The sequence below is a fragment of the Amborella trichopoda genome, chromosome 3, assembly GCF_054954075.1.
Source record: "Amborella trichopoda isolate Santa Cruz 75 chromosome 3, AtrichopodaSantaCruz75HAP2 v2.0, whole genome shotgun sequence".
NCBI lineage: Eukaryota > Viridiplantae > Streptophyta > Magnoliopsida > Amborellales > Amborellaceae > Amborella > Amborella trichopoda.
Genome location: NC_142338.1, coordinates 58,114,815 through 58,186,903, shown reverse-complemented (window position 1 = coordinate 58,186,903; position 72,089 = coordinate 58,114,815). Strand labels below are relative to the sequence as shown.

Sequence of the window (72,089 nt, the reverse complement as noted above, 5' to 3'; positions counted from 1 at the left end):
TTGAAGCCAAACATGTTAATTTTGCCAAAGTGACTCGTGAGAAAGCAATAGCCACAAACAAGAATCAAACAAGCAAGAGTCAAACACAGACGAGTGTTGTGATCGATAGTGGTGAAAATACAATAAAGGCATATCACATTAAAAGTTATTGTGTGTCTTCAAGATGAACAAGTAATGTAATCAGTATTTAATCAAGGCAACAACTGTAATCAGTATTTAATCAAGGCAACAACATGAAATGTAAATACAACAACAATCACATCACATAACATAAACGTGGTTGAGCCATAAATCGTGTCCTACATCTACAGGAAAATGATTTGAGCCTTTACTAACTAATTGAATGGAAAACACGAGAAACAAAGGCCGAAGGCTCCAATTTACAGCATATCTCTCTCTCAAAGATAGTGTCCAAAACAGGGCACCGAATACACTACAAATGGACGCACCTCGCTCGCTTTCTCTCTCTAAATTGGTCTTGCAGCAGGGTTCCATAAAATTCAACAAGGGCCCCTCTTCTCTCACTTTCTCTCACTAGAAAGTAGGGCAAAAAGCAATTATCAGCAAAATCCCCAAATGTGAGCCTTTAACTTAGGGTTTATGCTTCATTCTGTTTGTAAAGAAAGTGGTACATATAATGGCAAAGGCAGGTCCAATTCACAGGGCAAAAAAATTACTTAGTGGTAGTGCAAAAAACTTGATCATAAAAAGACTGTTCCTAGAATACCACAACAATATGGAGATCTTTAAGACAATATTTATATATGTCAGGCTAAAAGTTTTGGCGACAAAACCAATCCTAACTTGATTTGCAAGTTGAGAAAGGGGTTATACGGTTTGAACTAAGTATCTAGGAAATAACATAAAGGAATTTGACAGTTTTATGCTAAGGTGAAGGCTATTCTGGAGCGAATTTAATTATTATGTGTATTTTAAGGGTTCAACATATGACTCGTTTGCTGTTTTGTTACTTTATGTTGATGATATGCTTGTTGCTAGCAATGATCTTAATGAAATCAAGCATTTGTAGCTTGATATGTCTAAACATTTTGCCACCAAAGATCTTGGACCAGATAAGAAGAAATTGAGCATGCACATCCATAAAGAGGAAAATCAAGATAAGCTTTGATTGAGTCAATCTGAATACAATTCTAAAGTTCCTGAACACTTTAATACGATTGATTGTAAACATATTTCTATACCATTCGTTACACATTTTAAGTTGTCTAAAAATGACTCTAACGAATGAGGTAGATAAAACTAAGATGATGAATGTTCTATATATTTCTACAGTTAGATAGTTTGATGTATGCAATGGTTTGTACTGGACCTGATATTACCATGCATATTGGAAATATTGGCAAGCAGTAAATTAAATCCTTCGCTATTTGAAGGAAACACAAAATATATATTTGTACTTTGGAAACTCATCATTGGAAGTTGTTGGTTGTGTAGATGCAAATTATGTAGGGTGCCATGAAACTATAAGGTTCACTACTGGCTATATTTTTAAGGTTGGTGATGGTGCAGTCAGCTGGATGTCAAGGTTGCAGGATATTATTGTCTTATTATAAACTGAAGCTAAGTATGTGCATCGACAAAAGTAGCAAAAAAAATGATTTGGTTGAGGAGGTTACTTGACCAACTTGAACTAAAACAAGATAAGTATGTTGTTTATTGTGATAACCAAAGTCTATTCATCTGTCTAAAAATGGAGCTTATCACTCCAAGGTAAAATACATAGAGGTTCAATGCCGTTTCATTCGATTGGCCCTTGGACTGTAAGGGTCTGTAGGTGGACAAGATCTGTACGAAGAAGAGCCTAATTGATACGTTGACAAAGGTTGTTTCAGTCGAGACAAATCAAATGTGTAGAAGGTTTTTGGGGTTGGAGGAGACGTAACCTTGAGGGAAAGGAAAATGATACATTTGTAGTTACTTCAGAGGTATGGTGATTTATCTTCAAGTAAAATATTGTTTTGTGGGTGAATCCAAATCACACATATGAGACATGGGTTTCATTTTTTTTGTGCTCTTTTGACTTTTTCCCTATCTTGTTTTAAGCCCTAGGATAAATATTTTATTGGGAGGCTTGGCCCGAACAAATCGATCATCTATCAAAAAATTTAGAAAACATATCTCACTACACCTTAATTCGATACACCATTTCGGAGTATACCTTCATGTTGGAAAGCTATATAGCCATTAAGCTTTAAAAAAAATCCGTCTTTTAACCCTTCAAACCCATTTCACCTTATTTTATAACAACACTTTCATCCCAAACAACATCGGAAATGACGTTAAATTCTTGCACCTTTAATCTCTTTGGCATACTCTCTCCCAGCCCCCAACCCCACTATCTAGCCACTCTGCCAACCTCTCTCTCTGCCTGAACCCCTCCTCTCACCCCCAAACCCTCTGTCCCCAACCGCTCTCTCTCCTCTCGCCCCCAAACCCTGTCCCCAACCCCCCTCTCTCTCCTCCCCCACACCCTCTCTCCTTTTAGAGCATTAACTCTGATAAGGGTATCAACAATAAGAGTGAAGGGGTTGTAGAGGGTTGAAGAGTGAACCCAAATCTTCATTTTCATGGATGAAGATTCTACTTACAAATTGAACAGTGAATCCATGGAAGATGACTTCATGCACCAATAAGATGTGGGTGGAGTCAATTATCTGTGTCATGACTTGAGTGGCAAGAACTCTGGTTTGGGTCTTGTTGGCAACTGTGCGACAAGGGTTTCAACGGGCAATGTAGCGGCAGTGTAAGCACTTATGATAGATTTAGTGATGTTCGTGAAGAAAATTCTGAGATGATTCTATTGATAAGAATTCTGACATATTTAGAGAGGTTTGTGGTGAGAATTTTGGTGTGGACATAGCAATAATAGTCTTGACAAATTTAAAGGGGTTTGTAGGGAGAAATCTGAGATGGGTAGCGAGGCCAAGTGCTTCAACAAATTTAGAGGGTTTGTAGAGAAAACTCTAAGATGGGTAGCAAGGAAAGGCAATCAGATAAATTTAAGAGAGTTTGGGGTGAAAATTCAGAGATGCATGCTGTGAATAACAGCTCTAATGACCTGAGGACAAGTAAAAATGAAAGGATAGAGCTTGGAAGAAAGTTTCAACTTTCATAACTGGGATTTTGCAGAGAGTTTGATCCCGTTGGCGGATATGCCAAGGCTGAAAGATGCTATGTATATTGCTTTGGATTCAATCCGGTTTTTTAAGACAGAGTCAGGGCTTCATAGAATTATTGGTTTGATTAGAACACTTCTTTCAAATGGAGCAAACGATTTCACCATAGCAGCCTTGAGGACTTCATGTCTCGCCTCATGTGTCTCAGCTTGAAGGAGCCAAACAATTTCGACTTCTATTCTCAGCTGATGCTCTGGAAGGAGAGAGGGTTTTGGGGCGACGGGGGAGTGGAGAGATGCTCTGAAAGCAGAGAAGGTTTGGGGGCGAGAGGAGAGAGGAGAGAGTTTGGCGGTGAGAGGACTGGAGAGATCGAGGGGTTGGGGTTGGGGTTGGGGCGGGGGAGAGAGAGTTCGCAAGAGAGAGACTAAAAAATTTTTTTAGTGTCATTTTCAAAAAAAATTTTAGTGTCATTTTCAAAAATTGTTTAGAAGATAGGATTTCGAAAAAACTGATGCCACGAGATAGTTTTCAAACGGGTGGATTTAGTGAAAAATGATATATCAAATTAAGATGCACTGAGATATTTTTTCAAAAAATTACTGATTTTGAGAGTCGGAAAAAGTCGATATATGGTTCTCACTTTAAAATGTAAAATTAAAGTGTATATCTAAAAGCCTTTGAAAAAGGTTATTTTGACATTGGAAAAATATTAAATTGATCATCTTGATATAGATATAAAGAAAAATAGACATTTCAAGTCCTAAAAATAGTACATCCACCACATTATCTAGATCGTCTATTTTCAACATTTTCATACGTTTATAGATAAAAATGTTAGAATTAAACTATGTTTGGAGTTTAAAAGTTTATAATTAGAGATAAAATAGATTTTTGTACCATCCTATAAATTTTCGACCAAAATTGTCTCATGACAAAATAAGAGGTGCAACTTACTTTGATTGTTTGAAGTTGCAATCTTGCAAACCACACCCTTGAACATTTTTACAATTTTACCAACTTAATTTTTTCACAAAAGTTACAAGATCAGGCGATTATAAGCTCTTCAGAAAGGAAAAGTATCCCGTCCACATCAAGCGGATGGGCGGAAGGATGCACAAGCACCCTTCCAATATTTGAGATCTCATATGGCCATATCCAATGGCAGAAAATTATTATCATATTTTATTTTTTATTTTTTATTTATATAAGTTACTTATATGAATTTTCGTGTGTAGGTATATTTTCTAAAGAAAAATAATTAAAATTATTTAAAATTAAAATTACTATAATACTTCTAAATTTATTTTGATCAATATTTTTTATTCAAAGTATTTTTTATTGATTTTATTCAATCTTACTTATTAAAATGAACCTAAAACAAAAATTTCAGAGAAATAATTTTTAAATAAAAATTAGAAATGAAAAACAAGATTCATTATTGACCCTTGGATGAGCATGGTTCAATATGAAATTCTGAACCATTAAAAAGTGCATGTGCACCTTTTAAGCGTCCACATGCCATGGATGCAATATCAATTCAATAAATACCTAATTGGCTGGTCCAAGTCATCCACCAATTATAGGAAAAATGATCAATTATTGAGCAATTTTACATTTTTGCTACGGGCTTGGGCATTTGGCATGATTGTTAGTTTGCCACCACTTTATGTTGGTACGCTTGTGTGGCCATGGGGCCTTTAAACGCGCAATATTTCTCTCTCTTATAATTTAATGCTTATCACTAAAAAATGGAGGCTTTTTAGAGAGAGAAAGTGTCATTATTTAACGGTTAGAAAGTAACCACCCACTTCACAGGATTACAGGGTCACGTTCTTTCAGAGATTTCAGGAAAAAGCCGAACGTTAGAGAACGGCCTCCTACATCCCTCTTTAAGAAGGGTTTCATGGCCATGGAGAGGTACACAAAAATTAACAGAGTTTTCACAGTTCTAGTAAAAGCCTGATCTTTGCAATCGATAATCTAAAGACACTACCCTTAATCATAGAAGTGGTTCTTTCTCTTCCCGCAAGTTTTTTTTAACATTGGTATCAAAGCATGTAGTTTTGATGGAGAGTGTTTAAGATCACACCCGAGATCAAAGAAGGGGTGCCGTGAGGCTGGTGATCATAGAGTCCAGATTTTTATGCCTTCGCCTTTTAATGTACGTCTTTTCATCGTTATACACATCCTCTCTCTGGGACTCTAAGAAACGAAAGAGTTCCCTGATCTCCAACGGGTTTTTGAAGGGTTACGTTCATATGGATATGATCGTTGGACGAAGGATTACGATCATATAGATATGACCGTTGGATATATGGAATTCCCACAAATGTAGGCTAAGAAACGTAAGGCCTCATAGCCATACATGTCAACATCTCCCACTTGGCTATGACGGCCAATGCATACTCCCACTTTTGAGTATGACCTTTAAGAGAATATCTTGTCATGAGGTTTTTCTCACGCTTTTGCGGATATGCTTCTCATAACAAACGTTTAAGAAAATATCTAGTCATGAAGTTTTACTCACTCTTTTGCGGATATGTCTCTCATAACAAACATCTATCATGAGGATTTTCACGCTAATGTGGATTTGTCACTCATGAAAAACTGATTGACTTAAAAAAAAATGTTTAAGTCCCATTAAGCTAACAAATGTCCATCATAAGGATTTTCATGCTAATGCGAATTTATCACTCATGAAAAATGAACAAATGTCCATCATGAAGTTCTTCACGCTAATGCGGATTTCTCACTCATGAAAAATTGTCTAACTTGAACATTTTAAGTCCATTAAACTGGTCTATCATGAGGATTTTCATGCTAGTGCAGATTTCTCACTCATGAAAACTTTCTGACTTAAACATTTTAAGTCTCATTAAGCTAGTGTGCTTAGACAGTAGTTTAATACTTAAACATTTTGTTAATGCATCAACGATTATATCTGATGAGGGCAAGTAACTAACAGTTACTTCCCCTTTCTCAACTACATCCTGAATGCAGTGATATTAGACATCTATATATCTTCCTTTGGAGCTATTGGCTCCACTTTGAATTACTTTAATTGCAGCTTGATTATCACAAAATATTTGGATCGGTGCGTCAAGTATTTGCAGCTTCAAATCATCTGTGAAATGCTTTATCCAGACGACAAAGTTACAAGCAGTGCTACATACAATATATTCTGCTTCCTATGTGTACCTTGCTACACACCCTTGTTTCTTGTTAGACCAAAAGACAGCTGCCCCTCTAAAGAAGAAAATATGTCCTAAGGCAGACTTACTATCGTCCTTATCCTCATCAAAATCTGCATCTATAATTTCAAGCTTATCTGCTTGAATACAATATTTTCTATGCTTTGTTCCCTTAATATACCTTAACTACTTTCCAATGAGCTATGCTTGGATTACTTTGATATCTACTAACAAGTCTTGCGACATAACTCAAATCTGGTCTTGTACATCTTACTGCATATACCAAGCTACCAATAGCTTGTGCATAGGGAACGTTGGGCTTTTCTTATCCTTCTACTGGACCATCTTTCCTAGACAACTTTACTCCCTTTTCAACAGGAATAGACAATGGGTTATAATTTTCCATTTTAAATCTTTTGAAAACTAGTCAAGATATCTCTCTTGGCTCAAGCACAACAAATTTTATTTTCTATCTCTAGTTATTTTTATGCTTAAGACAAAAGATGTTTCTCCTATATCCTTCATCTCAAACCGAGAAGAAAGTCATGGTTTAGTCTTGTAAATCATTTCTAAGTCATTTCTAGCTATTATGATAGCATCTACATATAATGAGAGTATTGTGAATTTACTCCCACTCTTCAAGACATATACACAATGGTCCAATTTATTTACTTCATATCTCATCTGTAGGATGGCATCATAGAATGTTAAGTATCAATGTCTTGAAGATTGTTTTAGGGATTTTCAACATATAATTTAAGGATTTTTGACATATTTTATTTGCATAATAATTGTCATTGCATTGCATAATTATCCTATGATTTTAGTCTCTTTAAGTTATAAATTTCATGATCTTGATTTCGTAAATTTTCTTGTCTTCTTTTTTTTTTTTTTTTTTGATTATGCAATGCCATATTTTTTGTTAAAAAATATCTAATATCATTGTAGACTCTCTATCTTGTGTTAAGACATATTCATATATTTATGAAAATTATTCTTATGCAAGATTTGACATATAAGTAGTTGTTGCCTTACTTTATTAATATTTTGTTGCATCACAGCAGTGCGAACAAAAACTGTCCAAGAAAATTTTTCTTTGAAGTTGCAACTCACTGAGAGTCGGCAAACTTATTGATTTAGCTAGCAGACAACCTTTTCTTAAATGCAATTAAATTTGTTTTTGAACTTTTGGGTATCACTTAAAATATAAAATGGCATCTAGGCTAGTCATGTCAGAATTATCCAAACTTGAAAAACTCAATGGGACCAATTTTTCTATGTGGAAAAGAAAAATTGGATATATTCTTTTTCAAGATAGGGTAGATTTTGTCCTAGAAACAGAACCACCAATTTTAAAGCCTAATGCCAATAGTCAAGCCAGAAGGAGACTTGAAAAATGGTTAGAAGATGACAAAGTAGTTAGGACTACTATGTTGAGCTTTATGGAAGATGATTGAATTAGAGTTTTTGAGGATTACACCGTATCTCAAAGTATGATACACGCCCTATCTGAAAAGTATGAAACCACTTCTAAGACCCATGTACAATTGTTGTTAGAAAAATATAATTCTTGCAGAATGAAAGAAACGGACTCAGTGACCGAGCATGTCAATAAAATGACAGTGCTCGCAAAGGACCTTGCTGCAACTGGGAATCCAATCCCCGATCGCATGCAAGTGTCCATCGTCCTTAACAATCTCCCTCCATCTTGGGAGTCTGTTGTAATTGCATTAAACCATTCTGCACAAGGGATAACCATGTTAAATATTCTCATGCATTTTAGTATTGAAGCTGAGAGAACAATGAGGAAGAAGTCAAATGAGCTCCACTTTGCCCAAAGTTCATCTTCTCAGATCCTCAATAAACCTTTCAGTTATCAGAAAAATACTAGGTATAAGGGAATGACGAGAAATTTTAAAAATCAAAAGAATAAGGTTGAAAAGACCTGTTTTTATTGTAAGGAAATTGGGCACATCAAGTTTAATTGTCTTAAGTTGAAAAATAAAAGTATGAACCAAAATAACAACCCTGTTAAAAATAATCAAAATAAGATAAATGATTTGATCTTTGTAGTCCAAGAATCAATAGTTGCAGATCATGACCTGAGAAATTGGTGAGTCGACTCAACCTCCACTCGACATATCTCGAGGACCAATGATGGATTCACAGAATTGAAAGAGATTGCAGTCGGTAAGCAGCAGATTTATATGGGAAATGACACCTACTACGATGTACTAGGTGTTGGTACTTTCAAGCTGTGTTTACCAAGAAGAACAAATCTCTTAATAACTGATACATTGTATGCGCCCAATATGAGGTGCAATTTAATTTATGTCCCAATGCTAGACGACAAGGGATATGAAATAAGGTTCAGGTCTGGTCGGGTTTCCATTAGGAAGCATTCTAGAGCTTTGGTGTACGGTACTAAAGTTGACAATTTGTACCGACTGAATATTAATGAAAGTTCATCATTTTCTGGTTATATTGATGTTTCTTTTGATGCTTTTATGTGTATGGATGACCTATATTTATGACACTTAAGATTATGACATATAAATAAAGACAAAATGAATCAAATGGTTAAAAGATGTTTGCTCCCCAATTTAAGAGAAATTGTGTTCAAAACATACGAGCCATGTATTTCTGATAAATTAACTAAGAAGTATTTCCCTAAAGGGAAAAGGTCTAGTGAACTACTTAGTATTGTTCACTCTGATATATGTGGCCCATTAAATGTGAAAACACATAGAAGTATGGAATATTTCATAACATTTATATATGATCATGCACGTTTTGGATATGTATACCTAAGTAGTAAGAAATCAGATGCATTAGAAATATTTAAAGAATATAAAGCTAAGGTAAAAAATCAGTTAGGTAGACATATTAAAATTCTTCGAACAGATAGGGGAGGTGAATATTATTCCGCCTTATTTTCTGAATTTTGTAAGGAACATGGTATAATTCACCAAACAACTATGCTATATACACCACAACAAAATGGTGTAGCTGAAAGAAGAAATAGAACTTTAATGGACATGGTTAGGTCCATGATGAGTCATTTAAATTTATCACCTCATTTTTGAGGTGAGGCTCTCAACACTGTAATATATATCATTAATCGTGTTCCAACTAAATCTATATACTTGACCCCATATGAATTATGGACAGGTAGGAAACCTGACCTTACTATCTTGAAAGTTTGGGGTTCTTGGGCACATGTGCTTATACCACCACAAAATAGAGATAAATTAAAAAGTAAAACTATAAAATGCTCTTTTATAGGCTATTCAAAAAATTCTAAAGGGTATATATTCTATAACCATGATACTAGATCATTAGTAGAGAGTCGTGATGCTCATTTTTTAGAAAATATAGATGATAAAAATATTTTAAATAAGCCTATTGACTTACATGAAATTGATAAAGATAAGGGTCTGGAAGACCCTGTTTCTCAAACTCCGTCTACATTTGGTGAGAATGATTCAATTGAATCAAGTATACCAAATAGGCCTAAAAGAAATAGAGCCATACCTACGACTTTAGAAGAATTTTATGTATTTATGAATGAAGATAATTACTCTTCAATGAGTGAGGATACAATAAATGAACCTCGTAGCTACAGTGAAGGTTTAGCTCACATGACTCAGCTGAGTAAACTCAAGCCATAGATGATGAACTTGATTCTATTAAAAGAAATAAAGTCTGGGAGTTAGTTGACCTCCCTAAAGATAGAAAAGCCATCGGCTGCAAATGGGTCATAAAGAAAAAGCTTAATACAACTGGATCCATTGATAAATATAAAGCTAGATTGGTAGCTAAAGGATTTACCCAAAAGGAGGGCATAGATTATATAGAAACTTATTCTTCAGTAGCAAAATTTTCATCTATTAGGATCATCTTTGCATTAGTTGCATATTATGATCTAGAATTATTTCAAATGGATGTCAAAATAGCTTTATTAAATGGAGAATTAAAAGAAGATATATACATGAAACAACCAGAATGATATGCAATTAAAGGCTAAAAAGACAAAGTATATAAACTTAAGAAATATTTATATGGTCTAAAACAGTCTTCTAGGCAATGCTACTTTACTTTTCATAATGCAATCACTGAAATTGGTTATATAGCCAATAGGTTAGACCATCGTATATATGTCTGGAATAGTTGGAGCAATTTGGTTATATTGTCACTATACGTGGATGATATTTTGATAGCCGGTAATGATATTGGCATGATTAACCATACCAAATCATGGTTAAGTTCCCATTTCGAGATGAAGGATATGGGAAAAGCCTCATATGTATTGGGCATTAAGATAAAAAGAGATAGAAGTTCAAGACTTCTAAGTTTATCTCAAGAAAATTATTTAGAAAGTGTTTTAAAGATATTTAAGATGGAAAATTACAAACTCATGATACACCTGTTTGTAAAGGCTTACAATTATCAAAGAAAATGTGTCCATTAAATGATAGTGATGAAGCTGAAATAGAAATAATTCCATATGCTCAAGCAGTAGGATGCATAAATTATTCCATGTTGTAGACAAGACCTGATTTGAGTCATGCATATGGTCTTGTAAGTAGATTTCAGAGTAATCCTGGGAAGACTAATTGGCAAACTGTAAAAAGGATACTCAGATATATTCAGAAAACTAAAAATTACAAGTTGTGCTTCCAAGCTAACAACTTAGATGTTATTGGGTACTCTGATGCAGATTTTGCAGAAGACCCAGATGATAGAAAATCAACTTCAGGAATTGTATTTCTCTTTGGTGGTGGATGTGTTTCTTGGTCTAATAAGAAACAAGGTTGTGTAGCTCGGTATACTATAAAAGCCGAGTATATTGCTTGTAGCATTGCTACAACTTATGCCGTCTGGATAAAAGCTTCATAAATGATTTGAAGTTGGCTATAGCCGACGGACTTGTTAAAATTTTTTGTGATAATCAGGCTGCTATTTCATCTATTAAAAATGGAGCTTATAGTTCCAAAGGTAAGCACATTGAAATTGATTATCATTATATTTATGATATTATTGGAAAGAATGAAATAACTGTAATTTATTTGTCATCTTCAGATAAGATTGCTGACCCTTTAACAAAGGGATTGAGTGCAAAAATATTATCAAAGCATGTAGTTTTGATGGGACTTAAAAATATTTAAGTCAGGAACTCCCAAATGGGATATTTTTTGATGTCTTGGTCATGAGAGAAAAAACCGTATTAGCGTGAAAACTATAACATGACTTTGGATATTTTTTGTTATGAGATGTATAACTGCATTTACGTAAAAGCCTCATGACAAAAATATGTACATAAATTTTAAATCCATTAAGTGGTAAAGACGTTATGATATTTCTGTATATCTGGCCCTCATGGCCAAGTGAGAGATGTTCGCTAAAAAAAGGAGGCTTCTTAGATAGAGAGTAACCACCCACTTCCCAATATTACAGGGTCAAGTTTTCTTAGAGATTTTAGGAAGAAGCCGAACGTTTCTTAGAGATTTCAGGAGGAAAGTGCCTCTTATCGCCCTCTTTCGAGCATTTGCCTCGCTCGTGGGCAAGGATACACTTCAAACTCAAAGAAGGCAAAGTGTGGAGTCGTGCCATACATATCTGAGGGGGTTTTCGCCTCCGTACGAGACTCATGGTTTTATTAGTTCAGTAACAGAATGGTGGGGCACTTGGGATAACTTCTGTTATCCAGGTGGGGGATGATTAGTCCCCTCACACTCTGAACGCCTTACCTTTAAGGGTTTATTGTGTGGCCAGAGGCATGTAGCCAGGCGGGTTACCTCTCTATAGTGACGTTATGGTCAACGCACTATAAGAGAGAGAAAGTAAATAAGGTTAAAACCTTGGACGCCTCCTCCCCTGAACCTGAAAATTCGAGATAGAGCGAGATAGGGTCCTTAGTTTGTGGTAGAAATACCACCGACAAAGGGACAACGCCCCCGTGCGCTAGCGCGCACTACGGCTTTTGAGCCAGCGAAGAAAACAGCTTTCGAGCTGTAGTTTGCTGGGGCTAACGCGGCGGCGCTCGAGGCGCTCATTCCATTGCTTGTTGCCGTAGCTTGCTGCCTCCGTTTGCTAGAAAATCCCCAATAGTTAGCCTGATCAACGTTAGAGAACGGCCTCCTCCATCCCTCTTTAAGAAGGGTTTCATGGCCATGGAGAGATACACATAAATTTACAGAGTTCTCACAGTTCTGATAAAAGCTTGATCTTTACGATCGATAGTCTAAAAGGTACGAGATTAGTAAACTAGAAGGTTTGGTAATTGCAGTATAAAATTTTGAGGTATTGGAAGAGACTAAAGAGGTATGTTATTTCAATTGAGATTTTAGTAATATCTTATGAGGATTATGTTATGTGAATTTTTTTGTTATGATTGTGTTTTGTAATTTATCATTGATTACTGATTTTTATTTTTATTATTTTTGTTTTTATATGACACTGATGCCTTCAGATGATGGGACGAGCTAAAAAAGGGAGGGATCTCATTATGTTATATGAAAATTTTTATTATAATTGTGTTGTATAAATTATCATTGATTACTGATTTTTATTTTTATTATTTTTATTTTTATATGACAGCTGATGCCTTCATATGAGGGGACTTTAAAAAGGAGGATTCACTTTGTTATTATGAAGAAAAAGGGCTTAGAAGATTTTTTTTAATTAGGGATAGGGTAGGTAAAAATGCACGTCAAACATTTCTAATGGATTTTTTGATTTTTGGGGAAATGTCGTGTAATCTCTATCCATGTTCTTATAATTACGTGTACTTAAACAATGAAAATATCATATTTCCCTATAATCTATTATCACATAATAGATTTCTATTTACCCAAACAGCCCCTAAGAGAATTTTAGCTAAAGCTTTAAAAATCAAATAGATTAGATTAAAGAAGGAGACCGTGAAATTTTGTTTTGCCTAAAGTTTCCCTTAAAGTTGATATAATCAATCGATATTTGTTTTGTTACCAGTCATGTACCTGTCAAGAAATCAAATGCCTTTTTTTTTTCTTTTTTTTTTTGTGTGAAATAAATGCAATCAAATTCTTGACTGGGAAAACATATTTTTTTGTGTAACTAAAATTTCGAAAGAACAATTACGATTGAAAGGAACTCATAACAAAACCTAAATAAAAATATAAATAATTGGCGAGTAATATCGTGATTGCGATCTTTGTTATGATCATATTCTTTGGATGTATATGATGTAGCAAATCTTAATCAATTTTAATAAAGATCCAAGCAAATTGAGATATGACCTCATATAAGTGAAAACCTAAATAAACTTTTTTTAAAAAATGAGAACAATCCTCAATTGCAAGCAACTGTAAATACATCTTGTAGGCTCGAATCCCAACAATAACGCGCACACAGACACACGAGGTAGTTTCTATGCGCAAGCTCTGTAGCCAAAATTTATTAAAATAAAATTATTTGAAAAGCCAAATTTCTTAAAAAAAATTATCTAAAGGGGACTTTTTGGACTCCATATATTGTAGACATTGGTCTCAAACTGCCAATGACCTAGTACGGGAAAAAAAATCAGAAAATCATTTTCTTTGGAGAGAGAATATGGAGTGTTCAGAAAATTCAAACTTTGAGCACGATCCATCAATTTGCGATGATCCACTTAACACCAAACTTTGTAGAGGTTCTCATCATCATGGAAAAAGTTTGTATAGGGATGCAACCTTATAATGTAGAACTACAAATGCACCTAAAAAATCCATCAAAAAAGGTAGTTTTAATGTTGAAAAACTCTTTGATAGATTATCTCGACATCGAGATGTATGACCATGAAAAATAAAAAGATTTTAAGTCTAAAAAATAGTACATTTTACAACATATTATCTACACCATCCATTTTCAAAATTTTCATATGGTTATAGATCTACTTGATTTTAACTATTTTTAAAATTTAAAATTTTATAATTAGATATAAAAATAGATTTTGAGATAATTCTAAAAACATTTCATATCAAAATTATATATCATAATAAAATTTGAAGGTATACCTTACCTCAACAGCTACCGATGCATCCGTCTGCCAATTGCAACCATCATCATTAATTTGAAAGGACAAAAAATGAAGTGATAACTAAAAAGCAGTTAATGGCTACAATTTAACATAATGTGTCACATCGGTTAGATGCCGAGAAATAAATTTTAGGTATTCCTAAAGAGCATGCCTTCGCGATGTGTGCCACAAAATATTCAATATCGCCCAGACTTGCCTCGGTATGTAACATTTTCAGCTTATTTTTCATTTGGGAAGTTCAAACTAAATGCATGCCCCATCCATAGTGAGAATCGAACTCGAGACATCATGAGATCTCGCAGCCCAGAGCCAATTTTGTAAACATTTTCAGGCCAAGCTCAAATGAATCTATGCTCTAACCCCAGGCATCATGACATTCACATTCCTATCAATGGAAGGCTGGTGATGGATAGAGAAGAAATTCCCCATCATCAATTGAGTTGGCATGGATGCTACATCACACTCAATGCTCCACCCAATATTTATCGCTAATTTACTCTGTACGCCACATGATGCATGCTGCTAGACAATAGATTTGGTAAACAACAATGTGCATCTATGCCTTATTCAAATAACCAAAAGCAAATTTTCCTATGGATAAGTTCGGGGTGGCAATGGACCCAGACCAGACTTGGGATCCGCCGGATATACCCAACACAAATTTGGGTATGGGTCCAATATTTGGACCCTGCGGGATCGGGTCTGCATCCAAAACTTGGACCCGAACACTATTCGGGTCCTGTTTTAGATCTAGTTGGAGCCGACCCGTATCCGTAAACTATTGGAGATAAAATACTTCAAGCCCTATTCGTTTGGAAGTATTAAAGATCGTATACAATAAGAACTCGTGGTCATCTTTAGCTATTAAACAACAAATCAAATGGCTTGAAATCTAATGGCAGGTGATTGTGACCTTGTTGTCAATAATATGAATATATAAAAGTAAAAAATGATAAAAAAAAAGGTAAAAAAAAAACGGAACCTCGTAGTGAGGATGGCAATGGACCCAACCAGAATCGGGACCCGACGGGAAAGACGCGATTCTGACGTGTATGGGTATGGGTCCAGCTTTTGGACCAGATGGGTCAAGTCCGGTCCAAAACTTGGACCCAATTACAATTCAGGTCTGGTTCCGGATCCAGCCAGACCCGACCCGTACCCGACCCATTGCCACCCTTAGGATAAGTGTATCTTACTGAATACAAGTAAAACCTTCCACACCTCTTTTAACAATAGCAATGTTTCTTCCTAGAATTTTCGTACTTTTGCAATGTCCGCTTCCAACAAATTTTTAATTTAGTGTTTTAGACCTTTGTGCTACCAATGCGTCGCTTGCTGCATGAATTTACATGCGGTAATCAACTTACCGATTCCGTTGTAATCACCATTTTTTTTAACCCTTCTCGGGCCAACGAAACCCAAGCCTTGGCCCAGCACTAGCCTTAGGGATGGGCTGGGCAGGGGAGGGCTTGACCAAATAAAATAAAAAAACTAAAAGGATAAAAAGAGGGCTAATCCGGGCTAGCCCTTGTACAAGCCCAGCCCACCCTACACTTAGGGCATAGTTGCCCGCCTCATTGGCCAAATTTTGAGGCCCAACCACTAGCTTTTTGGGGCAGAGTTGACCAGGCCAGGCCGGGCCACCCAGCCAATTGCCACCCTAAAGTTCTTGAAAAGTTGGAAGATCAGAGAATATAGTAGGACGCACCATGCTGATCATGCCAGATTTCTTGCCACTTTTCTCTATCACCAGCGATCCATTGAACGAAAGGTGATGATTGTGATGATTATGGTTGCCCCATAGGGCATAGAGTCACTACTGTTTTAAACAGTGGATTTTCTAAGAAAAGATAATTGTAGGGGGGTATTGGTGGTAGTATTATCTCTGACTCCATTCTTAACAAAAGGTAGGGCTCAAATCCTACTAACTTACCACTTTCTTGGAAATGGGCTAGGGTCGTGGTAGTAGGGCCAATTCCCACTAATACCTTTAAAACATGAATTCCTAATCTACTTGAAAAAATGGGTAGGACCTATTTCCCTACTGAATTACCCAAAAAAAGATAATTATAGGGCATATTTAGATGTACTTGTTATCGTTGATAATTCACCATTTCAGTAACTAATTATTATAATGAATTATCTATTGTTCGATATTGTCCATCATAAATTTATTTGAGATGAACTTTACAGGCAGTTTTACATATAAGTTCATCTTTTCGAAAAGTTATTTTTAATTTATTCAAATTAGTTTGTTAAAAATCTCATATTCTTAGCCAGAAATAGCAAAAAGTAGTTGAAAATCACGAAAAAAGTTCGAATACTTATATAATACATAATATGATGAAATCACTCCCCTTACCCATAATACAAGATATCCACGAGTAGATAAATTTCAGATTAGATAGTCTATCGAAGATAAAATAAATTCTCATACAAACATGACATTAATAATATGGATTATATATACTACGTTACTACAATAATCTCCTCCGGTTTAAAGTTAAAACAGGGGCGTCAGGTTTCATCGTCGACTCCGAAAAGAAGGTGACAGGTTAGCTTAGCTACAAGAAACTTGATGGGTTAGGTGTTTCATTTAACACCAGCGTTTGGAGTCATTTCTGTTTTAAATAATAGTCACATGTTTAGCCTTAAAAAGGCTTGGACTTCTGAGTGTTTCCAGCTCATAAGATATGTACACAAAGGACCATGTCTTAACTTCTACAAGATTGAGTGATTTAGACATCCCAAATTTTATTCCCCTCTCGCCTAAGTAGATGCCAAGTTCCACAATTTCGAAATAGAAAAAATTGGTGCTGTTAGTAATTTCTGATCATGGAAAATGATCCCTGCCTCTTAGGCTTGCTGATGCCCTTGTCATGTTTGTGGTTTGTGCATGGGTTTCACCAGGCTCTTATTAGGAAATTTATTAAAATACACATCGTAGATTAATTATTTAACATTCTACCGATTTGTCACTGTTCCAACACAAGATCAGGGATTTTTCTATGGGTATTTTAAAATTAAAACAAAATAAATGGGTAAGATGTTAAATTGTTCATCTCTTCTTCCAGGTAACTCGATCAATTTCCCCGTTTAAGGCACATGATGCTTATCAGGAATCACCAATCTGGATTGGCTTCGGTTGGTGGACAATCCAGATTCCTCCCCCTCTAATCCTTGATTTTATTTTTTATTAACTTTAAATTGAATATCTAGTAGTTCCACTAATCCTGATCGATTTAGTGGATAGGTAGTCCAAAACTAAATTCAGGATTTTGAAACATTGGTACCACATGCCAGTGACTATTGAGCTATGGTACACGATAGGGGCATACTCCGTTTCCTCCGGGTGTCAATGATGGACATTTTAATCTTCACCATCCATCATGAAAACTGCCACTGGATGCTTCATGATATGGGTACATTCACTCTATCCCATGAAGTGTTTGGAAACCCTGCAATTTTTTCTTATCCGAAAGCCCAATGTAGATGGGAATTGATTGGCACCAAACCGATTCTTGGATAATATAGGTCTTGTCGCAGTTCTCCTCTAAAACCCCTAGTTTTATATTTGGTTGGATTGTTTAAGGTTGCAACCTTATAGAAACCACGCCCTTTTATATATATATATATATATATATATTGTTAAAATTCTGAATCGTTCAGAGAAATCTCTGTATATTGATTAATTATCAAGAATATACAGAGTCCTCTATACGTATAGGGCTAATCAGTTATTGATACTAATGAACTAATCTAGTCTTATCAAGAGAGTGCTAATCAGTTATTGATAATAATGAACTAATTTAAGCTTATCAAAAGAGATATCTACATCAAATACAAGATAAACTTAAAATTAAAAAAAAATTATCTTCAACTATCTATATCTCCTTGACTATCTCTACTATCTCTATCTCTACACTCCCCCTCAAACTGAGGTTGGGTGAACATCATCAGTTTATCAACGAGATAGTCATGACGAGCACGAGTCATTGCCTTGGTAAGGATATCTGCAAGTTGTTGTTGGGAGGTAATATATGGGAGTGTAACTTCTACGGCCAGAAACTTGTCACGAATGAAATGACAATCAACCTCTATATGCTTTGTGCGGTCATGAAACACTGGATTTGACGCAATACGTATGGCGCTCATATTATCAGCATATAATGGTGTAGGAGTTCGATGAAGAATATTGAGGTCCTGTAAAAGGTCTTTCAACCAAGTAATTTCACTGCAAGGTGAGGACATTGCTCGGTATTCGGCTTCTTCAAAAGATTTATACACAGTTTGTTATTTCTTACATTTTCATAAGTTGAGAGAATCTCCAAGAAAAATACACCACCCAGTGGTTGAACGTCTAGTATCGGGGCATCCTGCCCAATCCGCATCGGCATAGGCTCGTAACTGGAGAGAAGAGTTAGAAGAGAATAAAAGACCTCTATGATATGTACCCCATAGATAACGAATAATACGACGGATAGCAGAGAGGTGGATGCGACGAGGGTCAGCAACAAATTGGCTAACGACCTGAAATGCATGAAAAATATCTAAACGATTCATAGTGAGATAAAGTAGACTCCCATCCAGTTGTCTATAAAGAATAGGATCCGAAACTTTGTCGCCACCATCCTTTCTAAATTTTACATTCACCTCCATTGGTGTATCTACTCATTTCTCATCAGATAAGTTGACCAGTTTGATCAAGTCTTTGGTGTACTTCTTCTAGTTAACTATGTATCCATTAGGGGAATAATGAATCTCCAGCCCAAGAAAATAAGTTAACGGACCCAAATCTTTCGTTTTGAATGATTGACTGAGAAGCTCTTTCAAATGTCTGATATTATCCAGGTTGTCTCCTGTGATGAGAATATCATCAACATATAGGAGAATAATTGTTATTCCTGAAGAACAATGATAAGTAAATAGTGAATAGCCATGAGAACTTTGTTTCAACCCAGCATGCAGAACGACCTGTCGAAATTGTTCAAACCCAGCTCTTGGAGCTTGTTTTAAATCATACAAGGACTTTTCAAATGACATACCATAGATTTATCATTGCAATAACCAGGAGGAGGTCGCATATATACTGTCTTTTTCAAATGTCTATGGAGAAATACATTTTTCACATCCATTTAAGATATAGTCCACTGGCGAATAGCGGAGAGGACAATTACGGTTCGTACAGTAGTTATTTTAGCAATATGAGCAAATGTTTCATCATAGTCTATGTCATACGCCTGTTTGTAACGTTGAGCAACTAATCATGTTTATATCGCTAGATCCTTCCATCAAACTTAAGCTTCATAGAAAAGATCCATTTACTACCAATAATAAATATGTGAGGAGGACACGGAACAAGATCTCAAGTATCATTTTCCAACAAGGCACTGATTTCTGCATCCATTGCCTCTTTCCAACAGGGCATAGTTAAGGCTTGTAAGTAAGAGGGAGGAATATCCAACGAATCTAAAAGGGCAAATAATGATCTAGGGAGTAAACAGATATCTAGGTCTTTAAAAGAAACATCAATCGTATCAAGAGAAGTAAACAAAGCTCTAAGCTGTAGTGAAAAGTCAAAATCATCAAGGGAGAAACCATATCGATCAAGTTTGTGAGGTACACGTAAAGAACATCGTGACTGAGTAGAGTTATCAATAATAGTAAGAAAAGAATCACTTACAGGTAGGTGGAGGTTTGACCTTGCTCTGGTTGGTGAGATGCAGTATGCGTGGATTGGTGTTGTTGGCCTTGCTGTTGAGGCACTAACAGGCGTGATGGTTTATCAATGGAGAAATCTGGAAAGAAATGAGCAGAAGACCCTGATGATTTTGAGTTTGAAGAGTAATAAAAGACGCTTTCAAAAAAGACAACATTGCGAGAAATACGTATACGACGAGCTGTTGGATCATAACATAGAAACCCCTTTTGGTCGGGACAATAACCCAAAAAAACATAAGTGACTGCTTGAATCGAAAATTTTGTTCGTTCATGAGGTGGAAGATGAACGAAATATACACACCAAAAAACATGCAAGAGTGAATAATCATGATGAACATGAAATAAGGAATAATATGGAGAATGTTTATGCAAAACCAAGGATGGGAGGCGATTTATAAGATAACGGCTGTTGATGCAGCTTCAACCTAAAAACTATGAGGAATATGAGAGTCATGCATAAGGGTCCTCACAACTTCTAAGATATGGCGGTTTTTTCTTTCAGCCATGCCATTTTTTTGTGGAGTATATAGGCAAGTTTTCTATGATTTAATATCCTGTATTTTCAAAAAGTCTTGAAAATCATTTGATAAATATTCTCCCCCGGAGTCTGACCGTAAGATTTTTACTTTGGTATTAAACTAAGTTGCAATCATGGATAAAAACATTTTAAAATGGGAGAACACTTCTTATTTATGGCGCATAAAGTATATCCAGATTTAGCATGTACAATCATCAATGAACAAAACAAAATACTTATATCCCATTTTGGATAAAGTTGGAGCAGGACCCCACACATCACTATGAATGAGATGGAAATGTGCAGTTGTTGTATCTACTCGAGTCGAAAAAGGCAAACTGATGCTTTTATTCAAAGAACAAGTCATATAAGATTTATTGATAGAATTCAAATCAAGTGTTTTATTTGGCAATGAACCAGAACGAAACAAAGTATCTAATTTATTTGCATTCGGATGACCAAGTTTCTGATGCCACATATGTCATTGTTTATTGGAAACATAAAAATCAAAATTCGATGGAGAAAAGAAAGAAGTATCATGGTTTGGTTTCTCAAACTCCAAAGCAACAAACGAACAATTCTACCCCCCTTCCCTGTCACTCTCCCAGTGTGTTGGTCATGTATTAGACAACCATCGCGAGAAAATTGAACATTGTAACCATCGCCAACTAGTTAGCCCACAGATATTAAATTAGCAGTTAATTTAGAAACGAAGAGGACATTACATAAATGAAAAGTTGTACCATGGGAGATAGAAAGTGAAAGATTATCAGTACGAAAGATTATCAGTACCAATAATATTCAGTTTCTCCCCATTAGCAGTGAGAATCTGACTATTACCGTGGTATGGTTTAGTAGATGCTAGACTTGTGTGCACTCCAGTCATATGATTAGAGACACCTGAGTCAATAAACCAAAGGGGATTTACACTAGGGGATATGTGAGAGTTCATACCAAATAAGCCCATAGCGAAGAAAGCAGAAGAGATAGCCGTAGATAAAGAGCTTTGTACTAACTGTCGAATATCATCTTATATCTAGAACATTGTCATCTTTGGGTCATGAATAGTGCTGGATGGAGGGGTCTCTACTTTTAGTCCCTTGGAAGCATCATTAGCAACTTGATATGCCCTGTACAAAGGTCTTCGTGTATTGAATGCTTGGTTGCCTCGCCGAGAAAGATTTCGATAATCTGTGATAATATGCCCAACACATTTATAATAAGTACAAACATTTTTCTTCTTACACTGAGATGCTATATGATTATATTCTTTACACTCATAACATTACAGCAAATAGAGATCATTTTGTGATATTGTTCCTTTAGCCCATTGAGCTACAAGTACCGACTCTATATCTTTCTTTCCCTCAATGGTGGCTTGGGTAATGATTCTTGTTTCCTCATGAAGTAATTCACAGAGAATAGCATCCATATTTGCTATTTTTTCTCAATTCAAAATATTGGCTCGAACAATCTCATAGTCTGGCACAACTTCATCAAAAACTGCATCACCTTCCTGTCATCATTTATCTCCATTAAGCTCTGAATGCAACAAGCACTAGTGATAGCCTTCAAGTTTACATATTCATATTCTATCTACAAGTTCATGAAACCAGCATAATATTCCTGAATGGTTTTCTCCCCTTGACTATAGGAAAACATATCATACTCGATTTGGAAGCATCTTGCAAGATTTGATTACTGATAAACTTTTTTCAAATATTCCCACATTTCTTTCGCAGTATGAAAACTTCTCATTGGCCTTCCAATAACCAAATCTACAGAGCCGAGGATCCATGAGATAATTTTTGTATTGTTGATTTTCCATTGTTACATACCTCCACAAATATTTTCGTTCAATAAAGAATTGAAAATGGAACCGCCAATCGGGATAATTTTTCCCATCAAGTTTTATAGCCAATACATCTCCTTTTTCAGAAGCCATGTGTAAGTTGTATCAGAACTCACAGATGTAATCAAGAATTTGGATCTAGTAACTAATTCATGAACATAAAAAATAGTTTTGATATAATATGGTCCCTATGGACCACCTCCCTTTTGTTTTTTTTTTTTTAAAAAAAAAGGCAAATAGATTCTAATCTCTCTCTAATTTTTCTCTGAGTATTCTCTCTCAGAGTCGAGCTTCCCAAGCCTCAGGCCGCTAATTCTATCCCAAGCCGTAGATTCCATTCTCCATGTTTGATTTTCTGCTCTTGCTCAAAAAACCAAAGTTTGTCAACTAACCTTGTTGAGAGTAGACATCCTGCGACGACGTCCTCGTTTAATACTCGTATATCCACATCCTTCTCCTGTGGCTTACTTGCAGAGATTTAAATGGCACCTGTCAAGGAATGTTGCTCCATCTTCTTTTATTTATTTGTCCAGTGTTGCCCCAATATCAAACGAGGACAACCTCCATTTAACACTTAGCTAGAGAGAGAAAGGGTTACATGTCTCTATATCAACAAAATAGGGTTATAGGTTTGTAGAGTTCTGCATGTGAAAAGCAGCGGTCAAGGATTAAGCATGTTGTCTTGAAGAAGATCCAAACTACGGCGTCCTGGGGTAGTGAGAGAGGGTATTTGGTTGAGGGTTTGATGATGAGCATCTAGGATTTCTGATGGGTCTCGAGCTGATGAGGTGGACAATTAGCTCTCTGAAACAACAACAGCACCACTAATGAGATGAGATCAGATCGATGGGCCCTCAAAGGGAATTTAGCTCTGATATCATGTTAAAATTTTGAATCCTCCAAATAAATCTTTGTGTATTAATTAATTATCAAGAATATACAGAGTTCCCTATACATATAGGGCTAATCAGTTATTGATAATAATGAACTAATCTAGTCTTATCAAGAGAGTACTAATCAATTATTGATAATAATGAACTAATCTAGGCTTATCAAGAGAGATATCTACATCAAATACAAGATAAATTTAAAATTAAAAAAAAATATTATCTTCAACTATCTATATCTCCTTGACTATCTCTACTATATATATATATATATATATATATATATATATATATATATATATATATATATGAGTAATGATCATATCAGACACTCCCACACCCATGTGTGTACGACCCCAAAAGATCACCATTAAATTTGGCATAGATCTCTAGAAAAGTCAAGTCTCACACCCATGTGATAACTTTTCTAGATATTTGTGCCTAATTTAATGGTGATCCTTTGAGGTCCTATACACATGGGTGTGAGAGGGTCTCATAGGATCATTACTCTATATATATATATATATATATATATATATATATATATATATATATATATATATATATAGAGAGAGAGAGAGAGAGAGAGAGAGAGCGAAAGAGAGATAGAGACAGAGAGAGAGAGCGAAAGAGAGACACACACAATTTATTTTTATATTTATTTAAAACTTATTTCATATTTTTTGAGGTCCCTTCCATATCCTTACCCCATAAATCTTTATTTTAATTTTAATTTTGTTTCATTCATTTTTAACATTTTTTAGATCATTGATCAGACTAGTCTAGACAATTCGAATGCTAGATCCAACAATCTGATATGAATATGTGGGTGAATGATCTGCCACGCTAATCAAGGTTTTGAAATATTTATGAAAGGGGGTGGTTTGCATGAGGTTGCAACTTTAAACAATCCAATTAAGGTGCACCTCTAAATTTTATCATAAATGTAATTTTGATATAAAAAATTCTTCGGATGGCTTGATAATTTATTTTCATATCTAATTATAAACTTTTCAATTCTAAAAATGGTTCAAATCAAGTAGATCTAAAAACACATGAAAATCTTAAAAATAGACGGTTCAGATAATGTGTTGCATATTTCACGGACTCAAAATCTTTTTCCTTTTCATATTCATACATCTTGATGTGGAGATGATCAATTAGAGGGTTTTCCAACATCCATACAACCTTTTTGGATGGATTTTTTAGGTGCATCTTTTATTCGACATTTTAAGGTTGCCAAATTATATAAACTTTATCATTCACGAAATGGGGCCACCCATATGTACAGAATACGCAAGTTTATAAGTGGACAGACAGTTAGAGAAAATAACACAACAAAATGCCGGTCCTTAACCATTATTTCTATAGAGGTGAGGATTAAATGTCGTCAACTACTAGCAACCACCAGCTATTAAGACAGTCACACCAACGCACCTCTCCAAAATTAATTGTTTGCCAAATGTCCTTGCTATCTAAATATAAGTGCAAATAAGAGGTAGAGATGCCTTTAGAATGATGGTCTTAATGGAAATACAAATGTACAACTGATCTTAGGAAAAGATTTTGAGTTACTTTGAAAAAGAACAAACACTAATGGCTTCTTTAGATGTATTCGAAATCACAGATAGTTCATTAGTTCAAAAAATTAATCCTCATAACATATTATTTGTTGTTTAGTAATGTCTCTCACAAAATTATTTAAAATAAATTTATAGGCAATTTTATATATATTAATCTTTATGAACAGTTATTTTTAGTTTAATTAAAGTAATTTACTAAAAATCATATATATATATATATCATCATAATCAATAAATAACTAAAAAAAGAAGCTGAAAACCAAAAGATAAGTGTTAAGATTCTTATTAAGATTCGTAAAAGCATGCATGCACAGATATTTAATGGGAAGGAGTGAAAAAAAGAGATAACACAATATTTACGTGATTCAGACCGAAGCCTTACACTTTAGGGATCCAAAATCCAACTAGTTATATCTTTACTGATCCAAAGCCCAATTGGTTACATCTTCATTGATCCAAAGCCCAACTAGTTACATCTTCATTGATTTTGGATAATGATCAACTAGTTACATCTTCACTGATATTGGATAAGGATATAAGGATTACATCAATAAGTGTCTCTATATATATATATAGTAGAATCACAATGAATTTTAGAGATATAGATAAATAACACCGACCATATCACTAATAACTAACGCGATGACCAAATAATTTAACTTTATCTCTTTTTATCTTCAATAATAAGGAAACCTAAAAACCCCTTACAAGGCCATTCCTATCCAATATCATCCCATTGCATACCAATGGCAAAATTCTTAAATTCCTCACTATACAAATTTTTAGAATTACGCCTGTAAAATTACACAACTGCCCACGAAACCCCCATAAATGCCCCCAACGAGCATTCCCCCACGTAACCCAATAAATGGAGAACTTTAGGTACAGAAAAAGAGAGATCGTACCTTGTGTTTATGCTTTAGGGCAAGCTTTATATGAGTACATGTAGAATCTACATGACGCCCCTCTTGAAATCTATTTTTGAGATGGATTTTTGGATTTAATTTTTAAAGACATCTTATCTTTAATATGAGGATAATGAATATGAATAAATAAATATATTTTTAAAATTAAAAATAATAATTATATTAAAAAAATATTTAATTTGTTAATTTCAATTGTTTTTAGATGGACCACATATTTACATCTATCTTTAATATGGATGTTTTATACGTCTGTACTGCATATGTAGAAATGCGGTCCAACCCGCATGAAACAATTTTCCTATGCTTTATATTTGCTAATTTGGTTAAAGAGAGATCTCATGCATGAATTTTATTTTATTGGGATTGTATACAGTGAGACCATTTACTTTTGATGCAAGGTGGTCACAATTCTTTATAACATTTTGATGTGAAATTTGATAGCTTGGATGTGTAATAAAATTTGAGAAAATTCCTTTTATAGTTTGAGTTTTATCAATATAATAATTGCAACAACCCAATTTCACATCCAAAGGTCAAAATTAATGCATTCATCTTGTATCAAAGATAAATGACCACATTCTATACTCTTTCTTATTTATTTTAAGTACCAACATTACACTGCTGCTAGAGTGTATTTTACGTTTACTCCCTGGGTTAGAAGATGTAGGTGGGAGGATTTTTTTTCAATTTGAAATTTTGGGAATTACATGCCTCAATATACGATTATTCTCGAAAGAATAAAAAGTGAAATTTGAGTTTTCTCTTAGATCATACTTTTTACAAATTGGATGGTACCTATTGAATCTTGAGACACTATTTTTCCAAAGTGCATAGAAGGTGCAATCATGAGATTTTTTTTTATCGAGGATAATGTACAAGTTGAAGGGGTTATATCTCAAAAATAATTTGGGTTGGTGAGGCTTTACCTAAGGACCGGTACCATTTATTGCTTCGTGGGTGCTCGAGATTTAGAGAGAGAGGGGATTACAGATCCCACGGTGCGTGCTGCTTGAAGAGTGAGGGAGAGAGGTAATGAGCTCCCATTTCAAAAAGTATATATTTGGTAAGGGAAGGAGATAAAAGGTAGGCCAACCATATGTATCGGCAGAGTTAGTAAGGTTGTAGAGAAAGTGCGTGTGTTTTTCCCAATTTGTGACGCCATTAACACACTGCACCAGCAAGCAGAAAAGGCCTGGAAAACCGGAAAGTTTCAGTGGAGGGAAGCATGGGGGACGAGGGCAAAACCCTCAAAAAGTTGGTGGTCTGCCCGCGGGCGAAACTAACCGTGATCCCCGCTGTCCCAGGGCAGCTTAGCAAGATACACCCCCTCTCTCTCCTCGACCACATGATGGGCGTACACAACCTGCGTATAGTCTTCTACTACAAGACGCCCCGCAATAAAGAGGAGGGGCTTCGACACGAGTCACTGAAGGAGGCGCTCTCTGAGACATTGTCGAGTTATCCAATTGTGACGGGGAGGTTGAAGGGAGGGAACGAGGAAGGTAGATGGGAGGTGCAGTGCAATGATGCCGGGGTTCGGGTTGTCGAGGCGAAGGTGGAGGGAACGGTCGAGGACTGGTTGGAGAGGGCGGAGGCGGCTGATGAAGAGGGGCTGACATACTGGGAGAAGATGCCTGAGGATCCTTGCTTCTGGTCGACCTTCTATGTTCAGGTGCTCTCTCTCTCTCTCTCTCTCTCTCTCTCTCTCTCCATACCTCAACATTCGTTTTTGAGGTGGCTGAAGAACCCGGAAAAAGATCCAAATCGATGCTTCTATTTCAAAGACACTCCTAACTTGTGCTGCCAGTGTTTTTCTTTTAAAAAAGGGGAAATTTATCAAATAAGAGATGAAACTATTTGATATTTTACTGATTCCAATTGATTTAATTTTCAAAACCCATCAAAATACACATGATTAATAGTTGAAAATGGATAAAAGCAATGGCTTAAAAAACGGATCGGTGACCCAGATCGGGCTTTAAAAAACCGCTCCGGATCGGCGAATCGGCGATCCGGATCGAGAATCGGGTAAATCGGTCAGAATAAAACTTAAAAAAAATCCGAAAAAATTATTAAAATTCATTATAAATATTGTTTTTTAGGAATTCAATAAGAAATGAGGGTACTCCATTAAGAATTTTCATGTTTTTGAATGAATATGCGAATATTGATATGTTCTTTCCCTGCATGAACCGCCATTCCGCATTTAATTTACATCACACAATGGATGAACATATAATTATCATGGAATAAGTATATCAACATACATAGACTACAATAAAGCATAAAATTAGTAACATATGAGCTAAAAATAAATGATAGACGACGTTATTGTTCTTCTTGGTCACGTTGGTGCCATTGATTGAATTCGTTTAGCAATTCATTGATTCGATCTAAAAACGAATCATCGATATTAGCAGGCGTCTGACTATTCCCAAATCCCTGAGTGTTAGTGTTTTGTTGTGTTCCCAATCTAAAATCCCCGAAGATTGTCCATCCTTCATGCTCACCTGCACTGTCGTGCTAATCCCTACACTGTTGCTGTTGAGACTCGATATGTGAATAATATGGCTGGGATAGGGTAGCCTCAGGATCATCATCTCTCTCATTTTCTCTTTGAATAATATGGATTAAAAAAAAAAAAAAAAAAAAAATTTCAAAAAAATCAATCATGGATTTAAAAAAAAAAAATCACAAATTTTCAAAAAATTCTATCATGGATTACAAAAAAAAATTCGATCATGGATTAAAAAAAAAATCATAAATTTTCAAAAAATTCTATCATGGATTACAAAAAAAAATTCGATCATGGATTAAAAAAAAAAAATCACAAATTTTCAAAAAATTCAATCATGGATTACAAAAAATTCGATCATGGATTACATAAAATTTGATCATGGATTACAAAAAATTCGATCATGGATTACAAAAAAAAACAAACAAAAAAAAACAAAAAATTCAATCGTGGATTACAAAAAAAGAAAAAAACAATTCGATCATGGATTACAAAAAATTCAATCATGGATTACAAAAAACTCTATCATGGGTTACAAAAAAAGCAAAAAACAAAAAATTTGATCATGGATTACAAAAAAAAAAACAAACATTTCGATCATGGATTACAAAAAAAAAACAAACATTTCGATCATGTATTACAAAACATTCGATCATGGATTACAAAAAATTCTATCATGGGTTAAAAAAAAAAAAAAAAAAAAAAAAAAATTCAATCATGGATTGCAAGAAAAAAAAACAAACATTTCGATCATGGATTCGAAAAATTCGATCATGGATTACAAAAAATTCTATAATGGGTTACAAAAAAAAAAAAAACAAAAAATTCGATCATGGATTACAAAAAAAAAAAACAATTTGATCATGGATTACAAAAAAATCGATCAAGTATTACAAAAAAATCTATCATGGATTACAAAACAAAAAAAAAAAAAAAAATCCGTACGGGACTCGAATCAGCGAGTCACTGTACAAAATCGTCCGGTTCTCTCTAGAACCGAACGATTCCCGTTTTTTTCGCCGATTCGATCCGTCCATGACGATTTCCGATTTGACTCGCCGTTTTTTTAAACACTGGATAAAAGGGTTGAATAGTATGTCAGATAGATGTATTTTTTATATTACCGTCAAAAAAAAAAAACTCTCTCAACAGGAAAGAGAGATTTCAGACTCCGAAAATGCTGCAATTATATCGCCATTGATTAATTGGATCCGAGATATTCAATTGAATCGAGGGTGATCCAAGGGGCATTGAGCTTTTTGGGAGGTCCATCTAATTCGAGTTTTTTTCTTGAGGAGCGTTTGGAGGCTATTTGGAGCCTCTATGATGTGGGCAGCACCATTTCTTTTTGATCACGTGGGATCACCAAATGTTCTCCCAAACAAAAAAACACCTCTTGAGCGGGGCAAGCTTTTTATGCTTGCCCTACACCGTAAAACTTATATACTTTTCTTTATCCAACCCTCCATATTTTTCCTTATCCAACCCTCCATTCTGAATGGAGGGCTAAGGTATTCCTATTCACAATATCATGTCTCTACACTATTTTATTTTTAATTTTTTTTTATAAACTATTTTGACACCGATCGTTTTATCCTCTATTAAACTCGCACTAGCGAAAAATATAAAAATAATATTTTCAATAAAATAAAATGATCAAAATACTTTTGAAAGTTTTAAGGGGTATTTTGGTCATTATATTTTTTTGAAAAATTATTTTTAATATTTTTTTATATGTGTTCCCCAATAAGAAGATAGCACGTAGCAAATTTTATATTCTTACAATTTGTATAAAAAAATTAAAAATAAAATATTTTGAGACGTCGAATCTAAGATCAAACCGTAAGTGGCTCTCTTGATCAAAATTAGAGAGCTGGATAGTAAGAAAGCATAGATCTTCTTTATTGTAGAAGTATAGAAACCTTTCCCCACATTATAAATCCATGCTGCTCTCTCCCTCGATCGCTATGTCTCTCTCCATCTAAGCGTTTCATGTGTTTTCTTTCTCATTGATTGCAAAATTTTGAGATTCTCAACTTTGAGTTTTGAACTTTTTGCATATTTTGAGCTGCTGGTAAGGTTTTCTACTCCTGCGGAAGTAAAATTATTTATTTACTCCCTCAAACAAATCAGGATACTTTTTAGATTTCAAATTGTGGGATGTAATCTCTGTTACTTATAAAATTATCTTAGTGAAAAAATTTCTGAAATAAACCTTGTATGTACTAGAAAAACTAATCCCTCAAGATTGAATAGGACAACGTCACATTGTGTTATTATTTAGGCACAAAATCCAAAACAAAATTTTTTTAATATTGTAACAATTTTCCTTTTATTGGATTTCATGTCAAATGGAAAAAAGTGATTATAACTTGTACCAAAAACAAATGGCCTCAGTAAACAAACCCTTCAAAAAATAATCTAATAATTGTTATACAGCTCCCAAAATTTTATTAAAGAAAAATCAAACTAGTATTTTGACCGAGGGAGTAGATGCACAATATTCTCCCACGGAGCACAACACATTCGCTTTTAGAAATTGTTATTCATAGAGAGATAAAAAATGACCCATAAAGTGAGTAAAGACCCTGACCATGAGGATAAGGTCGGCAACTGGTGATCTGAGATCGTGAATACCAAATTTAATATGAACTTAAATGAGCATGAACATGTCTCATTTGATAACTTCAACGTATTGAATATATAGATATATGAGAAAAACAGAAGCAAAAATAATAAATTTTATGAGACCCAAATGAATACGCGCATGATATCTTTCCATCTCCAAAATGGGTGGTTACAAGGAAAAAACAAAAAAAAAAACAACAAAAACAATGTGCAAGCACTTGGTTTGGCTTCTAGACTCGGTCCTTGCACGATCCGACTAAACCAAGTTGTGTATGAACCCAAATAGGGTTCCAAATTACAAAAATAGGTTGCATAATAATTTGTTAAAATTATAACAAAAGATATAAAAATATAAAGAAAAAACAATTAACATTAAAATACAACAAAAATAGAAAAATATGTGTAGAAGAGGGTTTATAGTAAAAATTTATTTGTAGCTAAAATTCAAAAAAATAAAGAAAAAAATTGAAAAATAAGGAATATCATAATAAAAATCTACAAACCATCACAAAAAGTATAAAGTATATGTAAGGATTTAAGAACCCTCTTAGATACAGAAACAAAAATCCCAAAAGTTGGATCCCATCAAGATCGTGTACTTATATGTTAGAAACAAAATAAAGGTTGGATCCCACCAAGATCGTGCACTTATCCAACTAGAAACAAAATAGGAGGGAGCACGAGTAATAATACGAGAAATAAAACATGAAATACGCACGCCACAAGAATACAAAGATTTACGTGGTTCACTTCAAGAGGGCAACATCCATGGGCATGACAAACTGAAATCTATTATACTAATGAAAGTTACATCACAGATTTTAGGACATAGAGTTCCCTCTCTAACCCTCAACAAAATTAAGCTGAATAAACCTTTTTAGACCTATTATCCCGATCAAGACCATCTTCGACCTCTCATCTCGATTCCACAGCTAAAACATTGTACAAGAAGAGACTATCTCCATTCCATACCTAAACCACTATTTCGAAAGATATTGTCTTCATTCCACAGCTAAACCACTGTCCAGAAAGAGACTATTTCCATTCGACAGCTAAACAATTATCCAGAAAGAGACTATCACCATTCCACAACTAAACTACTTTCCAGGAGGAGAACTTTGAAAGCAACAGAGACTTTCTCTCACTATAAGGGAAACCACTCAAAATCTTCGTGGGAACCGTTTATCTACAAGAAACTAGCCTTTCAATCTACAGGAGGCATATCCAGGGTGTTGCCTCTCAATCTACAGGAGGCCCATCCATGGTGTTTCTCTTCGTATGAAGCTCTATTCTCTCGAAGGGGAGGCCTTTGCCGATACGAAAAAGGCGCTGCCTCTATCTCTAGGGGAAGTCACATTTCCCATATGGTGACCCAAATAGGGTACACAAATTCTGTACACTTTTATCTCATATATATAAGGTTAGGAATCCACATCAAATAGGAAACTTCTTATAGGTGTTATATGTATCTCAAGAACTAACAGATATATTCCATAATCCTAAGTTTTTTGGACTTCTATGTTATTTAATTGATTTATCGATATCAATCTCAATTCCACATAATTTGGAATTTCCTCAAGTTGCTAATTTGGATATCACCATATCCAACAATATAAACCTAACATAGTAACATATTTTTACATTATTTATTGGGTGCAGTGGTATAAGGTTGAGGGCCTAAACAATCAAAGCAAGGAATATATAAAAAGCTTTCTTATAAGACCTACATATCAATCCTTAGATAAGCAAAAGGAAAAGGTTTATATAAGGTTGACACGTTAAAATATAGAATTAAAGTACACCTCTAAAATCTTTCAAAAAATGTTGTTTTGATATTAAAAAAAATATACATTTGATCATTTCGACATTGAGATGTATAGATATAGAGAGAAAAAAATAGATTTCAAGTCTTAAAAATAAGGGTGTGATTTCTATAAAGTTGCAACCTTAAACAATCCAATTAAGGCGCACCTTCAAATTTTATCATAACAGGTAATTTTAGTGAAAAAGATTCTTAGAATTATCTCAAAATCTATTTTCATAATTAATTATAAAATTTTAAACTCTCAAAATGGTTAAAATCAAGCAGATCTATAAATATATGAAAATATTGAAAATGGACGTTCTAGATAATGTATTGCAAGATGCACTATTTTTGGGACTATTTTTTTTTTCTTTCATATTCATACATGGTCAATTAGAGGTTTTTTCAACATTAAAACAACATTTTCCGATGGAGTTTTGAGGTGGATTTGTAATTCTACATTTTAATGTTGCAACATTATATAAAGTTTTTCATAAAATAATACATCTTGCATTATATTATCTAGACAATCCATTTTCAAGACTTTCATGTGTTTATAGATATGAATAATTTGAAGTGTTTTAAGAACTTAAAATTTTATAATTAGATATAAAAATAAATCCTCGCACCATCCTAAAAAAAAAATTTATATCAAAATTACATTTCATGACAAAATTTGGAAGTACACCTTAATTTGATTATTTAAGGTTATAACTCATAGTGCCTAATAATCAAAACCGTTCTAAAGATTAGCCTAAATTTTTTCTATTATTATTATTATTATTATTATTATTATTATTATTATTATTATTATTATTATTATTATTATAGGTTCTCTCTCTCACAGTAATCCCTTTACTAAAATAAAAAAAAATTTGTCCCATTCATGGTAAAACAGCTAACCCAGTTCGAAGGTGGAGGGTTTGCCATAGGCCTGAGCTGCACGCACCTCAGTGCGGACCCCACCTCCGCCACCCTCCTCATCAAAGCCTGGTCCGAAATCCATCGCCGAAAAGCCATCTCCACACCACCCTTTTTCCACGCCTACGCCCTTTCACCAAACCCCCAAATCTTGACCGTCCATACACCCGCAACTCATCTCCTTCATTCCAAATTGACGGCCCAAAATACCCCCCAAAATTTCGGCGAAAACTACCCCTCTGCGACGTTTCACTTTCCTCCCTCGTCAGTAAGGACCTTAATTTCGAAAATTGAAGAGGAAACCAAACTTCAAGTCACCCCATTCGAGGCTTTGGCCGCTCTCTTTTGGGTTGCATCGACACGTTCCCATCATACTGACTCGTACACCGAGTCCATCTGCTTGTGCACCGAGTTTCGAAGGCTCTTGCAAGTGCCACTTCCGCAAGGGTATTTCGGAAATGCTCTCCACTTCTCCGAGGTGTCCGAGAAGCGGGCAAATCTAGCAAGATACAACTCGGGCCTTGCCTTAGCTGCTCGCCTCATACACGAGGACCACGACAAGGCCAAGGAGGAGGAGATTTGGTCAGTGATAAATTGGCTTGCCGCCAGGAAATCGGACAGTGGAAAATCCTCGTCCCCCTTTCCGATTTATGGGCCGGGACTTACGGTTGCCAACTTTGAGGGGGTTATGTCCTACAATGCGGTTTTCACGGAGGGTGACCGGCCTTTACATGTCTCCTACCGGGTGGAGCCGGTTGTAGGCGAAGGGATGGTGCTTGTATTGCCTTCGGATGAGGGCGATTTTGGGAGGATCGTCGTGGTGACACTGCAAGGCGACCGGTTGAGCCGGTTGCGTAAGGATAAGGAGGTATCAGGGTTGGGTCCCAAGGTGATGTTCAAGGGGAGTTTGACACGTGGGCATGACGGATGAGGCGGATGGCCTGGATGAGTGCTTATTTAATGGAATTTGTAAGTTTTTATTATTTATCGGGATCTCTATTAGTTGTTATTTATCTTTGATCAAACCATTTACATGGTGATCTTGTTCCTTAGTATATTCTTGCATACATTATTATATTATTTTAATTAAGTTCATACTATCACTCTTCTTCTAAATGTTAACTTGGGACTTGGTGAGAATCGGAACCCTGCACTTGTGTCACTCTCATCACCTTTGCTAGAAGCCTGGAAATGAGCCCGCTCCAATTTCCGGGCTCCCTTTCTGTACTTCTTTATGGATATTCATAGGTAACATAAACTTATTCTATTTGGGAGTGCTCATTTTTTTCTTCAGCATGTTTTGAGGCAGATACGTTCGAACCAGAAAGCTAGGCCAGAAATGTTCCATGCTGATCCAATAAAGAAGAAAAAAAAAAATTAAAAAGCGTTCCTCCACTCTCTAGGTAGGTTAGTGTTGCATAGAGTGATAGAGGATTGCTCGCGAGAGCGACTGGATGTGAACTTGCAATGTGTGTGCTCTTGCACTGTGTATATGTGTGCAGGTAAGTATGGGGATTGACTCCAAAGTGTTTGTTGCTTGGCCATAAATTGCAAAATTTTGTATTCATTGGAGATTGATGTTTTAAACATCAGATTGGCCTCCAGTTGGATCAATGCAGGTCACCCTAATCGGTGAAAACACAAGAAAAAAATAAATACTAAGACAACTTAGAACCATGTGATTTTGGGAAGGAGATGCAGAGAAAGACGGATGCCACAATCCCGGAACTATCCGCTTCTCAATTAGTGTGACTATCCCACTCTAGCCCAAGACTCACAAGCAAATAGAAATAAGAAGAAGAATCAAGATGAAGTGGAAGAAAAACTTTATTAAAGAAAAGCGTGGGGTGCATAAAGGCATTACAATCTCAACACACAAGATTAACGTTAATACATATGACCCAATGTTCCCACCACAAACATGTCTTTTAAATAGAGGTTTTTTTACAACCATATTTTCTTCAATAACTATTACAACTGTAACTACTAACCTACAATAATAACTTCTAACCACCTAGTTATTTCATAGCTTCTTATTACACAAACTTACAAATACAACATCCCTCATAATAAAATAACATAAAAACTAATATGGTTTTCAGAAAATACACTTTAACAAATTTAACCAGATAAGCCTGAAATGCCCACCCATCAAATCCCATCCAGTTCGGCGATTCCTCATCCAAACCAACATTTTATAAAATAATGTTGAGAGTAACATTCGTAGCTTATACAAACTAGCGCCGTTCCTTGGCAATAAACTGTTTTATTTTGGATAAATGCTGCCATAAACCGCAAAGGGAGGATTAAATGGAGAAATAAATGTTGCTTTTCTCTCTTCCTTTTGTTTGTTTAGGCTAAGTTGGAACATGTATTTCTTAGGCTAAGGATTTTCTAAAGCCACAGGAATACACCAAAGAGGACCTGGAAATAAACTTGCTGAAGTATAGAAATCGTACCAAGAAATCATTTCAAAACTTGCTGAGATTGTACAATCGAATGGGCATTTAGCTTTACTTTAACACCCTACTTGTGTCCAAAGGAAATAAAAAAAACTACTTGATTGCAAGGCTTAACAGGGTCACTTGTTTTTATTCTACTAGTACAGAGTAGTGCGCAAATCTAACCCAAATTAGCTTTTCACTTAACCTGAGACACGGCCAAGTCTTTAATAAATTTCCCAAATATTTCGGGAAAAAAAAAACCATAGTGGTGGCCGAAGTTTTGATAAACTATTGCCTAACCAGACTCAAGACTCGGCAAGTCAACTCGAACTCGCCAAGTTTCGTGCTAATTCCCCATTTTTAAATGGTCTAGTTTCGACGCGTATAGAATAGAGCTGTTGTACTTCCTTCATTTACATCTACACCATCCATTAAAATAAATGGTGCAAATTCAAACTGAAAATCGAAATTAAGGTGTGATTTGCATAGCTCATTGTAAACAAAGGGTGATGTCAAGAGGCATGGTCTAACAGCTCATGCACCAAGCACTTTTCAAATTTTTAGACATTCCAATAATAATTATGTAGTGCCCTGAACTATACAGGCCGTGTAGAATCCATTGTCCGGCAATTTTTAGGGAGGAAGTCTTGAGACAATTCATTTCAGACGGCTCGAGAGGTTAGCCATTGACATTAGCACACTACATCTCAACTTCATCTACTATTGAACTACTAAAATAGACAGGAATTGCTCCTTTCAATATGAAAAACATGAGTAATTGGATTTTAATAAAATCTTGAATATTCTTCGATATGGCATGAGAAACTTAACAAATTCGTTTGCAAACTATTATTCACGACCCATGCATGCCGGCCTATGCCACATTATTGGACCGAAAGACCAGCTTTAACAAATTTTACAGCCTACTTAATTAAACCTACAGGTGAGGGGGTATTTTTATTATTTTTTATTTTGTGTATTATGTTTTAAATATTTTTCTTCTGTGCCTAGGTCGTGCATATACATTTCTACAAAATTGAGCTCAAAAGGATTTATTGAAAAACATTTAAAAATGAAAAATGCCTATGTGATGTTTGCCACTGCATATGCTAATATTGAACCTGAGATACCCGGCCCAAACTGTTCAACTGCCCGGTATGCTCACAAAATCATTTACCCATACATACACACACAAATGATTAGGCGCGTGGACGTACGTGACCAGACCAGTGTCAAGTATTAGTCATTTAGGTCCACATCACGGTCTACACAACCCCTTCATTACTCTTAAATGATGTCTGGGATGGTATAGCGTTCACATCATGTGGATGTTTGAAGCGTGCACAAGTACCTTTTAATGGTTCAGATTGAATGCAGTATCATCCAACAGCACAAAAAGATTTTTGTATTTTATTTTTATTTTCATTTAAGATGATATTTATCTAATATTTAGAATAAAGGCATATTTTTATATGGTACAGTTATATTTTTATATAATAATAATAATAGTAAAATATTTTGAACAAAATACCCTTGAAATACTTTTAAAAAGTAATTTGGTTAATTTTTGTTGAAAATTACTTTTATTATTTTTATTTGGTTTCCTATATAAATAATATCTATAACCCAATTTTTAAATAAAATAAAATAAAATAATATATTATTTTAGAACCGTTACCTGTGCCCAATGTTTTAAAATTCGGCCGATGCCACTCGGACTCAGCCGAGTAATTCGGCCTCGACCTAGAGGCGAGATGAGTACACTGTACAACATTTTATTAAATGTTATGTATACTAATACGTCAAATTTAATCCATTCATGTATGAAGGGCTTCATGGTTAGTATTCCGGCGCGTAAACCATTGTGTTGTGGGCTCGAATATCTCCCTTGATTTTTGCGGCTTGTAAAATTCTATTTTTAAAACATATTTGTTTCTTTTATAGAAATTATTAAAAATCGTTTTCTTTAATAAGATAGAAGTTATTAAAAAAATCTGCCCTCTCAAAATTCATTCAAAATTTGGAGAATATAATTTCAGGTTGGTCATCCCACTTAAATTGATGGTTGAGAATCCGATGCATCTGATATGCTGATTTATATTTCAGGGATGAAAACTTGATAACAGGTTTTGGGGTCTAAAGGGTCTTTTTCACCTTCTCCCTACTCTCCTAGTCGGTATATAGTTATATGGACACCGTTTCTATGAGTCCACGGAGTCACATGTAGAGATGCAGGGCCTTTAATTATTTACATTTGAAATAGAATTTAATCCTATTTTTAAGAAATGTATAATGGGAAAAGATTTCATACAACGGTTGTATACTAATAAAAACGGTTTTCATGCAACGATTTTATGTTGTAGATTTACACTTTCTTTAGTGATGGTGTAGAACTCCAAGCCCACATAATATCATATGTGGGCTTGGATGCACCAGACAATTCTACTATAGTCATATAATTTTGAGAGTAGAGAATCTCCAAAAGAAAAAGGCCTAGGCTTTATGAAATCAAAATAAACCCAAGAGAGAGAGATCTGAAATACGGTGCTTCATGACGGTCTCCCTCTCCTGGATGGAGGGACTTTTTTTTCTACTTTAGATAGAGATGTTTTGTATTAATGGAGTTCTTTATTCCAAAGGTTACTTTCAATGGTTCTAAGGTTGTTGTTACTTGCGCTCGGTGAAGCATGGTAGGTTCCTTTTGTCCTCCCCTGGAAGATCCTTTTGGTCTAGATGATTGGGCTAAGAGGGAATGGAACCTCTCATATTTATCAGACGTTTTTCGTTTAGGTAGTGGTAGGGTGGCTTTTATTCTGCGGTCGGATCGTGATGTGGTGAGTGCTTGGAAGGAGAGGTTTTATAGAGTTCGTGGGTCTCTGATGACTTTGATGATTTGGAGTTTGGCGATGCATTCTTCCTTTATCAATAAGGAATTGTCCTGGGTTCGTTTCTGGGGTGTTCCCCTTCATGTGTGGGATGTTAATGCTTAAAGATATTGCCAATTTATTTGGTGAATTCTATGATGTTGATCATAACATTCTGAGGGGTCCATATGCTTCCTTCGCTAGGGTACAAAGTCGTCGTATTGCGGGAATTCCTTGGCCGACAGAAGCCAGATTACAGGTGGGCCAAGATCGCTTTTTGATTGACGTGGTTATGGAAAGTATAGACTAATAATGTAAAAAAAAAATGTTCTATGTGACTCCAAACGTGTGTACGTGTGTGTGGCCATGATCTCAACCGTCAGATCTGGGTAGATGGTTGAGATGGCTTGAATCATAATTTCACAATCTGGTTCTTGAGCATCATAATTTGATCCGACAGCTCAAAGTGTTTTATTTTTAGTATTTATTCTATAAATCATTTTGTCACAAAATTTAGGACATGCATACATCTAACAGGGAAAAACATGATAAAAGAATAAAATGTATTTTATGTGATAAAAAATATCAAAATACCCCTAAAAATTCGGAGCCATTTTGGTCATTTGTTTTTATTTTTTTGCGAAGTGTCCTAAGAAAGAGATGGGACACCCCAAACTTTAGCCAAACACTATTGTAAAAAATAATTAAAATCAAACTGTGTTTTGGCATGACATTATGACGAGCAATCCAAGCCGTCAATTCAGATCAAATGGTTGAAAAGTTAAGTCACATATAACTTATATGTGTGTGTGGGTGGGCTCACACAGAAAGCTTGTCCAATAATATAACCTCCATAAAGAGAAAAGAATATTACAACATGACGAACAGAGAGTATAGTGGACACTAAAGAGTATAGTAAAGGTTTTCCATCAATATATGTGTTGTGGGCTCGTTATGTCATATTAGTGTTGTTGGATAAAATTTTCATTTTTCATAAAGAAATGAGCGTTTCTTCTTAAGAATGGGCTCAAAGCATTGGTGGTCATTGTGGCAGGTACCGCATGACATCTTAAATTCTATTTCTTCCACGACTAAAAGAGAAGAGGTCACAATGTTAAACATAAAGTTGTAATCATGTAAAATAATGTGCAATATTATTTTCCTTGTGGTTTATATAAAGTGTAAACCTTAAACCATCCAAATAAGGAGATGTACTTTTAGTGCTAGAAACTATAACGGTTTTAGTACTAGAAACTATAACATATGATTGAAAATATTGCTTTCACCCCTATTGTGAAACTCAAAGCTCCAAATATAGTGCAGATCTTCTCCTGGACTACAAGATGTAATATTTTTAAGACTTTATTTTTATTTTTATTTTTCATATCCATACATCACAAGATCAAAATGATTTTAGAGATTTCAATGTTGCAACTACCTTTTTTATAGATTTTTGAGGGGTACGTCTTGCAAAATGTTGTCACAAATCTACCATTTTTATCACCTCTTTTCGCTTTCAAGTTTTAATCAACCCATTATGGGATGTCTGTGTAGTTGGATGTGGTCCCAATGTGCAGGCGTCACTTTAAAAGCCATCAATAAATTTAAATTTATAGTAGAGTATCAGAATTTGGTGTATTTGTTCCCTGATAGTCTAATTCAGCGTTTTAAAAAACGCCGAGTCGAACCGGACTCGCCCGGTTCGACTCGGAAATAGTGAAAAAGGAACCGGATCGTCCAAAAATCGGAAATCGTCCGGTTCTAGAGAGAACCGGACGATTCTGTACAGTGAATCGCCGATTCACTGTACGGAATCGGCGAGTCCGAATAGTGAATCAACAATTCCGTACGGACTTTTTTTTTTTTTTTTTTTTTTTTTTTTTTTGGGTAATCCATGATAGATTTTTTTGTAATCCATGATCGAATTTTTTGGTTTTTTGTAACCCATAATAGAATTTTTTGTAATCCATGATCGAAATGTTTGTTTTCTTTTCTTGTAATCCATGATCGATTTTTTTGTTTTTTTTTTTTTTTTTGTAACCCATGATAGAATTTTTTGTAATCCATGATCGAATGTTTTGTAATATATGATCGAAATGTTTGTTTTTTTTTTGTAATCCATGATCGAAATGTTTGTTTGTTTTTTTTTAATCCATGATTGAATTTTTTGTTTTTTGCTTTTTTTGTAACCCATGATAGAGTTTTTTGTAATCCATGATTGAATTTTTTGTAATCCATGATCGATTTTTTTTTTCTTTTTTTGTAATCCACGATTGAATTTTTTGTTTTTTTTGTTTGTTTTTTTTTGTAATCCATGATCGAATTTTATGTAATCCATGATCGAATTTTATGTAATCCATGATCGAATTTTATGTAATCCATGATTGAATTTTTTGAAAATTTGTGATTTTTTTTGTTTAATCCATGATCGAATTTTTTTTTGTAATCCATGATAGAATTTTTTGAAAATTTGTGATTTTTTTTTTAATCCATGATCGATTTTTTTGAAAATTTGTTTTTTTTTTTTTTTAATCCATATTATTCAAAGAGAAAACGAGAGAGATGATGATTTTGAGGCCACCCTATCCCAGCCATATAATTCACATATCGAGTCCCAACAGCAACAGTGTAGGGATGAGCACGAAATACTGTAAATTAAATGCTGAATGGCGGTTCATGCAGGAAAAGAACATATCAATATTCGCATATTCATTCAAAAACATGAAAATTCTTAATGGAGTACCCTCATTTTTTATTGAATTCCTAAAAACCAATATTTATAATGAATTTTAATAATTTTTTCGGATTTTTTTGAAGCTTTATTCTGACCGATTCACCCGATTCCGATCCGAATCGCCGATCCGGATGGCCGATTCGCCGATCCGGATCGATTTTTGAAAAGCCTGATCCGGGTCACCGATCCGGTTTTTAAACCATTGGTCTAATTTGATTAACCTATAAAATAAATTAATGAATCACGTTCACTCAATCAATCCCAAAGGATTTGATATGGAGCTGCATTTGATAACTATATTTTTATAATCTTACTCATATATAGTCATGGATACACAAAAAGTTTTGAGCAAGGGATTTATGATGGCATTGCCCGTCAATCACATGGCCATTAAGGCATGCACCATCATTACAAGATGTTAACCGGTATATGGCCATTTATTTGCCCATTTCACGCCTACGCCATCATCAACTCACTTGCCCATAAAGACTCCTTTAGTGGGTTTATTGGTCACGTCAACTCACTCCAAATCTTTATTATCCTTAAGTGATTTGGATAATAATATTTTAGATAAAAATCACTCGATCCAAATCAAGATTTTTGAATGAGTGAATATGGTTTAAAATCTCCCTATAATTGACGGCTTTTCATTGTTTTATATTTTTACTTAATTTCATTGATTCCTTGAATCGATATCGCCAATCATATCGGTTCACTAGAGGCTAATCCAAAACCCAAGTTGAGTTTCAAAATAGAGCTTTCCACATATATTATTTCATGGGTGATTACATACCTACTAATGCCCATAGGACCAACCACAGAGGCCCTTAGCCTATCATATGACCTATGGCTGTTACATATGTCCATGTCTATTAGGGCAGATACATACTTCAAATTCTTTAAGTGATGCTTTTTGGTTAAAATAACTAGTTAGTCAGTGCCGCCTCCAACACATAGTTCTGGTGTGTGCATGGTAAGCAATGCCTCTAGCACATGGTTACACCCATATCCAGTGAGGTCATCTTCACCCGACCATCCAAGCCTCGCTATGATCTCAATAGTTCACTCAAATCTCATTGTCATATCCATCTTTCAATACCAATTTAGTCGTCGAACCCAATATTTGTCAATGAGGCCTTTGTGCATGTGCATTCACATTCTGTACCACAATATGAAGCTAGATGTGCTCCCTTATATAGGTTTGTTGGTACGAATTGACATGCACAAATTCATAATAGAACTTGTGACGATTCTATGATTTGTTCCATCTGATTGATATTTGGCATGCTCCTTTAGCCCGCACGAAGCCAAAAGTGCTTTTGAAATTAGGGGGAAAACTGCCCACTTTACTTCTTATTTCCGTCCCGTTATGAGAATAAGCAACGGTTCAAAACAACCATTGCAAGCGGTCTTTATCAGGTTGCCCCGATACCTACCACAAGAGGTAAATGATCTCACCGTATATATTCTCAACTCTCAAGCATCAAATTCTACCTCTTAATTAACCAAAAAGCAAAAAACTGGGAGTTATCGAAACTTTCGAATTGAATTAATTAAAAATTTTTGATAATTCCCAAAGAAAAAAACAAAAAAAAGACAACAAAAAATTACTTTTGAACTGAAAAATAACTAGCCTAGGAATGCATTTTTCTCCGATCAAATAAGATCCCAAGGAGAATACAATAAGAGAGAAAGAAAAGAGATATGAGAGAGAAAGAAGTGAGGGAGAGAGAGGTTCACTGGTAAATATGAAAATGTAATTCAAAGAAGATAGAAAAAAAAAGGAGCTCTATATGAGGCAGAGTTTTGCATGAGATGTCCACCTTGCATTGTACAAGTCAGATGCGCTTTTAATTTTGCCTAAAGATGTATTTTCGATGTAGAAAATTTACAAATTGGCTTGAAAATCCATGTTCATCTGTATTTATAAAATTTAAAGTTCTAATAATGGTCAAAATAGAGCAAATCTATAAACACTTAATAATCTTGAAAATAAACCGTTTAAAAAAGTTTAAAAAAATTATTACAAGATGCATTATTTTTAGGACTTAAAAGAGTTTTTTATTTTATTTTTATGGCATTTGTACATCTTTTGATGGAGATAATCAATCGGAAGATTTTCCAACTTCTAAACATTTTTTTCTATGGGAGTTTCTAATGTAATTTATTTTTAGCGCAAGCTTTCTATGTTCCCCTACAGCATAAAACTTATATAATTCTCCCTATCCAACCGTTCATTTTGAATGGACAGCTGAGATGACCCCAATTACAATGTCACATCTCTGCACTAGTTAAATTTTATTTTTTTTTGACAAATTATTTTAACAAAATTTTAAACATCCACTCCTCTCCTAAATTCTCACTTGTAAAAAATATAAAAAAAATTATTCTCAAAATGATCAAAATGCCTTTGATAGCTTCAAGAGGTATTTTGACGATTACATTTTATAAAAAAAAAAAAATTAATATTGCTTTTAGGTACATCTCATTGAAAAGATGGAACGTATCGAATTTTACATTCACATAATTTGTAAAAACAAATTAAAAAGGAAATAATATGGGGTATTTGATCTGAATCAAACAACCAATGATCTACTTGATCTAAATTGAACGGCTGGATGGTTTCGTTTCCCATATTTTTGTAGTATTAAAATTTCAACCTCACATAAACTTTTTTCCTTGAAAGTTGACAGAGATAAAGAGGAGAGAGATGCGGAGGATGATAGAGAGAGGAGGCGGTAGTAGAGAGAGAAAGTGTGAAGCACAAGATTCGGTGTTGTGGTGAAAGCGTCAGGCAGAGAGGGGTGCTTGAGAAAGGACTTGCATGATTGAGGAGGGGTGGGGGCGATCGCCCTCTCAAAAGCCACGACATACAAGACATCGACACGTGTCCATGATATCGACACGTGTCGTAAAAGGGGTGACTTGGCAGCCTCATGGATGGGAATGTTCAGGGAGAAGGATGAGCGTCACGGGCCCACCAACCATCGCCGTACCACGGTCACAACCGCGGGTCCTGGCGACCGTCTGTCGCTCGCTCGCGATGACGCCACCCCATGCTGTCCTGCCCCGATATTCATTGAAATTTCGGACGAAAGTTCGTTCCACGTCTATCATTCTCGCTGTCTATTTTTATAGTTTTCTTCAATTTTACCTTTTAAGCCCCAGTGCTTTTTATAGTTCCCCCCCCCCCCCACCCAGGAAGATTTATGTTTCCTCTCCTGTCCAATTTTGATCGAGTCATTTACCATTTGATTTTAAATCCGACATTTCCAAATATTTTATTTTTAGTGTTTTTTATATAAATTGTATGAATATGAAATTTGATTCGTGTCGTACTTTTATTGAAATACACTTATAAAAAATATTAAAAATAATTTTTTGATAAAATATAATAATTAAAATACCTTTTAAAACTTTCAGAAATATTTTGATCATTTTATTTTATTGAAATTTTTTTTTAATATTATTCACTAGTACCGGTTTAATAGAGGATTGGACGTCCAAAATTTGGTGTTAAAATAGTTTATAAAAAAAATTAAAAATAAAATAGTATACAGATGTGACATTGTGATTGGGACATTTTTAACTTTCCATTCAGAATGGACAATTGGATATGGGGAAGTATATAAGCTTTATGTTATAAGAGAAGCATAGTAAACAATCAAACTAAAGTACACCTTCAAATATATCGAGAAATGTGATTTCAATATTGGAAATCTTTATGATAGCCTTAAAATATAGTTTCATCTTTAATTATAAAATTTAAATCTTAAAACATAGTGTAGATCAAGCAGATATATGAAAATCATGTAAATTGACGGTCCAAAAATACGTTACAAGATGCACTATTTGCAATACGTTAAATCCAAATTTTTTTTCTCATTTCCATGCATCTTGATGTCTAGATGATCAATTTGAAGACACTAGGGCATAAAACAACCTCTTCTAGTGAAATTTTTGAGGTGGGCTCTAGTTTGATTGTTTAGAGCCTCGGCTCTATATAAACTTTTTCTAAAGAAAAGAGAAAAATATATCCCGTGCTTGTTTTCACCTTTTAAAAAAAGAAAAACAAATCGAGTTTTTAGTCCTAATTTTTCAGGAGGGAAACTCATTTTGATTTAGAGGCATGCATATCGCCTTGAATGAGGGACATCAAGGGTTCAACCTTGATGCTAAGTTAAAGTTCAGAAGCTTATTGGACAAAAGCCTATGGTGACTTAGCCTCTTTTTCTCATGCATGTAACATTTTCACACATGTTTGGATTTTTCAAATTACATAAAAAGTAAGTAAGATGTAAAATAATTTATCTTTGGAGAGTTTTCACTAATTTCCCTTTCAAGAAATCCCTATCTGGATTTTCTTCTTGAGAAAGTATTTCTAAATCTACTCGATCAACAACATTATTTAAATTTTAAATTTTATAATGAAGTTTGTTTTTTTTTTGGATAAGTAATTTGGGTGAGTCATTGGAGAGAGGCCCCTACTTTTGGTAGGATGAATTAAACCTAGATCATAGTGTTGCAAATCGTCAAAGGCTAACCAATTCAGCCAGGCTCTTTTCTTAAAAAATTTGGGTAAGTCAGTGCGGAGGGGGCCCCTAAACTCGGTAGACATTGAGCTTAAATCATACCGTTGCAAAGCATCAAACGCAAACCAATTAAGTCAAGCTCTTTTCCAGTGCACTCAAGCTAATTTGGATGTTTAATTTTCCTTCTTCTGAGTGGCGAGCTAGTTAGCTCATGCTCTCCCATCAGTTTTCAAGTAATATAGGAATCTTTTGAAACCTGTTTAGGGGCCACTTACTTTAACTCGGGATAGAAGTGATTCATTTTTCCTTGGTTCAGGTTTGTATAGGATGCTCATATTATACTATATAATTAAGGCCGCACTTCTAAATATTGCCGAAAGATGTAACTCGAGTATCAAGAACCTTACAGTCGCTCGAGAATCCATGTATTGATGGAATGAGCCATCAGTGACCGCACAGTAGTGTATTGCCCAGTCAGATCCAAAGTAAATTTTTTATTGGTTGTAAGCCCGTAGTGTAATGGCCAATCTAATCTAAAGTAAAATTTTGATCGGTTGTAAGTCAATTAAAATTAGTGTTTGAAAAGCAAAACCAGCCTAAAAAATCGGCCAAAGGCCAGGTCGGAGTAACCGGTAAGCCAGCCGGTTCAATCGCGTAGATCCTCTTCAGTCCAAAAAGTATTAAAAAATATAGAAAAAGTCAAAAAAATATAAAAAAAGTCAAAAAAATATGAACAATATATTTAAAGTACGTTTAAACAAAGCATATCCTACTAAAGTTGAAAAGTAGTGAAAAAAATAGATTTAAAAAAATCAATTTGAGCCCAAAGTATTTTGAAACTTTTCTAAAAAAGATGAGCAAATATAAAAATAAGTACTCGAGACCAAAACACTTTTCAATCTTTGCCAAAATGAAAAAAACATATTACAAACAAATCCCTTATATTTTGGGATTTTATATATATATATATATATATATATATATATATATATATATATATATATATATATATTGAATTTAAAATTAAAAAAAACCTGATTGGACCACCAAAACTGGCCATAACCAGAGCAGTAGTGCTCGATTCTAGTTTGACCAGCCGGTTTTGAGTTGTAGCGACTGAGTTTGCGGTTAAATATAATGATTGATTGATTTTGATTAGTTAGATCTATCGATTTTAACTAATTAAATCGATTAAGGATGTTGTTAGCATGCGGCCAATCACTCACATGTACAAAAGCGGGCTTGGTAATAAATATATATATTTTAAATATAATTTGATCCTAATTTTTAGAGAATACATAATATTTAGTATGAAAATCATGAATATGGATAAATAAATAAATTTTTAAAACTATAAATAATAATTATATCAAGAAAACATTTGAACCGTTAGTTACAATTGTTTTTAGATGGACGACCTATTTGCATCCATGTTTAAGATGGATGCTTTATACCTCTGGACCGCATATTGTATAAATGTGATCCAGCCCGCATGAAACAATTGTTCATCGATTAAACATAGCTGGACAAACCTTTACAATATATTTTATATTTCTAAATTATTTATCTTTTGTTTATGTTTCTTAAATCCGGATATTTTTTTAAGACAGTTGAACCAATATTACCTAGACCAAACCTCACATTGAATGAGTGGCCAGTGCTAGTAGCTCCAAATACTACAACAACCAGTAGACACCCTGCAGATGGTCTATACTTTGCCTTTTGTATCTTCTCACATGTGAGTGCTTCGGTGCATTCCATTCTAAAAAATAAAGCCAATCCGTAACTAGATGGTCCGTCTATTTAAGCAAATGGAAGGACCACATTATTTCGTCCAAATGTGTTGGCGTGAACGGTTAAGGTGTGCAAGATTTGAATGACACCACGGGCATGCCTTTATATGACCATTTTGTGAACAGAATGAGAGGGAAAATGAATTGGCCCCATTCCATTTAGCGTAATTTTGGCTAAAAACGTGTGGAAAGTACAAATTGATGGCCTTTCATCCATTTCGGAGTTTCGAGGATTAGGCTTTTGTCCAAATCTCGCCTGAACCCTAAAATGCATGAGGGGGTGCAATCGTCATCTTCCTCCTTTAATCCATAAGCCAAAAATTACAATCGTTAGAAAAAGTTTTAAAACCCGGATTGGGTGGTGGGTTTTGTTAGCTCTTAGATTGATACGGATCGGGGATTCGAGTTGGATCTGATCAACTCCCTATTGTGGGAATCAGTCTAAAAATGATGGGACCATGCTCCAAATATTCTATTATGGGTGCTCGTCAATCTGACCTTGGGTTAAATTGGCTAGCGCATTGGAAGATGAGTAGCATTTCGATCCCAAGCTACAATACTATTGCCAGTGTAAGGATCTCCCCACTGAGCTATCGAAAAAACACCGATATATTTCTATATCTATATGCATTCGTTGCACCAATTCAAATCCAGATTGGCGTTTTTCAAGAATTGAAATCATTCCTAAGATATGTGAAGAAAATTGTAGTAAAAAAAAAAAAAAAAAGCTCAATTTTCTGAAATTCAAGTATTCGAGTTTGGCGCACAGTAAAATTCGTCCTAAATTCACCGATATTCATAGAGCACTCATAGTGAAAACATTGAGATGCGAGGGCAACCCATCCATTTTCGCCGATCCCCAGGGGCAAATTCCTAAAATTTTGAGTTAAAAGTGACGGCTCGTAACGTGGCAGCATGGGGTGCAGCGGGGGTAGATAAAGAAAACAATTGGAAATGGGGCAAAGATAGAGAGAGAAAAAAAAAAAAAAAATGAAGACTGAAAAGGGACTGAGCGAGACGCCGCGAGCGGGAAATGAGGGAGAGAAACACAGAGGGGTCGTCTTCTCGCTCTTCCCTTTCTCTCTCTACACCACCCTCCCATTACTTCTAACTAGCCCTTCCCCTTCTTCTCATTTCTTACTCTAATTCAACATCGACTTTCTCTCTCTCCTCTCTCTCTCTAGGATATTTTCCGGCATGACGGCCGGTGATGGCTCCATACGATCAATATTGGACAAGCCCTTGGAAGAGCTCACGGAGGAGGACATCTCGCAGCTCACTCGTGAAGACTGTCGCAGGTACCTCAAAGAAAAAGGTATTTTTTTTTTTTTTTTGGTATTTTGCTGTTTATTTTCCTTTCGTTTCTCTCTCTGCAATTTCCCTTTTACTTTTTTTTCTTCCCATGGCTCTTGTCTTTGATTATCTGGTACCCTTATTATTGTGCTTTTTTTGGATTTTTTTTATTGGCTTCCCAAATTCATGCTAATTTTTGGAATGCTACTTCTCGGCTATTATTTTGAATGATTTTTTATGATATTCCCACCATATTTGAATGATTTATTTACAGTCTTTTGTTCTAATTCTGTGGATTTTTTTAAGGGATGCGAAGGCCTTCGTGGAACAAGTATCAGGCAATTCAGCAGGTTCTCTCTCTAAAAGGCCTCTTAGAGGGGAAGCCTTGCGATGACAACAGCGATGTTTTCAGTCACCGATCACCGATCACGGTCATTCCCAATGTATCTCTCTCTCTTTACCTCTTTCTCTCTTTAAATTCCATTTTTTCGTTAGAGATTTTTTTTGGCCAATTTTCTCAGTCAATTTAAGAAAAAGAAAAGGGATCTCCCATTTCTTTTGCATTTCTTTTTGCACAATCACAGTCCTCTTATTTCTTTACTTTATTTTTACGCAGGTTGGGAGCATGAGAGAGAAAGAAAAGGCCGTAAATATTGCGGATCCGGAGATATCGGGGTCTCATCAGCCGAATTTTCGCCGAGAAATTCACGAAACCACCCGGGAAAGAGCTTTACCGGCTTCCGACTGGTTTGACTCCCTGATCTCTCATACCTTTGTGCTTTCCGTAGGATGAAAGTGACCAAAGTACCCTCATATTAAATTTCACCTTCATACTCAGTTTACTCTGTAAAACCGGTCCATCGTACGGCTCTACGATATGTTTCTTTGGATGGCCGGTTCAGATCAATCCATCGTGTGTGCATAATTGCATACAAAACAAACTTCTAAGGACGATCGCATCAGATCAATAAATTCTTCCAAGGAAGGGTATTTTAGATACATTTGCCAGCAATAGGGGCGTGAATGTCGATTTTTCTTAAATGTTGTTTTGGGCGGTTCTGATATTTGGCTTGTTGATAGTACCTATTTCGACAAGTTCCCTTTAGGCGACGTGGTACTCCTCTCTTCCATGAGCTAGTTTCGAAATGTTGCCTGCTTTTTAAGTTCTTTCAAGTGTTATCTCTCTTCTATTTTTCGGTTAGCTTTCAGTGAATTTCGACTGAAATATCGGTTCCCGTCAGAGCCACAAAAATATCTCTACCTGTTCACTGAAAAGATCCGAATTTCGCAAGCCGTTATTTCGGCTATCCATACAAACGATAGAATTCGTCGATATTCCACCTCTTTATCGAGGAAATTAATCACTAACCGTTATTAACATATTAACAGCACATACACTGCTTTTGCCCACGCCTGGGCCTATGATGCTTTGAACCATTTAAATTTCGCCGAAATCTATGGATTTCGCCAAAATCTATGGATTTTGCCAAAATTACGTGGTTTCCATCATTTAAGTGAGTCTCAAAACTTTTCGACCAACGAAATGCACTTTCATATTAGAGGACGTATACTATGCTCTTTCGGGAGTATAGTTTACTTCGTGCTCCCTCGGTCAGAATATCTAGTTAGGGAATATTTTTTCAATCTTTACTTCAGGGAACCACTTCATTCTCAAATTTTTTAAAAAATATATGAAATTTGAGTTTTCCTTTACTTGGATCTTACCATCTTAAAATTAGGCAGTCTCTTGAGATATTATTTTTTTAAAGTTTGGAATTTTCTTTTATTGCGGTTAATATGTGGGTTGAAGAGGTTATGTCCTCAAAATTGGGGTCATGTGGGTTTTACCCCGATCAACATTCTACTCCCGTTGGAGTAGAATATCTTTAGGCTTCATATTACTATATCATTATTTTTTTATTTTTTATTTTAGGGCAATTTTGTAGTGGTGGCAATCTTATACCCTAATCACCACATTGTTATTTTCATTGCCACTGACACCATCCCATTAACAGGTTAAAAAAAAAAACTAACCCCTACATAATTATTGGTTTCTCATTGGTGAAGCAGGCCACCTTCTCAGGAGCCGGTATCTCAGATGACCATTTTCTATGCTGGAGCCGTTAACGTATACAACGACATTCCTGAAGATAAGGTACATCCTCGCCCTTCACTTTGCACCAACTTACGCAATAAACTCCCTCAATTGTATTAATTAATGTTAAGGCAAGTATCATCCAATGTCGAAGCTAAATATTGAGCTAGGTTAAACATTGGTCAAAATCCATGGCAAGTTCTAGCTGGTAAATCTGGTTTTCATGGTTGTTTGTGATTTTAAATAAGTTGGGTAAAATTTTGTTGTATATTTTATATTTTTAAGTTATTATATATATATATATATATATATATATATATATAGTAATGATCTTATGAGATCCTCCCACACCCATATGTGTAGGACCCCAAAGGATCACCATTAAATTTGGCGTAGATCTCTAGAAAAATCAAATTCCACACCCATATAATAACTTTTCTAGATATCTGTGCTGAATATATTGGTGATCTTTTGAGGTCCTACACACATAGGTGTGGAAGGGTCTCATAGGATCATTACTCATATATATATATATATATATATATATATATATATATAATTTGTTATTTTTAAAATCTAATCTAACCAATTCAACCATTAGTGAATTTGATGCAACCAAACCCTTCACTAATTCGTAGCCTCGTTCGATCCAAATGAAATTGGCACTAAGACCACTCCTTTCTCATATTAGGTCAAATAAAATGTTGTGTGTATTGTATAATTATAGGATTATATATAATGAGATTATTTATCTTTGGATTATGTACAATGAAACCATTGATCTTTATTACAAAGAGGTCAAGTTACTCTTTAGCTATTAGATGTTAAATTGGATGGCTTTGGGTGTGTCACGAAATATGAGAAATTCCTCTTTGAACTTTAAGTCTAGTTAGTGACGTTCTTACAATCAACTTTCTTGTACCTTAAGTAAATGGGGAAAGGTTTATATACTTCCCCTACGGTATAGAAGATCTATGCTTCCTCTACCATCCAGCCATCCAACTTTGATCAAGTAAACTACCTATTGTTTGATCTTAGATTCGACGCCTCAGAGTATTTTATTTTTAATTTTTTTATATAAATTGTATGAATATAAAATTTGGCACGTGCCGGCTTCTCATTGGGTCGCACTTACAAAAAAAATTAAAAAAAAAAATTCAATAAATTATAATGACCCAAATACCTTTTGAATCTTTCAGAGGTATTTTGGTCATTTGATTTTACGGGGAATTTTTTTATATATATTTTTACAAGTAGGAGTTTAATAGAGGATTGGACGTCCAAAATTTGATGTAAAAATATTTTATATAAAAATATTAAAAATAAAATAGTGTAGAGACGTGGCATGGTGATTGGGGCATTCTTAGCCCTCCATTCAGAATGGACTGTTGGATAAGGGGAAAGATATAAATTTTATGTTGTAGGAGAAGCATAGAAAGCTTGCCCAAGTAAATGATCGCTCAACAAACTTTTCGTAGAAATAATATTCTATAAGAGACTCTTGAAGTTCAGTACAATGGATGGTTGAGATCAGTTTTTCTTTGAGTGAGCAAGACTAACTTTAAGAGGTTCAGAAGCTCTTCTCAATGTCCCAACTGTGTTGTACAATAAGGGACTTGATGGGGGGAGTGCTTTATCTCAACAATGTTTTGTTGGGCTTGGGCAATTGGGACTTCAGGCATGCCCTTTGTATGTCACTATGTGTGCCATACAATCACATGGGAAAAGGAAGAACCGAATATACCTTCAAATGGTTTTTCTTTGTTCTCCATATAAAGTTCGTCTCCAAATATAGGAATTTTTGCATATATATTATAGTCCAATAGCGGTATTGTATACGCGGCTATATTTGTGCACTATCCATGCCTAATTGATATTACAGGTACGTTTGGTTGGTGTGAACGGTAAACTTGCCATATACATTTTCGGTAATGGAAAAAAGCATTAAAAACAAAACTCAAAACCCTCGGTAAACCATTTTACCTAAAATGGTCCATTTTATATGAAAACAAAACCATACCTCAATCAAGGAAGCATTCCGTGGTTTTTATTTTCACAAACGAACCAGTAATTGCTACTCACGATTTACAGTATAATATATTATGTAATAAATAATATATTTAATATAAATGATATTTAATTAGTATTTAAAATATTGGATAATATTTTATATTAAACAATATATTGGTTTATATTAATATAAAATATTATTTATATTTAATATATAATATATAAATAATATTTTATATTAAACATTATATTAGTTGATATTATAGTTTTTTGAGTAAATGAATGTGACCTTCATATAAAAAAGATAAACGGTCTCTTGTAGACAATCTTATATATTATATAATATATAAATAATATTTAAATGGTAATTAAATAAATATAACTATATAGTTTTTAGTTATAATATATATATATATATATATGAAAAAAAAAATTCAACGTTTATACGTGAAAATGAATAGTGATTTCACCTACTCTCATCACCATCCAAATTTCATCGTATAATCACGATTGTCTGGTAGTGTTTTATTTTTTATTTATTTTTTATAAATTGGAATGAGCTGAAATTTAGAGGGTATGTACATCTTACTGAGGCGCATCTAATAAAAATATAAAAACAATTATCTGCAAAAAAATAAATTGACCAAAATACTTTCGAAACTTTTCGGGGGTATTTTGGTCAATTTTTTCAAGTAAAATATTGATTTTATATTTTTGGAAGATTCTTCTATTTTTTATGAGTACACGCTTCCTAAAATTCGAAAGCTTCAGCCTCTTCAACCGAATTGAAGCGAATTTGACAACACTGGTTTTATGCATTGGAGTATGCAAATCCCTTGTCCCTGAACACATCAAACATACATCTTAAAGATAGGGGTGGCAATGGGCAGGTGGCCTCGCCTTGCTCAGTCCTAAAAAGTGCTACTGCGTGGGCCACAAAGGGTGGCCCGAACGCATGGCCAGGACCAGGCCATGAAGGCTTGAGGTGGGTCCGCCCCATGCATGTGCTATGGTATGACAAGGTTGACCTGGATCGGATATGTCTTACCCTTTTTCTTCATTTATTTTTCCCTTAATTTTCTTTGATTCTATTGACCCGGGTCATAATATGGCCAAATTCGAGCCGGGCCAAGCCTTGGCAGGCCCTAGGGAACTGGGGCTGCCTTGGGTGGCCCGGACTAGGCCCATCCTATTGCTAGCCCTAAAGATAGATGTAAAGTGGCGATCCCTCCTAGAAAATAACAAGGGTTTAAAATTTTTCCTCAAGAAGTTATCATTTTTTGTTTTATTTTGTTTTACATATCAATGATCTTAGTTCAAAGATTATATATTCCTAAAAAGTTTGGTACAAAATCCAATTCAAAACCAGATAATAAAGAGGGGAATGTCCTACAAATGATATTGGGGATTCATAAAAGCCATGCCCTAAACATTTCGTGTTCCTGTGGGAACACATCCTAGGTAAAAGTATAAAACCCATTTTAGGAGTATTTCTAGGATTTCAAATTTTGGTGTAACCTATTCTATCTTGCGACCTACCTTCAAACAAAAACCAAAAAGCGATGGAACACAAATTTTCACGTTCATTTTCAGTTGCGAAAAAAAGTGGTGTCCTAAATTGAATAGGAATTTCCTAATTTTTAGATAATCAAATTCAACTATTTCGGAACTCAAAACCCAATCTCTTTTATGTGAAAATACTGAAATTATTCTAAAGGGGATTATGAGATTTTATAGCCAAATGAAGCCGCACAAAAAGTTATCTCCTCCACGATAGTAGCTAGGGGGCGTATTCCCACGCGTGGCATTATATTTTGCCAAAAGATATTCTACCCCCTCGGGAGTATATTGGTCATTTACTCCCCAGGTAAAACCTACGATTAATTTAGTACCCAACTTTTGGGGAGATAACCTCTTAACACATTGATTAACATCAATTAAAAATTTTTCCTAAGTGCACCCCTCACATACTTGAAAAGCATAATGTCTCATGATTGAATAGAAACATCAATTTTTAGAGGGAGAGATCTAAGTGGTATAAAACTTCTTCTTTTTTTTGTGAATAATCATCTGAATTGTAAGGTAGTTACCAAAATTTTCAATTAAAAAAATTCCTCCCAAGTAATCATCTGACTGACTGAGGGAGTAAAAGTAAACCATACTCCCTCGAGAACATAGTATACCTGCTCTAATATTTTACTGGTTTTCTCTTCGACTATTGGATATTCGTGGTGGAGTGAGTGAGAGAGAGAGAGAGAGAGAGAGAGAGGGGAGGAACGACTCTTGTCTGCCTCGTAAATGAAAACGAATATAAACAAAGTTATTAATTTTTGAGAAGACAAATATCATGCCATCGTTGAATGTATTTGGGGTGGAGATTCGTGTTAAATAAGTTTCGCGACCTCTGGAGCTCCCAAGGGGCCGCGTTGTTATAAGGGCAAAGGTTATTTGGCGGTACATAATTTCATTAAAGGCCCTTACCCTACATTGGACACATTAGCCACAAAATTTCACTCGAAGGAACAAAATTTAAGTGGTGACGGCTTCCTCAGATATTTTGTCGATTTGTTGTGAGGCCACTTTCAATGAAACCGCAATCGAGATTTCATAGAATCCTGGCCCTGACAGGACCAAAGAGGCTAGGCCCTGTCGGGACCAAAGAGGCCATGGTTCAGGCCTGGGCCAAAGAGGCCATGGTCCAGGCTTGGGCCTGGGCCTTAGCAGAGTAGGGCCTAACCGGGCTAGCCCTATCTTGGCCCAGGCCCAACCTGGCCTGGCTCGGCCCTAAGGCTTGGCGGCTTGGCTTTCAGATCACATCTTATGGCCCAAGCCTTAAATTTTTGGGGCCGGGCCACCCAGCCCATTGCCACCCCTGTACTAAGCCTTAGGGATGGGGTTGGGTCTTAGTAAGAAGTGAGCAAAATGAAAATTTTGGCAAATGGGAAGATAGTTGGTGAGGCTTTGAATTTTTGGTCAATTGTTACTTGGCAAACCTCAATCTCCATATCAATAAGAAACTGTCAATAGTCTTTAATTTGGATGAAGGCCTATCTAAAGCAAATAAATGTCACACTATTGGATATTATCTTAACCAAAAAAGAAATTTTTTTATATAAAATGGTAACTTTATTTGTATAAATGAGGTTGTCATACAGTGTTCATTTTACATCGTCTTAAAAGTGTGTTTATTTTTTGATACTATCTAAGAAGACGTGCTGATATTAATGTTTACTCAAATCATTGCAACCTTACTTGTGCAACTGAAGTTGCCACATTATATAAACATCGGAGATATGCATTCTTTCACATATTCTGAGGGTTTATGGCTCTAGTGGTTTGCTCTTTCACATTGGGACCATTATCCATGATTGATGTACAAAATTTATCAAAATGCATCTAACGTACTGACTATTTAACATGTTACCCATTTTCACCTTCTTTGACTCATATGATCATGTGTATTTGGTTTTTTGAAATTAACTAAAGAGGTATAGTAAAATGTCAAATAGTTCATCTCTTAGGGTCATTTTGATCGATTTCCCTTGCAAAAGAGAGTCCTTATGATAAAAGAGGGAAAAAACAATTGACCTTGGCTTACAATTATATATAACCTTCTTGGGCTTTATTGGTTAAGACCTGGACAATTGCTACACTGTATCCAAGTTAGAATCTTACTATTAAATTATGAAAAAAATAACCAATGTGATGTAAAGATTGTTTGTCTGATGATTAAATTGCAGGTGCAAGCCATCATTTATCTTGCTGGGAAGTCAGACTCCTTACAGCAAACTAATGTTATCAGAACGGGACCGGACCAATGCATAGCATCTGCTGCAAGCCCCTCATTGAACGATCTCCACAGTAGACGAATCCACCCAACTTCAAACATCACCACTTCTCAGTCTCTTCGTGTTGCAACTTCCCTTCCTGTTGGGCCTCATTCAGGTAGCCATTTTAATAGAACTGAAGTTATTTTCAATTTCATAATAGAGTTATGGAGCCATAGATAACAACATTTTGGTTTATGGCTTAAATCAACATTTCATTTATCTCCATAGAACTGTGCTCATTTCCTAGACATCTTAGGGAACAACACAGAGGGCATTTCTTTGAAGTTTTTGACATCTTGGGTTTTGGAGATTTTCTTGAACTTACTAGTGGGAAGATCTCAAGTCTGACAAAACTAAAGAAGTAGAGAATTTACTTCTGATGTGGGGTTGTGGTCCTTTGGTATTTATAGTGCAAGGGCCACAACAAAACGTCCAAGGATCCAATCCATGTTTTTCTCATATAATGCAGATATGTTGTGCAAGATGATTTTGGTACAAGAAAGTGATAATCACTGTAGCAATTTACTTTTGGTACAAAAACCAGATAATCACCCCCAGCCATTAGATATGAAATTGAGCTGGGGTGTGCCTTTTTTCCTACACATAGTTTGGGAGTATTTTTCTCGAATTTTGTTACACACTTCTAACTGCCAGATTTCAATCCAATGGCAAGGTCAAGTGTCTTAAAGTATACGATCCCTGGTATAAATTCAAATCATGGCTCAATTGGGGTCTAAAGATCTGTATGTTCTTAAATTTTGACGGTGCACATTGGATAACTCACTTTGAGTTTTCTATTTTATGTTATTATCATGTTTTGTGTGTAGTTAGTTTATCGTCTCGTAAAAAACCATGTTGTTGATACTAGGCCATCCGCCCTGAAAGAGCAGGGAATTTGGGTTTTCCATCACAGTTTTGAGAATTCTTGAAAGTCCTTTCTAAGGAAGAAGGATCGTGCCCCCATGATTTATTACACAAAATGCATAATATCGCACACTCCCATTCAAGCTTTGATGGAACACTACAGTTTGTGGTTGTTTCCTTACATAGGGTTAATGCATTTTTGCATCTATTTACTTATAATTGATAGTGTTACAGGAATAGGCTAAGGCTAGTTTTTTAAAATGGCATGGTGCCGCAACATGATATCTTGAGTTCCATTCACATAAATAGGCATTTATTGGCTCATGCATAAATTTGAACTCTTAATTGCTAAGTTTTATTTCAAGATATGCACGTGTATAAATGGACAGTTTTGAGTAAAGTTTGAGGTATTTCACTTCCCTATGGGCTAATAGTAAAAATTATATACTACCCCTGCAGAGGTTCCTAAGACGAGGAAAACCTCGGTGCAGCGATTCTTGGAGAAGCGGAAGGACAGGTATATTTTCGTTCTAGGAAGATACCTAATCAATCCCAATTCATTTATTTCACCAGAATTGCCACACCGCTAAGCCTTCCCTCCTTTTTCTTAAGGGAGTGGCATTTTTTCTTTACTCTTCATGTGACAAAAGAAAAAAGATTCAGGGGAACCAACAAGCAAGAGAAAAAGTTTAGACTTAAGGGACCTAACAAAAATAACCAGTTTTGGAAAGTGAGACTCGGGCCGGGTGCTCGGCCCAGGCCCGAGCCGAGTGCTATGCTTGTTGGGTTGAGTTCTGACCAAGACCAAAAAGTACCGGTCTTGGTTTCCATTCCTACCCGTGTTAACTCCTTTGATAAAAACTTACTAACCCTACCAACAGTCAACGTTAAAAAAAAAAAAAACTAGAACATTCAAAGAATAAGAAAATATGTTTAAAGTAAAATTAAATAAATCACATCTATATAAGGTTAAAAAATAGTGAAAAAAAGGATTTTGAAAAACTCGAGTTTGTGACCGTAAGTGTTTTAAAAATAATCTATAAAGAAGGAAAAATTTAAAAATAAGTATTTATGGCTAAAATATTTTCCAATCAGCCGAAATGATAGAAAACATAGAAAAAATATATTATTAATAAATTTCATATTTTTAAAATTATTTATTCTTATTTGTTTTTTAAGATCCTCAAGTTGGACAACCAACTCAGGCACGTCCAAGCTGGCTTGCCCGAGTAATCAAACACTTGAAAATAACCATATGTCCGATTGAGCTCAACCATTTAGAGAGGAATTTTGGTTCCAACTTCTATCCCCCCATAAAATCTAGTTAGATCGCCAATTCTGATCCTTTAGAATAGGCATCCAAATGACAAAAATCTTAAAAAGAAATACATAATTGGGGCTATTACAAATTCCTCGAGCTACCTTCTGATCCTAATCCTGATCCCCGCTTGGGCAATTCCTAGTTTGGATTGATGGTTTTTCAAACACTAAGCATGCAAAGGGTATGAATTTATATATTGTAGAGATCACATTTCCATTTCCTTCTGGTTGTGTAAGGGAAATGGAACCATCTAATTATAATGATGAGTATTAGTTGGCAATGGGCCAGGCCTTGCCCTAGTGGTGCCCTTCCGGCCTTCGCCCTATCAGGGGCAGGGCCAGGCTAAATTAAATGAAAGAAAAAAAACAAAAAGAAGATAACAAAATAAGAGTTGTGTTGGGCCGGGCTTAGCCTAATCTTGGCCCTTGGGCCACATTTTGTTACCGAGGCCCTAGTAAAACATGGGAACCCGTTCCATGCATAATGGGCAGTGGGACATGGAAATTAGTCCTGAGGGATCACAAAACAACATGAAATATGCAGAAACTTGAGGAATTTTCTCATGTTACTTTGGAATAGGAGGCACGAGGTGGCTAAAACTTGTAATTGTTCACCATTTTAAAATAAAAATAAAACCCCCAGTCTTTCTTGGACAAATGGATGCAGAAGCGTATGCCTTGCCTTGTACAAGTTTATTTATGAAAATACCAAAAAGAAATTAATTGGCATTTTGAAATTAAATCATAAGATATGGTTAAAGTATTAATTTGTTAATATTTGATGGGTACGTTAATAAATTTCCTTTATTTATTTTTATTTTTTTATAAATTTAACTATTGTTTAACAAAAAGCTACCCACATCCTAACCCAATTGAGTTTTGATAACAAGTCATATACGGCTGGAAGTTACGAGCCTTTGAATAAGCAGTGGCTTTAATAATTCTAGAAGAAGGCGTTGCATGCGCAAATTGTACAACTGTGTTTCTTTATCCAAAATTTTGGGATTCATTTACCATCAACTGCTAAATAATTTTTTTCTCTCTTTTATTTTATGGCATCTTCTTATATACCTGGGCCAAACCTTCAAAAATTGGACTGTGTGTGAATTTTTCAAAGCACTTCTAAAGTGAAACTAACTATGATTTTCTTTTTAGGTTTGTCGCTAGGTTTACAACATAAAGTATCCAAAAATTTGGGGTCCAAAAATTACTTCTAACTTAAGTTTTATGCAAGCAAGCAAACGGAAATATTACTTCTCGGCCTAACTCACTCTCTATGGACAAACCTTGTGGACGAGCCCTTAGGATTTCAGGGCATTGTATGATTTCATTAATGTTTGTCTTACTCAAGACGACAAAATAGGGGATCCATCCCCATTGAACTACACAAACAGAAAATGAAAAAAAAAAAGAAAAGAAGAAGAAATACTCAGCGAGAGCATAAAACTTATTCAGTTTCCACAATTTATGATGATTATTTTTCCCCGTTGTCTCTCTTTTACACTGATATAAACGAACTAAAACGACATTATTTATCCAGGGGGCGCTTGAAGGGAACATTGGCGAGTGGTGGGAGCTCTAAGAGGGGTTCCTCATGCCTAGAATTGTATGCAACTTCAAGATTAAAGAGTGAGGGGGTGGCCACGACTACAACTCAATCCAATATGAACAATGTGGTCGTATCACCTTCTAACCCAAGAATGCCTCTAAATCCCGGGAGTTGCAGCTGGGTTGAGAACTAAGGACTCCCATTTCAAGAGACTTAACGACCAAGATATATTTGGAATACTAACCCCAACAGTTGATTCATAACTGGTTGTAGATCCCAATTTTATGTCTCCCACTGTATCTTACCGAAAAGTTGGTGGTTGTTGGGACATTCTCCTGATAAAAAAAGGAATGGGCTCTCTGTTATGCAATTTTTCTATCTACGAACTGCACCTTCACCAAGCATGGGTTTCTTTTTCAAAAAAAAAATTTGTTTCTAAGGTCGATGGAATTTCCCAACCCCCTTAAAAAAATAGAAAAAAAACAAAAAGAAAAAAAAAGAAAAGAAAAAGGAAGTGTAAGTGATTGCAGCTGGAAATTGATTTCGTCTACTTTCTCAGGACTGTCCACATGCCATTAGCCACAGGAAGCAAAATTAATTGGGAAATTATATTAGAAGACAATTCTTTTTTGGCACAAAGAGCATACAACCCACCTTGGACCCTTGGGCCCTTAGACATAAGCCACGTTATTGACTAAGCTCCATAGTGCAAAGGAAATTTTTTTGAGTTGTGTGATACACCCCAAGTTGTTGGATCCAACCGTGATAGTTAAGAGTGATTTTGATTTTTTTGTATAAAAAATAAATGATCTTGCAGTCTACGATCCTAAATTAATTTCATTTAGATCTCGTCTAATTTCTCAACTAAGGTATCCACTTGCCATTGGCTTATTAGCCACATAAAGGAAAAGTTAATTTCATCTAATTTCTCAACTAGAGTATCCACTTGACATTAGCCCCCCCCAAAAAAAAACGCAAAACTAATTTCCTCTGGAAACTGACTTCATCTAATTTCTCAACTAGAGTACCCCATGAACTTCCTAACAAAAGCCTAAAGCTTGGTTTTCCCACCTTCGGGTTCTTAAAAATTTACTTCAAAAAAGTTCTTTCCTAGAAATAAAGTATCTTTAATGATTTTGACACTCAAATTGGCGGAAAAGTTTTCTGTTATCGCCGCTTTCACTTTACTTTTCGGAAAAAGATATTCCGCTTAAATAGGTATAGAGACACAGTTTCTATGCGGCCAGCCCTTGTAGAAATGCGGGCTTGGCAGTAAATATATATTTTAAATATAATTTGATCCTATTTTTGGAGAATATATAAACTTTAACATGGAGATTATGAATATGAAAAAAAATAAAAATAATAATTAAAAATTAAAAATAATAATTATATTAAGAAAATATTTGAACGGTTAGTTACAATTGTTTTTGATGAACCACCTATTTGCATTCGTTATACTTTTGGGCAGCGTATTTTAGAAATTCGGTCCAGCCCTCATCAAACAATTTTCTTAGGTAGAGTGTCCAATTCTTGCTTTACTTTTGAGAAAAAGATATTACTATTAAATAAGTAGAAAATTTATTCTTTTGAGAAAAAAATATTACTATTAAATAAGTAGAAAATTTACTCTAAATTAATCTTCTCCATTCCAAATCGTTTCTAATCCACAGATTCATGCTCTCCCTCTTCCCCTCTAAGCCTCCGTCATCTCCCTCTCCTTCAGATTTTCAACAATTCTTTTGTTTTCCAAAGAGCCAAAAGGGACCCTATTGATGAGTGGCGTAGCGCCTGGTTTGTTTTGAAGTATGTCCAATATTTTCTCAAGAATTAATTTAATTTGGAAACCAAAACCCAAACGATAAAGGTGGAATCTCTTTCTGTTAAAAATTGGAAAGAAAACAAAGGAAAATATTTTGTGCTCGCATCTCATTCCATCTAAAATTGAAAAAACAATACTAAAAAATGTAAATGAGGACGTAAAGATAAAGGCTTAAGTAGTTAACGCTAAAGGGTTAATTAGTTAACGCTCTAGCATGAATAAACAAGGATTCGTTTATTTTTTCACCTAAAAAGTCTCATGTAAAATCCCAAGACTTTGGTATAATGGTATGTATAATTCAATGAAAATCCCTGAAAATTTGAGGTTGGGATTCATGCTAACCAAACACAACTATTCTGTCGCTATTCTGTCTATGAGCTTCAATAAAAACGAGCTTTTCAACAACTCATGCCGAGACCCAATACGTGTGATTTTTAAATATTCTTCAGAAATTCCCACTGTATCATCTATGTACATAAATTATTTTTTAAAATTGCACACATTTTTTATTGGGTGTGGTTTCTATAAAGTTGCAATCTTAAACAAAGGCGCACGTCCAAATTTTGTCATAACATGTAATTTTTGTTGTAAAAAATTCTTAAAATTATTTTAAAATCTACTTTTATATCTAATTAAAAAATTGAAATTCCAAAACTAATTAAAATCAAGTAGATCTATAAACATATGAAAATCTTGAAAATAGACGATCTAGATAATGTGTTTTGCAATATGTACTATTTTTAGGATTCAATTTTTTTTTTTTTTTTTAATATCCATACATCTCAATGTCAAGATGATCAATTAGAGGGTTTTTCAACATTAAAACAACATTTGCGATAGAATTTTTAGCTGCATATGTAATTCAACCTTATATAAAATTTTTCCTTTTTTATTTAAAAATAAATTCAACCTTATATAAACTTTTTCCTTTTTTATTTAAAAATAATTATTGTGAGTTTAAAAAGATTTAAATTTTTTAGAAATACTTGAGATAAGAGTTGTGTTTTCCCTAACGCTACTTTTTTTTTTTTTTAACTCATATTTTGCCAACATTGGAGAGAGAATCTATGATTTGTTAAGAGTTAGAGATAGGGATGGAGATATAGAGGTTCTAAATTACTCTTAGGAGAGATTTTTTTTAAAAATTGCAGGGGAAGGGACATTCAAAAGTCACATAACTTTTTATTGTTGGTAATTAATTAGCATAAATTCAAACATTACTAAAGTTTACAAAATAGGGCATATTCTATGATCTCAGCGACTAGGCAACTGGGCAAGGGTGAGGGCGTGGTCTTTGCCCGGATTACACTAAACACGTTATTAATGTTTACGAATCATTTGCACCGAATCATAGAATATATGTTTATACATAATAATGTGCACCGAATCCTACAATATTTGTTTATACATAATAATATGCACCGAATCATAGAATATAAGTCTGTTAGACTCAAATCAACATGAATCTTATTGCTTTCCCTGTAAAAAAGGATTCCCAAATAATAACAAAGCATAAACCACAACGAATAACAAACAAAGGACAAATAACAAACAAAGGATTCCCAAATAATAACAAAGCATAAACCACAACAAATAACAAACAAAGGACAAATAAACAAAGGATTCCCAAATAACAAAGCATAAACCAAAATTTTGATACCAGTTGAAGACCCATAAGATCAACCATTATAATAATAAACCAAAATTTTGATACCAAGTTGAAGACACATAAGATCAACCATTATAGAAGTGGTTTCTAAAAAAATTTGATAACCAAGTTGAAGACCCATAAGATCAACCACTACAGAAGTCCGAACAAATTCAAACAAAGAATTCCCGAAGTCAGAAAAAATTCGGTCAAAGGATTCCCCAAATAACAAAGCATAAACCAAATTTTGATACCCAAGTTGAAAAACCATACGATAAACAATTGAAGTCCTTTCCATCAAAACATAAACCAACTTAAAAAAATTTGATACAAAGTTGAAGACCCATACGATAAAAAATTACAGAAATCCCTTCTATCAAAAATTAGAGAAGTCACTTCCATCAATACGACATTGATGGAAATTCAAACAAAAAAGACGACAGAACAACTAAAAGCAAGAGAAAGGCTCAACTTTATCGCTGCTGCTGCTTATTCATCAAACGGAACAAACCGAATATAATCACGATGGTCTTCTGCATCAGTTTCAACATGAATGCTGATGCACCCGAGAGCCCCTTTACTCTTGAGTTCAAGAGAGTCGTCGTGGGTATACTTGTGGATCAAGTGGGCTGTGTTGTGTTTGATGGCCAACAACACAATGTCACCCACCGTTATGGGTATCTTCAGCATCTTCAGCTCCGTGTAGCATATGAATTTGGTGTAATCAGGGCACATGACCTCGCAACTCCCCCCGCTAAACACACGAAGAACCCGAGCATATTCTTCACCCTTCTTCTTCTCCTTCTTCAGACCTGCAATGGCCTTCCTCTTCCTCTTCTTCTCGTTCTTGAGACCTGCAATGGTGGTGTTTCCTTGACCTCCATCACTTGCAATACTGATTACTCCATCGCGCATACTGATTTCCTCCTCTGCTATACTGATTTCTCCTCCATCACCATTCTTGGAGGGCTTACTGATTTCCTCCTCTGCCATAGGTTCTTCTCTCTTCAAAGTATTAACTTCTCTTCCACAAGGGCTTTCGTTTCTCTTCCACAAGGTTTTTTTCTCTTTTCCACGAGGTTTTCTTCTCTCTTCCACGAGGTTTTCTTCTCTTCCACAAGATTTTTTTCTCTCTTCTCTCGTTTTCTTCTCTTCCACAAGGTTTTTTTCTCTCTTCCACGAGGTTTTCTTCTCTTTCCACTCTTCTCTTTCCACAAGGTTTTTTTCTCTCTTCCACGAGGTTTTCTTCTCTTTCCACAAGGTTTTTTTCTCTCTTCCACGAGGTTTTCTTCTCTCTCGTTTTCTTCTCTTCCTCAAGGTTTTTTTCTCTTCTTCAAGGTTTTTTTCTCTCTTCCACGAGGTTTTCTTCTCTCTGGTTTTTTTCTCTCTTCCACGAGGTTTTCTTTTCTCTTCAAAGGATATGAAGACGTTGGTACAGGGTTAAATATATAGTTTTTTTTTATCGTATGAGAATCTAAATTCGCATAGAAACAGGTACCTCTATAGAGAGGAGGGATCGCTTTTCTTTTTAAAGAACTTTCCAAAAAAAATAAGGAAATTTCTTTTTAAAAAACTTCCCAAAAAAAATAAGGGAAGATAAGTTCTATATATTGGATATCCCCCAGATTTAAGGACAGAGTATCTCAAAAGACAGACGTATTCTGAAAGATAAATATCTCTCCAAGATTTAAGCAAAGACAGGGGACGAATTTCAAGCTCTTAACCTCTTTCTAACTCACATCAAAATCAAAGTTATCTATATGATATTGATCTAACCAAAAGTTCCCCAAAATAAGAAAAGAGATAGGTGACAAATACAAGTTAAATTACAATGAATTAATACTAATATATACATTATACAATTATATACTACGTATATCTAGTATAATCATGTATAATTATCTCAATAAATGATGTCTAGAATAAGTCAATTAATATTATTGATATGTAACTCATATATAATTAATCACCTATTAAATATCTATCTTATAGATCTGTCATGTAATTGAAAAAAGTCATCTCTCACCTATAGATTTATTAAATGATACTTAGTTATCGGATCGCTTTATTTTTTTCAAAACTCAAGTTCCTGTCCGATGATGAAATTCTCGGACTGCTTTATTTTTTCCAAACTTAAGTTGCGGTCTACGATTCAAATTCTCTGAACGCTTTATTTTTTCAAAAACCTAAGTTGTGGTCCGAGGTTCAAATTCTCGGACTACTTTCTTTTTCTAAATCTTATGTCATGTATGTTCTCACACATGGAATACATGTCATTCTTTTCTAGTAATGTGAATAAGACCTAGATTTGTATTTGAATGGGCTCTACTTTCTCACCTTTTTTTTAAACAATACCGAGTCAGGTTCTTTTCCTATCAGAATGTCATTAGGAGAATTATTATTTTATGCACATTGTATAATACGAGATTATCATTTCTTCTTGTATGGGATTTACCAAGTAATTTTAAATAATAATAAAATCAATTTAATAATTATTATGTGAAGTTGCTAAAGGAGTTTGACAATCCACCAAAATCCACAAATAAAACATTAATAATTAATGCATTAACAGGTTAAATCATAAATGTACTATTTCTATTGTGTTTGTTTTCATTTGAATAGATTCTCAAAATACAAATTTATGAATAAATTTGCAGGGAGAAAAAACACAGAACAACCAAAAAGAACCTATTAGGACTCTATTTTATGGACACATTTGCAAGAAGAAAAAACACAAACAACATCCAACAATAACCTATTAGGACTTTATTTAAATACACTTAGAAGAAGTTAGGTGTGGCATCAATAGGTGATACGATAAGAGAAAGTAGACCCAAGTGAGATGGCTATGTGTGACACAGATCCAGTACAATGCATGTTAGGAGGCACGAGTTAGTTCAAGTGGAAGACTAAAAAAATACAAGGGATAGGCCCAAAAGAACATGATTGGAAATTGTATGAAAAGATATAGAGACTTATGGTCTAATTTAGGGTATGACCCTTAATAGAGCAGAATAACATACTATGACCCCAATTAGTTGGTAAAAGACTTTGAAGAAGATGAAGATTTGTTTCCACTACAACATACAATTTTATAAAAATCCAAATCTTCACCCCAACCGTTACTTGAAAAGAGCTCCAAACATTTTCTATTTTTCCAAAAAAACCCACTTTGTTTTTTAAACCAAAACCCTAATTACAAAAGACAAATACAAAATAATAAAACCAATAACTTAACAACATTGAAAAATTGAAAAATGGATATATTAGCTAGGTTCTATAAAAAACCAACTTGTTAAACCAAATAAATTCTCCAAAAATTTAAAATTTTAATCAACCACAAATTAATAGAAAACATCAATGGATTGGGAGTTTCATCAAATCCATACATATAGAACTGGACAAAAATCCCGTACCATACACAGAGAACTGGACAAAAATCCCGTACCTAACCAAGAGAAAGGCAAAGAAGAAAAGGCATATCAAGGAAGGGTAGTGCCGCATGCCAACTATATTAGGTTCTAACAAGATAATATCGTGTTCATCTTTTTACTATCGGAACTTTAATGTATTAAATTAAATAGTTATTTTTTATGAAATAAATTCTTGTTGAGTTTGATGTATGTAATGAATTCAAATTATATCTTAAAAAATACGAATTTGTTAAAAGACTTATGAATAACAAAGTTGAGAATAATTTCTGATGTAAATCACAATTCAAACATCAAAACTCATTATCCGACTTTATAGCGTTAACTCCATATTCATTATCAAGTACTTGCAAATTTCTCTTCCTTTGCTTTATTGAGATTCTTAGAGCTATCTTTATAGCAAATGGAATGTCATCTTTTCAAATTCAAATTGTTAATTTGTTTTTCATACTACAACGTAGTTGTTAAAGGTTTCGATCATAATAATAATGGGTAACCTCAAATTTTGGTGATAAATTCATTTTACCGGGAAAATATTAGAGTTCTTATTGGCAATGGTATTTATCATGACAGAATTGGGATAAATTGATTGAAGACTAACCAAGCACATGGCTGGAAAATATTTTTCCTTAATAAAAATTCACAAATTAAATTTTAAATGCAATAACTAAACAAAAACTCTTATAGAACAAACAACATAGTGACGTAAGCTATTAAACTCCTGATAAATACCTCACAAAAAAAAGCACATCGATAATAAACCAAGAAAATTCTCCTCTAACAATGCCTGGTGAATCGTAGTTGTTACCTCCTATAAGCCTCTATTTAATTACAAAATGGGCGTGGCCACCCAAATCGGTAGAAAAACAATGAGAAATTTACGCTCATATTCTTTCATATTACCCATTATTTTAAGAACCCCTTCAGAAAGTTTGTTTTTATGTTCATACTATTTTTTAATGGGTGTGGTATCTATAAGGTTGCAACTTTAAACAAACCAAATAAAGCGAACCTTCAAATTTTGTCATAATATGTAACTTTAAACAACTTCAAATTTTGTCATAACATGTAATTTTGTAGTAAAAAATTCGTAGGATCATCTTAAAATCTATTTTTGTATCTAATTAGAAAATTTTAAATTCCAAAAATGGTTAAAATCAAGTAGATCTATAAACATATGAAAGTCCTGGAAATTGATGGTCTAGATAATGTCTTGCAAGATACACTATTTCTGAGACTCCAAAAAAAAAAATTCCATATTCATATATCTCGATGTCGAGATGATCAATTAGAGGGCTTTTCAACACTAAAACAACATTTCCGATGGATTTTGAGATGCATCTGTGATTCTACGTTTTAAGGTTGCAACCTTATATAAACTTTTGCCTTTTTTAATTTGTTTCAAATATGTGCTCCAATGCTAATCGATTTACAAAAGAGAGACATGATATTAATTTAATTTTTAAGCTTTTCCAAGAAAAACTGCCTTCTGAATTTTTCTAATACAAACCTGTCGCCTTTCTTGGTAGTTTCCTTTGAGAGACAAGGCAACAATGACAGCGCTACCTCCAATGAAGCACATGCAGCTTCGACTTGTCAATAATCAAATATTATTATCTTAATGGTACAAGACTCAAGTTTTTGTACATGGCAGAGCAACGAACAAACAGTGAAGATCTGACGCAGTTCAATCAAACATTTGTATCCACTCTATTGGGACTTTGGAGATAACATGTCCTGGGCTAGGGACAAGCCTAATCAAGTTTATTGATCTTCCATGCCAAATGGTTTTTATGGAAACGAAAAAAATACTCGCAACCCCATCTTATCAATTGGCTTTTAAATTAGTTAGGGATCTGATCCAATCATAAGCAGTATGATAGTTAATCGAATTAATTTGAAAGGTTTTTTATTACAAAAAAAAAGGGAAGGATAGCTTAAATAATATAATATTATTACAAGACAATTGTTCAAGCTTGTTTAGGTAGTCTAGCCGACTAAAAGTAATTGGCGCTTCTGACCAAAGCAAATATTAGTTTTGATTTATTTTCGGGCAAACTTAATTTTGCTTTAGATCAAACCAACTATACTACCAGTCTGCCGTCTGATTAGAACGTATATCCAAACCGTCTGATTAGAATGCATATCCAAACCAGTCGTAATACTCTTCTTTTTCATCATATACTTTATCTAGGTTTATGAACCTCGGAGTTGCGTTCCTTTGCATTGTTGCATCCTAACCGCCAAGCTGAGAGGTCGTAGCCATGTTCTATCTTTCAGTGGCCCAACCACCTCTCAAGCCTTGTCCTCGTATTTGTTTTTTATACCTCTTTTGTAAGAAAGTGGTGGTACCATACAAATATATGAACCATCGTCATTATTAGTATACATTAGTGTATCTTTAACCCAATGTTTAGAAAACAGGTAATCTGGATAGGAACCAATCAATTTGGATCGGGAACCGGCAAGGCTAGCCCGGCTCCCTCGAAATATCGGGATCAGCCAGTTTTTATTAGAAACCGGCCAGCTCTAGCTAGGAACTTACTAGTTCTCTGACGAAACAAGCTAGTTCTGTTATCTGAGAAAACATGCTAGATCCGATCTCACCTTTGATTTTTAATTTTTTTTCCACTTTTGTACTCGATGTCTTTTCTTCTTCTTTTTGTCCAGTTCACAGCCCCGAATTGCAAATCCACTGATCTAGATCGTTTTTTCAAATGGATGATCCAGGTCACCGATCCATTTTTTTAAACCTTGCGACTATTGAGAAAAGTTGCAACCTTTGAGAGGTGATATCTACAACTTTCATAAATTTTGAAAAAAGAAAGGAAGAAAAGGCAATTTATCAAATTACCTGAGAGATGAACAATTTAACACCTTATTCATTTTTTTTGGTTTAATTTCAAAATATCTATAAAAATTCCATGATCTTGAGTTGAAATAGTTGTAAATGAGTAGAATATTAAATGGTTCATCTCTATTAAGTATTATGATAACCCTTGGATTATAACAAGCTTTCATGCACCAAACATGACATATCGAATGTTCAAAATGAACTTGGAATCTGTAAAACACTTCGCCATAGCAGATTTAATATAGAGAACTTGTTTCCCATACATGGGTATGTGTTCATCTTTGAAACCTGAATATAGAAAATTATATAATAGTGTTATTTTCGAAATGCATCTATCCGAAAAAATTTAGACGTGACATCAATAGGCGATAAAATGAGAGACTATAAACTTTGGTAGATTGGCCATGTGTGGTGCCGACGAAATATAGCGATGCGAGGTAGTTCAAATAAAAAGATTGAAAAGAGCAAAAGGTAGGGCCAAAAGAACGTGGTTAGAAATAATCTGAAAATATATGGGAACTTATGGCCTCATTAAGGATATGACTTTTAATATAGCAGAATGGAGAGCCAGGATTCATGTGGCCGACCCCCAATTAATTAGAAAAATGCTAAAATGATGGTGATGTTGATACAATAATGCTATTTATTTTTAATATAAAGAGCTCACAGTTACCTATAGGCATTAGATGTAAAATCAGGTCGCTAGTAGTATTTTATTTATTGGGTTGCAAATTCAAAAAGATATTATGACATACACCAAATTGTCACCCAAATTGTCATATTTGCCATGTAAACAGTCTTGCAACATGCAATCTCTTTACATATAAAATAAGTTAGAAGAAATTGAAGAGTAAAGGATTCAAGCATTTTCTTCTATTTTTTGAGCGACCTCCTACTGTTACGTAATCCGTTCTTCCCTAGCAAATTCACTTGAAGGGGCTGAAATAATGATTAAGCGGTTACGTAACGCTTAATCTTAATTTGTTACTTCAGCAAGATTAGAGTGTTTTTTAAGGTGTGTTTGTCTCAAAGAAAACCAATTATGGAAGCTTCCTTAAACAAGCAGATAGGCTCAACTTTTCCAAACATATTGAACTATGCCTTCGCGTAATGAAGCTTTCCTTTCTCTATAGAAATGACACCTTCCCGTTTTCCTTTCAGATTTTTTTTTAAAATGTCCCTACTTTAGACCACGAAGGTTCGAAGTGAAAATGACTTTGGACCGAAGTCTAAATTGAATTTTTACATCTCAATCTAAATTTTAA

At 34.7% G+C, this 72,089-nt stretch overlaps 3 protein-coding genes across 6 annotated transcripts; 2 read left to right on the top strand and 1 right to left on the bottom strand.

Annotated features, from left to right (window-relative positions):
• The first annotated feature begins 26,958 nt into the window (after positions 1 to 26,958).
• On the top strand, positions 26,959 to 34,857 carry LOC18429606 (acetyl transferase 1). The gene is made up of 2 exons (XM_011623336.3): positions 26,959 to 27,545; positions 33,719 to 34,857. Exons 1-2 carry the CDS (start codon positions 27,099 to 27,101, stop codon positions 34,670 to 34,672), a joined length of 1,401 nt encoding a protein of 466 aa, XP_011621638.2. The 5' UTR covers positions 26,959 to 27,098; the 3' UTR covers positions 34,673 to 34,857.
• A 14,290-nt stretch (positions 34,858 to 49,147) lies between these two features.
• On the top strand, positions 49,148 to 61,439 carry LOC18429605 (protein TIFY 4A). Of its 4 annotated transcripts, none has more exons than XM_011623335.3 (7): positions 49,148 to 49,406; positions 49,708 to 49,844; positions 50,018 to 50,148; positions 51,472 to 51,556; positions 57,247 to 57,451; positions 58,660 to 58,717; positions 61,061 to 61,439. In XM_011623335.3, exons 1-7 carry the CDS (start codon positions 49,319 to 49,321, stop codon positions 61,260 to 61,262), a joined length of 906 nt encoding a protein of 301 aa, XP_011621637.1. In that variant the 5' UTR covers positions 49,148 to 49,318; the 3' UTR covers positions 61,263 to 61,439. The 4 variants fall into 4 exon arrangements, with proteins under 4 accessions (XP_011621637.1, XP_020519792.1, XP_006838952.1 ...); XM_020664133.2 differs by having other exon boundaries at positions 51,469 to 51,556; XM_006838889.4 differs by having other exon boundaries at positions 49,148 to 49,423.
• A 3,589-nt stretch (positions 61,440 to 65,028) lies between these two features.
• LOC148782999 (eukaryotic translation initiation factor 1A-like) lies at positions 65,029 to 65,532 on the bottom strand. Its single transcript, XM_088860420.1, has one exon. It carries the CDS (start codon positions 65,530 to 65,532, stop codon positions 65,029 to 65,031), a length of 504 nt encoding a protein of 167 aa, XP_088716546.1.
• Between the last annotated feature and the right edge of the window lie 6,557 nt (positions 65,533 to 72,089).

What these genes read in the sequence shown, in the direction of transcription:
- LOC18429605 (XM_020664131.2), top strand. Translation starts at nt 49,306, where the DNA reads ATGACGGCCGGTGATGGCTCCATACGATCAATATTGGACAAGCCCTTG. An exon ending in GCTTTACCGGCTTCCGACTG is followed by an intron (nt 50,149 to 51,468) that starts GTTTGACTCCCT and finishes TCATTGGTGAAG; the next exon opens with CAGGCCACCTTCTCAGGAGC. An exon ending in TCCTGTTGGGCCTCATTCAG is followed by an intron (nt 57,452 to 58,659) that starts GTAGCCATTTTA and finishes CTACCCCTGCAG; the next exon opens with AGGTTCCTAAGACGAGGAAA.
- LOC18429606 (XM_011623336.3), top strand. Translation starts at nt 27,099, where the DNA reads ATGGGGGACGAGGGCAAAACCCTCAAAAAGTTGGTGGTCTGCCCGCGG. An exon ending in GGTCGACCTTCTATGTTCAG is followed by an intron (nt 27,546 to 33,718) that starts GTGCTCTCTCTC and finishes ATGGTAAAACAG; the next exon opens with CTAACCCAGTTCGAAGGTGG.
- LOC148782999 (XM_088860420.1), bottom strand. Translation starts at nt 65,532, where the DNA reads ATGGCAGAGGAGGAAATCAGTAAGCCCTCCAAGAATGGTGATGGAGGA.